Raw genomic sequence first — 66,661 nt, forward strand, 5'->3', positions numbered from 1 at the left:
TACCAGCAATGCTGATCTGGTTCCTGCAGGAAAATCTCTTTCCTTTCCACCCAGGGGGCACACTGATTCCAGAAGGCATCTCCCCCACAGCAGGTTGGGAAGGTGCTTAACAGCCCAGGCTTTGGAATATTAATAGCAGTTATGATAGACACAACTAATATTCATCGGGTACCTCTTCTGTGTCTGGCATCGTGCTAAGTGTTTTAATGCATTCTCTCTCCTAACCCACACCTAATGAAGTGGGTTCGGTTATTATCCTCATTGCGTAGGTGAAGAAACAGAAGCTCAGAGAGGTTAAGTAACTTGTCCCAGGACACACAGCTAGTCAGTGGTAGCCACAGTGGGAACTTAGGATTGCCTCACTCTAGAGTCTTTATCAGACCTGGGTTCGAATCCTGCTCTGCTAGGTGTGATCGTGTGATCTGTGCCAACCACCAGGCTTCCTCATCAGTTTTCATAAGGTAATCACATCAAATATTGGCAACTTCATATAACTTAGCTTAAACCTTCCTTACAAGGTTTAAGTAAGAGTTAAATAAGATAGTGCATATGGGGGACTTAGCAGAGTACCCAGAATGTAGTAAGTACTCAATAGATGCTAGCTTTTCATAATAATCTCAGAGTCAGTGTGTTTGTTCAGTATGGATACATCAATCAAGTTATCCATAGTCTTTGTGGGTCTTCTCAAACCCGTGCAAGGTTCTGCACATCCCTGTACAGGCACATTGGCTCCAATTACAGTGAGACGTGGTGCTAATGCCCAGAGGCATCGTTCCTTGTCAGTGACTTCTCTTAACTCATTCTGGAATCCACGTATCTGTAGCTGAGCCACGGACATTGTCCACTCACGTTCACTGGGGCTCATTAGGGGGTTCCAAATCTCCAAAATCATTCAAATTTGATCACTTTACTTTCCCACTTAAAAATCTTCCAGGTGCCTAACAGAATTAAGGCACACTTCCCACCTTGGAAGGCAAGACTCCTGGGAAAGTGCTTACAACCCCCTTTCTGCCTCTTCCTGCCCCTCAATTACTTTCTGACCGCATTAAATCCCTCTTTGTTCCTCAAACGTAACACGAACTTTCAAGCCCATGCCTTTTTCTCTGCCTAGAAGAAATGTGTTTCCCCTCTTCTTCTTTAAGCAAACTTCTAGGCATCTTTCAAAACAGCAGGTAAAGTTTTTACCTTTCCTGTGATACTGGTCTCCAGCATGTCCTGGCTCTGTACTTACATGGCAATCTGCATATATCACAAAGAGTTGTACTTATCTCTTCATACAACTTCCTCATTGGGGAGTCTCTAAAGGTCAAGGCGAGGGCTTACCAGTCTGTCCCAAAAGTCAAAGTCTCTTTCTAGAGACCTTAGAGGCCCTAGAGGCCTTAGACAGATGCTGGTCCAAATGAACATACCTGAATGTCAATTCTTATGACATAATTGTATTGGCAGTAAAATAGTGTGCGAGTGTATGTGGATATTATTTATACCCTTTGTTCCAGCAGAGATGGATATGGATATACCAATCTTTCTTACTCATAAGCACATATAGACTAGTGCTTGGTACATCCTGTAGTAGAAAGAGCCAGGGCTTTGGAGTCAAACAATTCTGGACTTACGTCCTAACTTGGCCTCTTAATGTGACCTTAAGTCATTGTTTCATCTCTCTTAGCCTCACTTTTTCCATCTGTAAGGTGGAGATAACAGTAATTATCCATGTGGCAGACATCCAATGGCAGACATCACTCTTGCTTTTTTTTTCCTTTATGCTCTGGTTTTTGTTTTGTTTTGTTTTGTTTTTTTCAGGAGTCCACCTCCTCCTGGAGCTGCCTGGGGTGGGAGGGGGAAATCCTAATTAGTCTAAACTAACCTTGGTATGCCATTCCCCTCGCCAGTGATTAATTTTCTGACGAATCTACAACCCAATTCTGGTCAATGAGATGTGAATGTGAGGAAGGATCTTTTGGGTGTGTGTGTGTGTGTGTGTGTGTGTGTGTGTGTGTGGAGGGTTGTTTTAGGAAATACTCCCTTGCTCTTAAAGCATGAGAGGAAGTAAATTGTGCCTTTACAGCCCGATGTCATGTCTGGAATGGTGGCTGGGACATTAGCAGCCATCTTGTTATGATGGAGATACCTACTCGGAGAACCTAGCCCACACGGTAAAGATGATAGAATGGAAACATGGCAAGAACCTGGGTCGTGGCGGCTGGAGCCGTCTGCCCCTGGACTATTTCCTGAGCTCATCAGTTCCTTCATCATTCGGTGAGGACCCCGGGCTCAATCCGATATCACCGAATTCACCGTGACTTGCGGCCAAAAGCATCGGCTTCGTGGGGTTGTTCTGATGACCGAATAAAACAAAGTTTGTAGAGTACCTGAAGTTTATAAAGTGCCCCACACATAGTATGTTCTTAAAAAAGGTTAAAGACTCTCCAGCTGAGACACGCTGAGGTGAGTGCTTGCTTGAATGACTGTGATGGCGGCCCCAAGAACTTGGCAGATGGCATAAAGTGGAGAGCAGTTCTGAGGTGGGCGGGTGCTGGAGGAACATGGCAATGACGATGAAATTCAAACAGTATGTTAGGAAGTGTCCTGATGGCGCTTCTTGGGGCTGTCACTGTGGTTCCCCTTTGTGCTTCTCAGGCCTTTTCTTACCCCGGTCAGAGTTAAACCATGCACGACACAGGCTTTTCTAGTTGTGGGTGGCCACACTTGTACGATCGGGGTGGTCCCTGTTACCCTGGGGCATGGAAGCGCTGCTACAGGATGGAGGCTAGAGTGTAATTTGTAGCTCCAGGAGGAGCCAAGATCTGGAAGCAGCACTAACATACCCACACAACGGAAAGCACAGACTGCATCTGACAAAAGCACACAAAATCCGGCCCCCTCCCCGCGTGCCCGGAGAAGCCTTGCAGACTTCTGCAGCTTCAGGAAGGCCTGCCTTCGGGGACCCAGACGACAGCGGCCCCCCGGCTTTCGGCCTGCTGACCAGGCCACAGGATTCTGTTCCGTGCCAGCCCCATGGCCCTTTCGAACCTCATTCCGGGAGAGCTCAGCCACACCAATGGCTGCCAGACTCGTGTCCGCCCAGCCGCGTGGGCGGCCCTGGCAGCAGGGGATGGGCAGGGTTTGTGCAAGGACGCCGTGGCCCCTGCGGGAGGGCTGTGGAAGAGGTGGTGGCCCACTTAAGGGGCAAGCCAGGAGGGAACCCGGAGGAGGAAGGGAGCAGAAACCGCAGGCTCAGGGCAGCCTCGGCCCCTTTTCAAAGACCACCTTCACCTTGGAAGCCTGTTCCAGGCCCCCTTTCCTTCCAGCTGCCTTCTGGCCATTTACTTCCTGCTCGCGTGCCCCTTCCCTGCCCAGCCAGGCTTAGCAGCCCTCTGCTTCCCAGCACTGCCATTCAATTCCATCCGCCACATGTTTATCGTGAATGCTCTGTGTAGGATGCCGTATTCCTGCTAGCAACGGGAGGGGTGAGTGAAATACAAAAATTAACAGGATTAGAAAGGACCTCAAAATGGCTTTCAAACTGTCTTCACCACCTCAGAATCTTCCCCTCGGAAAGAAAAAGGGAAAAGCTGCCGCAGCTGAATCCAAGCGGGGGCAGGATTCCCTCTGGCCAAGGCAGACCCTACGGACAGAGTCTGAAAAGCACGGGTGTAGACCACAGGGCCACGGAGGTCCCGACCTCCTGAGACACGCTGCAGGTCAGTGGCCCAGCCAGGTTGCAATGCAGGTGTCTGAGCCCCTGGCCCAGTGCCCTGTCCAGTGTACTGCTCTACCCGTTGGCACCTGTCTCAAACATCAGCTGGGGAGATGAGACAAGTCAACCTAGATTGGAAGGCATGTGCTTCAAAGAGAGCAAAGCGGTTCTAACACAGGGAGAGAGAGCCTGCGGGGAAGAGGGGCGGGAGGCTGGGCCTAGAAGAGGGCGCGCAGCAGCTGACGTGGAATATGGCCAGGATGTGATGGGGAGTTGGGTGGTGGGAAGGGGGCAATTCTGGGCCCTGGAGAACATGATTGCTAAAGCTTGAAGAAAGCCTGGCAGCTCAGACACCTGGGTTCCGGCCCCGGCTCTGCCGTTACTAGCCAGGTGACCCCGGGTCACTGTCCTCCCCTGTCTGGGTTTGTTTCCTCGCATGTAGAATGGCAGAGGGGCCGGGCTAGCTGGTCCTACTGTGACATGCTGTGAGGCCTTCTCCCCTCCTATGGGGCTGGCCCTCTCCCTGCCACCACCAGCGTCCACCCGGGACACTCCTCAGTGTTTGCCAGGGAGCTGGAATTGACACCAGGAGGAAATGTCCCTGGGTGTCCCTGAGAGCAACATGGAGCTGGAAGGCCTGTTCAAGGGGCCCACCCAGAGCTCCGAGGAACAAACCCCAGAGAGGCAGGAACCCGGCACAACGAGAACAAAAACTATTCCTCTTCTGAGAAGCATTCTTCCCAAGCCAGCCCTCTCCCGGGAGGCCCAGGCCTCAGCCCGTTGCTCCACCCCCATCCCACTGCCCAAGTCTGCCACCTGGGAGCAGAAAGGAGAGGCCTCAGGGGCGCCTGGGTGGCTCTGTCAGTTGGGCGTCCGACTTCGGCTCAGGTCACGATCTCACGGTCTGTGGGTTCGGGCCCCGCGTCGGACTCTGCGCTGACAGCTTGGAGCCTGGAGCCTGCTTCCGATCCTGTGTCTCCCTCTCTCTCTGCCCCGCCCCTGCTTGTGCTCTGTCGCTCTTTATCAAAAATAAATAAATATTAAAAAAAAAAAAAAAAAGAAAGGAGAGGCCTCAAGGATAGGGGTCATGAGTTACTTGCTAGCTCCAAACCTAAGTATTCTCCTTTGAAAAAATGAGGTAAAATTAGTACCTTAGTATTTTCGCTTATAAAATTGATCATTTCAGTAGCTCGCGTGATGAAATGAGGTCATGCTTGTCAAGCGTCTAGCACGGTGCCTGGTGGAGGAACCACTCAGTACATATTAGTCCCATCCGTTGCCAGAGGGCTGCCTGCGGGGGGAAGGCCACACAATTTGAAGACTCTGGGCAGGAAACAGGCTGGTTCCTATCTGGCTCCTGTATGTCTCAATCACAGAAGGGGAATGGGCTGGGCACCTGGAGAGGTTGGTGGGAAGCCCGCTGGAAACAATGTGTGCAACGCCCCCTGCTGGCTGGGAGCAAAGGAGCGGGGCTGTGGGCTCAGGGAGCTTGGGGGTGATGCAGGGGGATCCTCGCTAGCACAACTGGCTGTATATTGACCTGTATATTGTATATTGACCTGTATATTGACATATATATTGACCCAGTATTCACAGAGCATGCCCCAGGTGTTACCAGCCAGGATTTCAGAGGGATGCAAAATGAGTGACAGGTAAACTAGGTTTTCGGAGCCAACTTATTTTGAAGTCAACCAGGCAGGCATGGGTTCGAGCTCAAAAACCACCCCAGGAACCACCATCTGTATCGGATACAGCACTTGCAAAGCTCCTTGCATCTTGGACTGGTGGTCTGTGGAGGGACCTTGGACAAGGCACATAATCCCTCTGAGCATTAGTGTCCTCATCTGTGACCCAGAAGTCTTCTCTACCCTTCCCCCAAAACCAGAGGGGAGAGACGCTGTCACTTAGGGGAGTGGAAAGCCACCCAAGCCGTCATGTCTTCTCTATGGAAACCTCTTCCCTTTGAACTTGGGCTGTCACTCATTTGGTTCATCCAGAAGGGATCCTGTCATGTTCTTGCGGCATGCCAGGCTCCCCACGCTCTCCCATCCACCAGAACCCCGGCTGAGCCCAGGCTCCGGGCCCTTCTGATGGAGATTAATGGCAGAGCCCGAACCTCTCCTTGAGCCCACGAGAGTGGACGTGGCAGGATTGTGCAAACAGCAAATCTGACCATGCAAATCCCCACACTGCACATTCCAGGCCACGCCTGGTTATTCCTCCTCGAATTAATTGGACTGCTTAGCCTCACAGGATCAGACTGGCGAGGGCTACCTGCCCTCCTGGCTACCTGTTCTCTCCCAGACTACTGGGCAATTCCTGTCACTGGGAATGGCTGCAAGGGCTTGACAAGGATGGGAAATACATTCTCAATGGATTTTTATTGACAACTCCCATCACTACCACAATCAGCAATTTCCACTGCCAGTGGCCTTTACTGCACATATGTACATGTGCACACACACACACACGTGTGCACGCACGCACACACAAAGCAAAGGTGAGCACTGGAACCCCTCCAGGCTAGAGAGATGCTTTAACACCTGTATTAACAGAACCCAAATTGGGTCTGTTTTGCTTTTTGAGGATGTGTTTATGTGCCTCTGCATTCATTCACGTAACAAAGTTTTATTGAGCTATTGATTGCGAGGTATCGGGACAATAGCAGTAAACGAAACAGACACAAATCCTTGCCCAATGAGGGTTTACATGCCTGGGTGTGTGTGAGTGTGAGTGTGTGTGCGCATGTGTGGTGGGGGCATGGGACAGAGAAGTAAATAAACAAGTGGCATAAACATGTTTGATGGTAACGTGTGCTATGGGGAAAGCCAAAGTAGACGAGGCGTTTTGTGTGTCCCAGGATGGGGGCCAAGTTTTAGTAACGTGGTCAGGGAATGTTGTGTTAAGAAGGTGACATTTAAGTAAAGATCTACAGAAAGTGAGGGAGTGAAGCATGTAGTTACCCGGTAGAAGAGGGTCCCAAGCAGAGGAAATGGCAGGTGCAAAGGCCCTGAGGCAAGAACACGCCTGTTGACAGGGAGGCTGTCCTGGAGACAACAAGGGAGAAGAACAGGACATATGTCAGAGAGAGAATGAGGAGGGGCGGGTGATATCAGGCTCTGAGGGCCATCAGGAGGACACTGGTGTTTACCCTGAGTGAGCTGGGAGCCATGCAGGGTTTTGAGCAGACAAGTGACATCATCTGTCTGGCACTTGAACAGGCTCATTCTGCAGGGAGTAAGAGTGGGAGAGCAGGGGGCCCAGGCTATGGGAGGGATGCGGACAAGGAAATGATGGCTGGGACCAGGCTGATGGTGGCAAAGTTGGTGAGAGAGTGTCCACTGCTGGACGTACTCCAAAGGTAGGGTGGGTGGGGGGTGAGTTAGATGAGAAATCATCCACTTTGATTTGTGTAAATATTTCCCTGGCATATTTTGTTTCTAGTCCATAAGGTATGTAGGGAGAAGGAATGGTGTCCACACACACAAACACAACCGACACGGAAGCAAATCCTCGTCAAGACCCCACCCAACTTCTCAGGTGAGAGTGGTTAGTAACAGGACTTCCTTCACAGGCGTGCCGTGAGGACAGTGCATGCAAATCAAGTGGCAAACTCTTGGACTCAATAATGAGGAGCTATATTTATGAGCAAAGTATGATCAAGGGTCCCCTACCCCCTCTTGCCATCCAATATAGTTCATTTCAGCCCTCTTCTGAAAGTTCAGAAATTAGCACCTGTCTTACAAGCAGGATATGACAAAGCTCTATTTAGAGAAAAGGGGTGGGGAGAGGTTAATCAGGGTAGGCTTCCCAGAGAAGGAGCTGGTCTGACTGCCTCACTTTTCAGGTGAAGAAACCAAGGTTCAATGACTTTAAATAACTTGTGTGAGGTCACAAAGCTAGAAACTGGCAGAGAAGGGCTTGTGTCCATGCTTGTCTGGCTCAGAAGCCACGGCTCTTAGCCAAGGTGTCACCCTGGTGACAGGCCATTCCCATTAGAGGAGAATGATGGCCACTCATGCGAGGACGTGGGACGATATGATCCGAATGGCCGTCACTTAGGGTGGAGCCGGATGTGGGCATCTTGGCACCACCTCGCTAACAATCATACATTCTTGGTATGAGCACGAGCAGTGTGCCAGGCCCCGCGCGCGGGGGTTTGGATGCGTGATCTCACCTGCCCGCCATCTTGCAGGCCAGAAAACAGGGCCGGCAAGCTTACTGATCTCGCCTGCGAGTGTCCGAACTGAGACGAGAACCCAAGTGTTTCGGCAATCTATAGCCGTGGAACAATCAACTAGAAAAGTTAGTTTATTCTTTCTCGTGATTTCGTGAGTCAGGAATTTAGGCAAGGCCCGCCTCGGTGGTTCTCTGTTCATGAGTTACCTGGGGTCACTCGTTTGCATTCGGCTGCCCGCTGGGCTGGGAGGGAAGGGCCCAGAAGGCTTCATTTACACGCCTGGCACCTCAGCCCTCCTCCACATGGCCTGTCCATGTGGCCGGCATGGTGGCTTCAGGGTAGTTGGATTTCTTACGTGGCAGCTGGCTTCCAAAGGAATGAAAGCAGAAGCTGCCGGGCTCCGTAGGGGCCAGCTGGCACAGTGTCACTTCCACCACGTTCTGCTGGTCAAAGCAAGTCACGGGGTCAGCCTGGATTCAGGAGGAGGGGAAACAGATTTCTCCTCCTGAAGGGTGTGGCAAAGGGCGCGTACCAGAACGGAAGATGCTTGTGGCCGTCGCGGGACACTGACTACCGTCCCCAGCCTCCTCACTGCCTTTCTCTCAGCCCCTGGGCCTGACCCATGACACTCTTATGAAGCCTGCTAGACCCCTGATACAAAGCACATGCCCATGTTTTGTCTTACCAGGCCCTCCTGCCCAGTGACACCTTCGTGTTCGCAAGAATTTATTGTATCTTGTTTGCTTGAGGGCAGGCACCAATGTTTCCGGCTTCCTAGGGCCCCAGCACCTAAGTTAGCCTAAGCTTGTCTTTTTTTTTTTTTAATTAAAAACAATGTTTTCATGCGTATTTATTTTTGAGAGACAGAGAGCGGGGGAGGGGGTCAGAGAGAGAGGGAGGACAGAGGATCCGAAGCGGCTCGGCACTGACAGCAGAGAGCTCGACGGGGTGCCTGAACTCATCACGACCTGTGCGGAAGTCTGACGCTTGGCCAACTGAGCCACCCACGCGCTCCCCCCCCCACCTTTTTAAAAAGTAAGCTCTATGCCCGACGTGGGGCTCGAACTCACAACCCCAAGATCAAGAGTCGCATGGGCTGCAGATCAGCCTAAGCCTGTCTTGTTCTCAGGCATCTATAAGAACCTAACATGTGGGGCGCCTGGGTGGCGCAGTCGGTTAAGCGTCCGACTTCAGCCAGGTCACGATCTCGCGGTCCGGGAGTTCGAGCCCCGCGTCAGGCTCTGGGCTGATGGCTCAGAGCCTGGAGCCTGTTTCCGATTCTGTGTCTCCCTCTCTCTCTGCCCCTCGCCCGTTCATGCTCTGTCTCTCTCTGTCCCAAAAATAAATAAACGTTGAAAAAAAAAAAAAAAAAAAGAACCTAACATGTGACTCGCAGGCAGTCCGCCATCGGAACAAAACTGGGGGCAGATTCACTTTTGCAGACCCAGCACATGGCCTTTCCCAGAAGAAGAGCTTCATAAACAGGACTTTCTGGCACCTGACTTCATGTGCTTGGGCCTAGAGCAAAGGATGAGAGAGTCTTACTTCTCCAGGACCGGCACCATCATCATCTCCTGGGATGTGTTTAGGAACGCAGGGCTCCCCTCCCCACTCCAAGATTTCGCCTTTTAACAAACACCCAGTGGTCCATATGTATGTTCAAGTTTGAGAGGACTCTGGTAGTGGTTCCCAAGGTAAAGAGAACAGGACAGGCTGGGAGGACAGATGCCGGCTGAGCCCACTTAGGTCAAGCCCAGGCATCAGAATTTCCTGGAAGCTCCGGGGTGATTTCCATGTGGAGCCAGGATCAAGAGTCACTGGTTTAGAGTATTAGTTCTTTAAGTATGGTGTGTGGATCGTCGTACCCAAATCACTTGGGGCGCTTATTAAATACGCAATTCCTGGGTCCCACACCATGTTTTGGTCTAAATCTCCTGGGGCGGAGGCCAGAAGTCCACATTTTTAACCATCTCTCTAGGTGACGTGAACGTGGACTGAAGTTTGAGACCGTTGGTTTAGGGCCACGAGTGAGGGATGACGGTGGCAATGAGGTTTGCAAATGTTACAAATAATAATGTGCAAAAGTTAGAAAATACAGACAAGTAAAAGTGGGAAACAAACAAACAAAACCTCCCTGTACTCCTACGGCCTAGAGACAACTGGAGGCCTCCTCGGCACCCACTCTAGAGACAGGAAGGAGCCTCCCTCCCCCAGGGAGGCTGCCCCCCATCGCAGCGGTGGGGCTGTGATTTGGGTTCTGTTCTGCTGGCAGGGTGGAGCCTGTCATCTGGCCCGGACAGAATTATTGCCTCAAATTACATGGTTGATTATCAATTACTTGTGTCCGTGTGAGAGCATGTGTGCGTGTGTGCATAAGTGTCTTTGCAAGTCATTAAGGGTCGTAATTCTGGATTATCGTTGATTAACGAGAGGGAGGCCTGGTACCTCCAGCAGCCGGGATGGCAGCCCCACAATTATGTCCCAGCTGATCAGTAATTGGCGCAGCGCAAGATGATTTCTCTCTCTCCGCTGCCTCCTCCCGGCCTCTCCTGCCGGCTCCGCAATTAGGGCCATTGCTCATTCCCTTCCAGCCTGGGCTGAGTGCACGGGCCTGCTTTCTGGCAAGTGGCTGCCGTGGGGCTGGCTGACGGTGGAGGGGGCGGCGGCAGAGGTGCAGTGATGGGGTGTGGAGTTGGCATGGGCTCCCGCTTGCTGAGCACGGTTCTTCCCAGGGAGCCCGGGAGCCAGTCTCCAGGGCTTGCCCCGCCCCCACGGCCTGGCTGGGGAAACTGAGGCCCGGAGTAGGAGAGGGGCAGCTTAGAAAACAAAAAAAAAGCCAAAACCGGTGACTCAGAATGCTATGGCAATCCGACTCCCACCCCACAGAGCCGAGGCAAAAGCAAAGACAAACCTCCTACCATCACTCCCATCCTTGGGAGGCTGTCAGGTGGCCGTCGGTTGTCTCAGATTTTGTCCTCCAGAAACTGGGGACCGATGCTCCAACTCCCAGACTGGGGGAAGAGCACTGAGGAAGGTGCCGTGTTAATTCGAGGCAGAATCATCACCTGCCTGGATTCTGGCAACGGCCTCCTAACCGTTCTCCCATTTCCACGCTGGGCCCCCAACATCCATCACGCTGGGATGGAGGGACTTTTACAACGCCCCGTTGCACACTGTGCAAGATACCCTCCCTCCACCCCAGCTAACTCTCCGTTGCCCTCAGGATAAAGTCTGGGTCCCCAGTCTCCACCCCGCCCACCTCCTCTGCCCCCGCACAGACGTCTCAGGGCTCCAGCTCTCTCCCATCCTTTGCCCAGTCTGGCCCCTCTGCCTAGAAGCCCTTTCCCTCCTCCCATCTTCTTTCACCTGGAGCGCACACCTGTGGTGGGGGCCGCTCACACTTGGGCTCTGTTCCCGAGAAAGGGGTTCTGCCCTCACCGGGGACCAGCAGTTAGAGAAGCAGAAACTTTCAGGACGGCTTTACAGGGGTTTGAGAGGATGGGGAAGGCGGGGCTGTTCCGGAAAGCTTCCACATAAAAGACTCTGCAGAGCCACCAGGCAGTTTGTTTCTGAGCCTTGCAGCTGTCTTGGCCATTTTCATTTTTATCTACTTAGGGTGGTCAGCAGGTCATGGCAAGCGGGAGACGTGATGCTAATGACTCCGGCTCCACGTGGCGACCATTCAGGAAAAAGCTGCAATGTTCTCTCTGCCACATTAATCAGAGAAACACATCAAGAGCTGTTGCATGGAGACAGCTTTCCTCCCAGTACCTGCCCTGCATGTTAATCACCACCCCTCCTGGCGGTGAGTCAGCTCCATGCCAGGCGGGTGGTGAGGGAAGGCCAGAAGTGCCAGCTCCTTGCGGTGGGGAGCAGAGGGGTGGGAGCCAGGCCAGGTGGGAGCCAGACCCCTGAATGCACACTGCATGTGACCATCACTGAGGCCTCCGGCAGGTGGGATGACAAATCCTGGGAGAGTCAATCCAAATGGAAACCCTGGGCTACTTCCTTGGGTCTAGTGCTTACCCAAGTATACTAGCGAGAACTCTCCAGGAGCTGATCCTTGGACAGAGTCCAGGGTTCAAGCAAGAGGGACCCCATTGCTAGGCACTCTGGTAACAATAAGACATAACCTTTGCTAGTGCTTAACATATGGCAGGCATCCCTGTAAGCACTCTCCATATATGACTCATTTAATCCTCATAAAGCCTATGAAGTGAGTGCTATTACTATTCCCACTGTGCAAATGAGCAAGGCCACACACAGAGAGGTTAAGTAACCAATCCAAGGTCACACAGCTAGTGACAACCGACTGGGTTCGAACCCCAGAAGCCATGCCACAAAGCACTCCCATTCCATTGCTTCTCATTGCTCTAAAAGAGCCAGAGTCACCTGAGCCCGTGGTGACCATGGAAAGCCTCCGAGGGCCTTTGCCTTGTCTTCATTCATTCATTCACTCCTACAGCTGCTCTTCGCAGAGCACCAGCTCTGTACGAGACCCTGTACCAGGCACAAGGGAGGCAATGAGAAAACAGACGCAGGCTTCAGAGAGAGACTGGCATCAACATAGTATTTCCACAGATTCATAGTAATTGCAAAATGCGATGAGAGTCATGAGAAGAGCCAAGTGCCATCAAAGCATATAATGGGAGGCCCTTTCGCACATGGGAGCCCTCAGGGAGGGCTCCCAGGTTTTCAGATCCCTCCTTCCATCATTCTGTCCACAAATACTTATCAATCGTTTGTTCAGGCACAGCGCATCAGGACACGGTGGTGAGCAGGACAGAGAGTCTCATCCTCAGGGGCAGCCTGGTGGGGAAGGCAAATCAATACAAATGTTCCAGAAAAGGGATTAGGGCCAGCTGTGAGGGTTCTGAGTGTTGTTGTTGTTGTTGTTATTGTCATTATTATTATTTTTACTAGGAAACGCGTCATTTCTTTAAGGGCCTCTTGCAGGGAGAAAGAAAGCTAGCTGCTAGAGATGTTCACGTTGGCTTTGCCCACAGTTGCTATCAGGCATCCTTGCAGGACCTGTTGGTGGTTGAGCTACTGAGTGCACCAGGCCCTTTGCATCTCCCTGAGGACAGGCTGGCTATTGTCCACTGCCTCCCCCTCCCCCAGCTGCCCCACCCTCTCCCAGTGGGGCTTTTCCACAAGATGCTGGGGGAATTCCTCTTCCTACGGCTGCCTATAGAAAAGACCCCACCTCTCTGCCCTCCCCGGGTGGAGTCCCACAAACCTGACAGGGAGTTATGGGAGGTCACAGCTTTGGAGAAAGATAGGGAGCAAGAAACGGAGCGTTTTAAAACGTGTCTCTGTTATTTCCCTTCTTGGCCTCCATCATCTCCCCACCTGGCATATGAACTTGTTCTTCCCTTATACGGCTCTGAGAAAAGCACCATATGGCAGTTCATCAGGCCCATGGGCTAGTTTCCATCCAGCCCACTCGGATTTCCGCCCAGGCTTGGGTCTACAGGATGACCTACCCTTCACGAGGCCCACGGAGGAAGAGAGACAGTAAAAGTGAAGACATACAGAGCATGAACCGGCAGCCGGGAGTCGTTCTGAGTACTGGCTTGTGGTGATGCTGGCAAAAACCCTCGCCGCTATCACCATCCCCATTTCACAGAGGAAGACACTGACGTGTGGAGATGTTCAGAGACACCCTTAGGTCGCATGGCTAGTGATGGCAGAGCTGGGATCTGAGCCATACTAGCCATCAGATTTTGCTGATTTGCTCTCATGGAAAAACCCAATCTTGGCTAAAAGGTTCTGGCAGGAAGGGGTGAGAGTTTAGAAGAAGGGGTCCTGCCCAGGTGTCCAGGAGAGGGGATGCCAGAGGAAAGACTGGTAAATCCATGAGGCGGGCAAAGCCCAGCCTGCCCCACCTCCGATGGAGCAGGGTCTCAGCTAGGTAAGTGAAGCCAGCACAAGCCAGGAGGATCCCTGGAAGCAACCCCCTTGAGCTGGGTAGGGAGGTTCCAGGAGCCCTCAGGAGACCCTGGAGGCCGGTTTCCCCCTTGGGCTCCTGGCCCAGCCTAGGTCCTTACCCCTGGCTCCCTCCATCACTGTTTTCTCTGCTCTCCAGGAGTGAGTGCCAAGCACACCCTCCTTGAAGCCTGCTGAGCTGTGAGGCTGCACCAAGGTGTGGTGGGACCAGAGGGACCTGGACGCAGATCTTAACCCCGTGTTTGCTGTGTGGCCGTGTGGCCAAGCAACACCCACCCCTGTGTCTGTGGGCCTCATCTACGGGTGGCGTGGTGAAAAGGTGTGAATGAGCTAAGTGTTGAGAACCTAGGTAGGCTCCTGGCACAGAAGAGGTGCGTGATCCATGTGTCCTGCCCTCATTCCCTGTGCTTCCTTCAAGAACAGGAGGGGGAAGCAAAGCCTTCTGGGCTTGGGGGCTGGGCCTACAAGTAGGCCAGGTGGGCATACAGGGCCTGGCTTGACGCTCGCCCCCCCCCCCCAGAAAAAGGGGCTTTATTTGACACAGCTCTACCCTCCGAGCCCCCTCAGCCTTGTTGGGTTCCTTCCCACGTGTTTCCCCTGCTGCACATCTGCAGAGAAGGGCCTTCACATCCCCACGGGCTGTGTCTGCAGCGTCTCCTGAAAAACATGACCCCCACTGGACTTGGGTCAGAGGTCCAGGACAGATGTCGGGCTCCTGTCCGTCCCCTCCAGTGTCCCGGGAGCCTTTTGATGGGAGTCCAGGCAATGCCCAGGTCTCCTGCCCAGGATTTCCCCTTTGAGAGGAAAAGCTGAGGGACCTTGGAGGGACTCACTGTCCCAAAGAGGATGGTAAGGAACAGGAATTTGGTGGAGGCTGTGGTGTATGAGTGACTTAGGCAAGCAGCACACAGAAAAGGAGGGCACTTTTCTTTACACTACCCTTTTTGCTTTCCATAAAAAAAAAAAAAAAAAAAAAAAGGGAACACAGAGGTAAAGAAAGAAAAAAGTGAAAAGTTCCTTTTATTCCCATCTCTCATCAATTATCACTGCTTTCCCTGGCAGTGACCTGTATGAGCAGTTTGCTGTGTGTCATCACGGGCTTTTACTAAGCATTTACACACACGCACAGGTACATCCATGCACGCATGTGCAGGGTGCCAGGATCTTTGTTTTTCCTTGCTTTTACGCAAATACTCTCCTGTTGACCATATCGCTCTGCAATTTTCTCCCCATAACAGTATATCCTGGACATCTTCTCATGTCAACATACACGGGGCATCCTTGTTGGTTGTTTTTTAAAAGCGTCTGCGTCATATTGTCTGAATGGATGTCCTACCCTTTCCACTCACACCCTCACTCAGGGTCCCCGTTGCCCGCCCAACTCTGGGAAGCAGGAGTCAAAAGGATTTTATGGTAAATAGTGCCTCTGCACAATCCCAAGGGATGCCCTTCACATTCAGAATGTGGCAGCTCCTCCCATCCCGCATGAACAGATAAGGGCGGCTCCAATTTTTTTCCACGCAAACAATTCTGTATCCAGCATCCTTGCCCATGCCTCTCGGTGCACATGTGTGAATAGTTCTCTGGGCGTTGCTACCTCAAGGCGGAGTGAGTGGGCAGAAGTGCAGGCGTCCTACATTTGACAGACCCTGCCATGATGTGTGTCTGTGTGTGTGTGTGGGGGGGGGGGGGGGGGTCGCTTACAGCTCCTATGCCCCGCTCGGCCGCACCAGTCCCCCAGCACATATCCATCATGTGGCTGCTGGCCGGCCAGCCGCTTCCAGGAAATCAATTGCAAAGACAGGCGATTGTCATCAGCTTGAACACTGGAGGCCATCCAGGGTGTAGATTCAATTGTAGGAGAAAATCATACTGGGCTCAAGACCGCTTGTAATGGAGACCCCTTGGTGACCTTTCTGGAGAGGTTAAAAGAACACAGGCAGACACACTCTTGATCATCTACCACCAACCCAACTGCTGAGAGCACAGCCCTCTGCCCTTGGAGAACCTGCTCCTCATTAGTAGCCATACGGGAAAGGGATGGGGGTTGGGGGGGGGGTGCTGGTCCAGGGCCCAGGCTGCCGGTGTGCAGGCAAGGCCAGTAGGGCACCTGCTCCCCGGGAGGGTGGATCCAGTTGACCATCAGGTCCCTAGTTGCTCAAGGTCACAGTACCCGCCCCCTTCTGCTCACTGGAGAGGTGGTCTGGCAGCCAGGCAGCGATCCTCCAATGACCACGCCCTCTCCACCTAGTCCCTTCACCAGGGTCCTCCTGCTGAATACAACCCTCTCTCCCTCACCTGCACAAACACAGGTGCAGACATCGAGACCTCTGTTCTTATTATCCAGATTGAGAACCATGCCCTGCACCCCCACCCCCACCCCGGGGACCTTTTCAAGCGCAGTATCAGGGAGGGAGGTGCGATATGGACAAATCCAACATATTCCTTAAGTGGAAGGGTGACCAGAGCCTTTACCTGATTTCAGAGGAGCTATGATTATAAGCCCTCACTCTCCAACCCCCGGCCCCATTACTTCCTCTCTAGATCCCAACTACCCACACCCACACCTGGCCCTACACAAAAAAACTCAGCCATAGCTGTGGACTTGGGGAAATACACATTCATCTTCTATGTGCAGCTGTCCCCCAGCTCTCCAGGCCCACTTACCTAATAATGATCAAAATAACTCTGGCTACCATCAATTGGGTACATGCAGTGCAATTTGCCAAGCGCTTTACATGTATCATCTGACTTCATTTTACAAACTTGATAAGCTATGTGCCGCTATGATTTACAGGTGCAAAAATGGAGGCTCAGAGAGGTTAAGTAACTTGATCCAGATCACACAGCTGGTTGTACCAGCTACCAGAGCCAGGATTGGTAGCCAGGTCCTTGTCAGACTCCAGAGACTATGGGCTTAGCCACTGTGCAACCTTGGCTCCCACATACCGCATTTGTACCTCTCTCTCCATGTGGCCTTGCCCTCTGTTTGTCCCCGCCTCATCCGCTGGTATTCTCCTGTGTCAGGGGCCAAAGGGGTCAAGATCATCAGGGTTCTGTTGGGAAGGCATGTCCTTATTCTGCAACAGCTCTGTGCCTTGCTCGACTTTAACCTTCCCCAGCTGCCCAAGGACCAATGTCCAGTCCCAAGCCCGGTGCAGGCACCCAGGTCATTTTCGCTGGCCTGGTCATTATCTGCTGGCCTGAAAAGATGTCCTAGTATATTTTTCTGTTAAAAAAGACAAGAAAGCAGGTTTTACTTATTTATTTTAAAAGTTTATTTATTTATTTTGAGAGAGAGAGGGAGAGTAAGCGAGCACGGGGGAGGGGCAGAGAGAGAGAGGAAGAGAGAATCCCAAGCAGGCTCCGTGCCATCAGCGCAGAGCCCAATGCAGAGCTCAATCTCACAAAGTGAGATCATGACCTGAGCCGAAGTCAAGAGTGGCACGTTCCACAGACTGAGCCAGCCAGGAGCCCAAGATGGCAGGTTTTAAAGCAACGTACAGCAAGAAAACATTTTATTGATGAAACAAAAGTATTCTCTGTGATCTAAGCATAGAAACAGGCTATTTGCCAAGATGTTAACAGATGATTTGTCTTCTCTTGGCTTATCTGTGTTTTCTATTTTTTTTCAATGAACATGTATTATTCACATGATTTTTAACAGCAATAAAAATAAACCAATCCCGGGCCGATTGTACTTCTCCCTGTCCCTACCTCCAACAGTTCTGAAAAAACAAAAAACAAAACACCACACTTCCTAGTCCTGGGTCTTCCCTTCCTTCCCATCATTTCCACATCTCAGTAAAAGTGGGGTTGGCCCTACCTGCTCCAGGTAGACCAAGGGGAGGTGTGAAGGCTGCACCCCTCGACCGCCCCGATGATGCGATGCCTCAGTCCAAATGCACGGTGGTCGAGGCCGTCTTCCCTCTCTCCTGCTGACCCTGCACGGAGGAGAAAATGCTCTACTTTCTATTACATGTTTGCTTCCCAGGCTGAGCCAACTTCCCTGAGGCCAAGGAGCTCAGAGGCAATGCCTTCTGGGTCCTGCAGATTGGAGCCCCAGGGCAAATAGCTCCAGAGGCAGAGAGAGAATTCTGGCAAAATGAAGAGAGAGGGGAAGGAAATCAGAGCTTGCGATCATCAGAAAAGAAAGAGCAGTGCCTCAGGATGGGGCTAGGATGGCCCCTTCCAGAAGGCTAGGAGGAAATGAGGAAGGATGGGAATGGAGCTTCTTGAGCATCTACTACTATGACTACGACTACTGTACATGCAACGGACCCTCCACAGACAATGCTCTCGTCCTCACCCCTCAGAGCAGCCTTCCCTTTGTGCAAGTGGGCTGTGACCTTTTTGTTTTTAATGTTTGTAATGCTTAATTATTTTTGAGAGAGACAGACAGAGAGACAGAGAGCGAGCAGGGGAGGGGCAGAGAGAGAGGGAGACATAACGAAGCAGGCTCCAGGCTCCGAGCTGTCAGCACAGAGCCTGATGTGGGGTTGGAACTCCCAGAGTCGCGAGATCACCACCTGAGCTGAAGTCAGAAGCTTAGCTTAGCCGACTGAACCACCCAGGCGCCCCCGGGCTATCACTCCTTGCATCTCTGGTGCTTCACTTCCAGTCAGAGCTCCTAAAAATGATTCTGGAGGGAGAAATTTGTGTTGGCTGACACCATCCTCACCCCTGCCAAGAGCCTTAAAGACCCCTCTGCTCAGAGCCAGCATTGTCCTGAGGGGCTGGCTCTGTGAGCACCTGCCTTAAGGATGAATTGCTAATTCCATTGTTCCTGCCATTAAAATAGCAGAAATCAGAAGGCAGCCTAGAGGGCCCTGAGAGCTGGCCTAGGGCTCAAGGGAGAGGAGCACAGGCCCTTCCGTGTCACCCTGAACCCCCATCTTCAAATCACATTCCCTAAGGTGGCCGTCCCTCAAGACCCAGAAACCAGGCTCCTGTTCCCACCGAGCCTCTTGCACACACAGGACAGGTGTGGGGTCGGCACACCTAGCTGGGAGGCGGGAGGCCCTGGTAATCTACTAGCTCTGTACCTCACCCCCGGGTCACCTGGGCCAAGTCACTCCTGGCCACCAACACCCTTCTACTCACAGTGTGTTGCGGTGTCAAGAAGGGTTCAAAGGGTGTTGCCGAAGATCGCTCAGCCCCTCTTAATGTCTTTTCCCTGACCGGGAGTCTGCTGTTGAGTTCCCAGCCCTGAACAGCTTGGTGTGGCTGCAGGTAGTCGAAGTGTGATTGTTAGCGACATCCTGTGGACATGATGGGTAACTGCACTCACCTGGATGGAAGCCACAGGTGACGTCCAGCTTTCCTCCTTATGTGGAGAGGAGCCGATCGCAGTTAATCACACTCATCACCTTACACAGGGAGCTGTCTTGGAGCTGGAAAAGAATCCCTCCAAAAAGCAGAAAACAGCCTTCCAGCCACAAATTTCCATCAGCCTCCAGCTTTATGTCCGTTTCACTTAAATTCCTCCCTTTTCAAATATCGCCCTGGTAGAAGAGTCTCGTGGCCATGGGGGGCGGGGGGGGACAGTCACGTCAATAATATCAAAGGAAGAAAAACGTCGTGGGCTGCTTACTCTTGCCATGGAATTCACACGTTATCTCATCTAACCGTCCCAACAACCCAAGGAGGTACGAGCTCTTATCCCTGTCTTTCAGATGGGGAATCAGCAGCTAGGAGCATAAGAGGAAGCTAGGTTGCAAACTGGGCAGTCTGGCCTTAGACTCTTTCTCTTTTTTTTTTAATTTAGTTTTTTGAACGTTTATCTATTATTGAGAGACAGGGAGAGACAGACTCTGAGCAGGGGAGGGGCAGAGAGAGAGGGAGACACAGAATCTGAAGCAGGCTCCAGGCTCCGAGCTGTCAGCAAAGAGCCCGACGCGGAGCTCGAACCCACAGACCGTGAGATCATGACCTGAGCCGAAGTCGGATGCCCAACCAACTGAGCCACCCAGGCTCCCCTAGACTCCTTCTCTTTAACCACCACTCTGTGCAACCTCACTGTCCCGTGTCTACCCACCACAGTAAACCCTCGAGGCTGGAAAAAGTCCCAGTTCCTAGGGTCCTGGCTTTAATCCTCAGACTGAATGCCTCTTAGTCACCCTCTGGGGCAGTGAGAGGCAAGTGGGACATTATCCCCAACTGCCAACTGTGGGTCATAAGTCCTTGCCTTAGAGGGTGCTGTGAAGATTAGAGGAATCACTTACTGTTGAGTAGATGCTACAGAAATGGTGGTTATCCTTATCTGCAAGGTATGCAAGTTGACCTTGGGAGGGACCAGCCTGGAAGGTTTCTGTAGGTGGCAAAAACTGACTAAATCTCTCTAGAAAATAGCAGTAAGGAGGGCTAGGACTGGGAAGGGCCAGCCTTCTCACCCTTAGGCTTTTCAGAGGGAGTGGCCGATGTGTCATGGTTCAAAGGATCCCCAAAGGGAGGGACTTAGCCAAGTTGGCAGAGCAGAAACAAGATCCTGGGACTTTGGGCTCCCATCTTTCCACAGAGACACCATTATCCAAAGAACAGTGTCCCCGGCAGGATTTGAGTCTCTGCCTCCGAGGATGTGCAGAGACCCTGGTGCCACGAACCAGCCTCTGTGCTATTTAAGAAACACAACTCCAAGACCCCAAGTGGGGAGTCGAGATGCCACCTCCAGCTCTACCTCCCACCACTCTGTGGCCCCTGGAACTTAGTGCTCTTCCTGTCTTCGAAGGATCTTACTGCTGAAGGCTTCCCCTCTTAAGGCCTCCATGTCCCCTCTTCCCTCTGGCTCTGCAGATGAGTGCAGTCTTTCTTACCCATACCCGTCTACCAGCAGAGGTATGGCCATCATGGCAGCTGGCCGTGAACAGACTGTTCACACCTATAGCCCCAGCCCCTAACACAGTGCCTAGCGCATGGAAGGTGCTCACTGGTAAATGAGTAATTGGGACACCAAACCACAGATGGCCTGGGAGCCCATTGCTGGAAATGTCCCTGAAGAGAATGGCACTGGGGCCCCTGACCGTTCCAAGTGATGTATGAGGATTCCACAGTGCACCTCTTCCTGTTTGAGGTTATACCGAAGCCCCAATATATAGATATCAGTGTTAGTTATCTATGGCTGCATAACAGATTACTTCAATGATCCGCAGCTCATATAATAATAAACGCTTAACACCTCACAGTTTCTGTGAGCCAGGGACTAGGGAATGGCTTAATGTTCTGGCTCCATGTTTCTTGAGAAGTAGCAAATGTCAGCAAATGTCAGCTAGGTTGCAGTCGTCTGAAGGCCTGGCTGAGGCTGTAGGACCTGGTTCTAAGGCCTCTCACTTGCGTGGCGGCAAGTTGGTGCTGGCTGTGGACAGGAGGCCTTGGTTCCTTGCCCTGTGGACCTCTCCGCAGGTCTGCTTGAGTAACCTCGTGACCTGGCAACCGGCTTCCCTTGGGATGAGTGATTCAAGAGAGATCAAGGAAGAAATCACAATGTCTTTTATGACCGTATTAGGTTCTTAGGGCTGTTGTAACAAAGTAACACAAACAGGGTGGCTTGCACAACAGACATCCACTCTCTCACGATTCCGGAAGCCAGAAGCTGAGGTCAAGGTGTCGGCAGGAAACACAATCCAAGACCAGAAGTGGGGAGTCTGGATCCTAGTTCTAGTCCTCCCACCAAAGGATCTAGGGGAGAATCCTTTCTTGTCTCTTCTAGTTTCTGGTGGCCCCAGGTGTTCCTTGGCTTGTAGCCTTGGCATAACTCCAAATTCTTCCTCTGTCCTCACATGGCCTCTTCCCTGTGTCCGTCTGCTCTGTCTCTCTTCCTATAAATCATTGGATTTAGGGCCTGTCCTAATCCATTATGCCCTTGATTATACCTGTAAAGACTCTTCCCAACTAAGGTCACATTCACAGGTACTGGGGGGTTAAGGCTTCAACGTATCCTCATAGGATACACAATTAAGCCCATACAACAACCTAGCCTCAGAAGCCACATACCATCGTGTTTGTCATAGCAAATGGTTACAAGGGTCAGCCCTGTTCGGGAGGGAGGAGCCCACACAAGGTGAGAAAATCAGGAGGTGAGGACAACTGGGGGCCATCTCAGAGGCTGGCTACTGCAATGTCAGATAGCAGACAGAGCAGGAGACACATGCCTTATGCAGTATTTACAAAGGAAACAATGGAGAGCCAGCTGCACAGCACTCGGGCCCCTCAGCCTATCAAGGATATGAAAAGGGCCAGAGTATAGAGAACAGCAGGGTTTGGAAATAGAAACCTTCCCAAAGAGTAAAGCTATCCTGTGAGTTCCACCCTCAACAAGGTGGGGGCCCTACCACCTTCACCTCAAGCCTCATGATGGGGGCTCTCACGAAGCCATTCAGAGCTGTGGGCCGCCACGGGTCTGTGCCAACAGGATGCATTGTACTGGGATTGGGGCAGGGGCCCTGTGAGTGCTTTCCAGGGACCAGATGCAGGCTGTGGGGGAAGAGGTCCAGCATGGGGCCATTTTAAGCCCCATAGCACCTCCTAAAGGGGCAAAGGGATCTCAGCAGGGAGAAGTTGGAGGGGGATGCTGGACTCCCCAGGGGGCTGAAGACGAGTCACAAGTGGTTTACCTGTAAGGGAGATGCAGATCAGAACCCTCAGGAGAGAGCCTCAGAGATGGGAACCCCTGAAGAATCTGGGAGATGCCCCAGCCAACAGCTTTTACCATCTGCTGGGCCCACAGGGCTGGCAACTCTGCGGTCAGATAAGAATTGCCCTTTTCCTCTGTTCTCACTTCTTCCCCCAACAATCCCTCCCACTTAGACCTTGGACGCCATCAGCAAGGAAGGAGAGGCAGTCAGGTGAGAAAACAGACAAAATTCTGCCACAGACCAGTCCCTGAAGGCCAGCAGTCCAGACTACAGACCTTAGAGCAGGAGGGGGAAGATGTTTTTCTCTGAAGGGAGGCAAGTGTCATATCTATGACGAGATGAGTTTTTTTGTTTTAAGATTTTATTTTCTAAGTAACCTCTACACCCTATGTGGGGCTGGAACTCACAAGATAAGGTGTCACCACCCTGAGATAAGCACTCTCCACTGACTGAGCCAGCCAAGTGCTTTTAGTCTCTAAATGGATTGTGGAATGACCTTACCTGAGCCTGAACAGAGGGGACGTGCCTCCTTTGCTGAACAGTTCACGTGGACCAGGGAGAGGCCAAAATGGAGTGACATTTTGGTTACACCCACATTCGAGGGATTGGTTTCACTGAACTCAAACTTTCTCGAGGGAAGTTGGGTCTTCCGTTCCCTACCCTCCACCCCCAACCGCAGAGCCCTGACCCACGGAGAGGGTCCTGGAGAAAATTCCATCTCCACTTTTGTCCATAAGTGAAGAATGTTTACTGCTTTTTTCCCCCTTCTTATCTGTCTGGAAGTGACACCAAGAAAAAAAAAAGAAGGGACTCCTTGTCCCCAGCCAAACACCCACACCCTCCGAATTCTTCACCCTGTGTTGGCCTGACTTCACCCTGGAGGGGGAGGCAAGGCATGAGGTCTGCAGGCTGCGTGCTGGAGGAAAGGTTCCTGGGAGGATACAGCTCCGCCTGGAAACAAAAGCTGTTTTTCGAAAGCTTTGTGCAGTCAACTAAGTGGGGGAGGGGTCTGGGCAAAGCCAGGCTGAACATCTGGGGGGAAAGTTCCTCTAAAAAATATCTAAATTCCCAGGGTTGTTGGAGCTGTGATTTGATCAGTGCTTGAAGGGTCTTATTTGTTATTATTGGCGGGGGGGGGGGGGGGGGGGGGAGGGGGAATAAAGTTGTCTCTGAGCCCCCCTCTCTCACTGTCCTTGCAGCAAGGGTGGGTGGCTCTGTCCCTTTATAGGAGGCAGGCTTGTAAAGAAGGGTGAGCCCTGGAGAGAGACACCCGGACCAGGCAGCAGCTGGGGGTCTGTGAAGAGTCCGGGGGTCTTCAGAGCATTGGTCTGCTGATCAGACACCCACTAGGAAGCTCTTAGAAAGGACCCCGCTGAGCAGAGGCGTGGGCTGCAATGCAAGTGGGGATGTGAGCCTGGAAGCAAAGGCATTCCACAATCAGGGCTTCTGGAAAAGCCCCCCTTCCCCAGCACAGAGGATTCAGAGAGGAGAGATCCCCGGTTCTCTATATTTCAGTAAAAAAGCATTTACCCTGCAGGCTAAGGATAACAGCGGTATTTCAGACCTAAACAAGTCTCATTTTTCAGTCTGTTGGAGAGAGGGCTCCTAACACTCTTTAAAAGATGCTAGGCCTTAAATAAAATCTGTCACAGGCCACCCATTTCTCTCTCCTGGGTGCCAAGAAGCAGTCTTAACCCCCACCAGGCAATGGCTGCCCTCTTTGGATCAGTTTCCCAAAGAGCTTAATCATGAACAAGTTGCTGTCACTTCGCCTGGAGCTAACGAGCCCTGGAGGGTCTCAGGGTGAGGCCTTCCCTGGTGAGAACACAGCTCTTTCTGGGAGCTCACTTTCCCGAGTATGTTTGGACTGGGGAGTCCCTTCAGAGTGCCTGAACTCTGCATGGGGTTAGCGGGGCTTCTCAATTTGAGCACTGATGACATTTGGGGCTGGATGGTTCTTCGTTGTGGGGGCTGCCCTGTGCATTGTAGGATGTTTAGGATGTACCCTCCATCCACAAGAAGCTGCTAGCATCCCTTCCTTCCCCTTCCCCCTCACTTTGACAATCAAACCCCCCTCTGGACATTGCCCAATATTCCTGGGGACAAAACCATTCCTGACTGAGAACCACTGGCTGGAAGCCGGCTCCAGAGATTCAGGGAAGAAGTAGGCTGCATACAGCCCAAGAGAATTTTCACTCTACATACAAAAGACCAAGTCTTCATGGTCCTTGTATCAGGACTCTTTTGGTTGCACTAAGTGACAGAATATTCAACTCAAAATGACTTAAGGGGGGGGGGGGCGGAGGTCATCTCTTGTAACTGAGAAGACCAGGGACTTAGGCATAGTACTGGCTTAAGCGTAATCTGACCCAGGGACTCAAACAATCTTACTGGGACTTGGTTTTATCTTTACCTCCTGACTTTGCTTTTCTGAATATTCTCTTCTCATGTGGGCAAGATGGTCACCAGCGCTTCAATCCTGTATGTTCCCAGTTTGAGATTTGTGGAGGAAAAAATGCCAAGTAGTTTTCTTTCTGTATTCTCAGCAAAAGTCCCATTGTACTTCATTGCTCTGATTTGGTCATGGGTCCATCGCCAAGCAGTACACAATAGCTGGGGAATGTGATGACCTAATTGGTCAGGCTGTAATCACATGACCCCCTCTGGATCTAGGGGTGGAGTCAGCTCTGTGTGCAGGACATCCAAGACGGAAACGTGGGGGTTCCCAATAGGAGAATCAGGGTACAACTACCAGAGGACAGGTGAAAGGATTTGGGATGGCAAAAGGCAACAGATAGGTAGCAGTCTTTATACTAAAAAGAAGCTCATTGTTGGTAAATACATCAAACTGAGAGATAACAGTGTAAAGAGGATGTTGCTGAATGGCAGTACAAAGCTTGTGCTACAGTTGTCTGAATCAACTTCCAGGTGACAAACAAAAGCTTTCCTACATGTCTCTAGGACAAAGTAGCAACTGACATGGTTCATTCAAATGGGTTCTTAGGGCACCTGGGTGGCTCAGTCGGTTAAGCCTCCGACTTCGGCTCAGGTTATGATCTCACAGCTTGTGGGTTCAAGACCTGCGTCGGGCTCTGTGCGTGCTTCAGATTCTGTGTCTCCCTCCCTCTCTGCCCCTCCCCTGCTCACGTTCTGTCTCTCTCTCTCTCTCTCTCTCAAAAATAAAGATTAAACAAAATTTTTTTAAATGGGTTCTTAAAATGGAGACTATTAGAGTTTCACCAAGATTCTTCCTCCCTTTCTTCCATAGTAACACATTTGTAGTTGGGCCCATAGCTGCCCAGCTGGGGACAGCATTTCCTGGCTTCCCTTGCAGCTAGGTGTGACCATGTGATTAAGTTTGCACTGTCTGAATAGAAGGGACCATCAGACCTATGCTTGAAGATAGTGGGCTTGCCTCACTGACACTCTTTCCCCTTCCCTTAACCCAGAACATGAACTTGCCTGAGACCCAGCTTTGACCATGCAAGTGAGAAGGATGCCCTAGGGGCTGAGAGAGGGAAATGAAAGGTACCTGGATCCCTGAACCACCGTGTGGAGCAGAGCCCCCTTCCAGCCCGGAATGAAGACTACCCCAAGTGAGAAAAAAGTTGCTGTCTTTTCTAAGCCACTGAATTATTGCATTTCATCTATTTTGTGATCAAGTTTTTTTCATATTCTAATACTTCTGAAATTCATTGTGTCACTGGCCATACAGCAGTGCTCCTCCGGGACCACCTTAAGTCAGGCCCCAGGAAAATATTTTCATGGGGTTCCTGTCTATACAAAAAATGAACTAAAATCAGTGCATTACAAAATGCATAAGCCCATATGCAGTATAGTGATTTATCAATGATTTAGAATAATGGGTAGAGAATACCTGCTTGTGTATTTATTGTCCAATCAGTGCACATGAAGGTTCCCCATGGCCAGGCACCATCTCTTTGTGCTGAGATCCAGAAACCATCTCTTCATAACTTCCTATCCACCACTATGAGAAAACAATAGCAACGTATCATTATGTTGATTAAACACTGGGTACCTAATATTACCTTTTAAGAACACTTGTATCCACACTCTATTTCAGCCTTTACCTGCCTCTGTCACATACTATTGATTTTTTTAATGTTTATTGAGGCTTCCTCTCCCTTCTAGAAATTGCATATTGTATAGAAGTGACGTTTTGTGTTCGTTAGATAGAAATCCTATGAGTTTCCGGTCCCAGACACCCTCATTGGCTTGAACAAGTAACAGTGGTAACAGAACATTTGGTTTTGAACTTAGAAAATACTTAGACCACAAGAGCCAGTTTCTACAGTTTCTTTCACCATATGAAGAAGATATAAAGTGAGTTGCTGACTTGTTTTCCAGACTTTGGGTAGGACCCAACGCAGAGGAATCATGTTTTCTAAGGCAACAGCCTGAGGGTCAAGTGCCTGCAGCCACCAACCCTTGTGCCGCAGTCCTGGAGACTGCTGTGCCAGCGTGCCTGCACACACGCACCTGCAGTTGGGCAGTCCTCCCCAACCACACCTCTACCCCCTACCCCCTACTCCCTACCCCGTATAGTGCTCTGGGTGCTCCAGGTGGTGGCCCTTAGGTCCGCATCATCCAGTGGGACAGGGCCAATGAGTGGCCTGGGCATCAAGGAGGAAGAGGATGAGAAGAGCCTGGGAGGGATGGGGTGCAACAGAGGAGAGGTACAGTATGACTAGCTAGCAGAACATGGGTGGGGGGGATGATGGGGGGGATGATGCCCCCCACCGGGCCAAGAACTTCACCTTGGGGACTGCTGAGAGACCATGAGCTAGGGGGACAGCAAGGTAGCCATGGGTGAGTGAGTAACAGTCCATAAGATGTGCAGGATAAATATTATACAGAAACAGCAAAAGTGGAGCGTGGGTGGCTCAGTCAGTTAAGCATCCAACTCTGGATTTTGGCACAGGTCACAATCTCACGGTTAGTGAGATTGAGCCCCGCCTCAGGTGCTCAGAGCAGAGCCTGCTTGAGATCCTCCCTCTGCCCCTCCCATGCTCTCTCTCTCTCTCTCTCTCTCAAAAATAAATAAATAGATTTTAAAAAAGAAAAGAAACGGCAAAAGAGACAAGTTTCTAAGTGAGAAATGGCAGCCTGTCAACAGACCCTTTATATCACAATTAATTTAAGGCCAATCTTAAAAAAAAAAAAAGCTATTCCATCTGCTACTGTAACTCCAATCATCATCCAATACACAGCACTTCAAAGCTCTCCCTCTTAGATGGATCCAGCCCAAAGTTTGGGAGATGGGCAAGGGCTGCCTAACCTGAGGGCAGCCTTTGCTGCTGGGGTTGGATCTTTGGTGGAGCCAATCGCACCACCAAACCTTCTTAATGCCAAAGTCATGACCATTTAGTGACACCCGCTGGACTTTCCAAGGATAGGAAAGATAACATGCCTTTTGTTGTCATATTTTTGTGCCAATGGTGAGTGGGTTGCGGGCAGGAGTAGGAGCCCTGCTTTTCCTGGTTTCAGCAGTGCTGTTGTTTGTCACTCCCTGCATATGAAGGGTCCTTCTGGTAAGATCAAGAAACTGCCAGCATCAAACTTGAAGAAAGAGTGTCCATGGCTTGGAAAAAATCCCAGACATAATAATGAAACACTCTTTTAAGATATGCTGCATCACGAGTGCTCTTGGTATGAAGAATGATATTGTTGGGGAAAACAGCAATGATTCTGAGATGAGCAGAGGTTCAGAAGAGTTGGCCTCCAATGGAAAAGGGGATTTGGTTGATGCTAGATGTCAGTGAGCACATCCACATCCACCGAGTCACTGTCATTCCCATTTTCTCTGGTTCTAGAACTGGCTTCATCAGAATGAATTTGCCACTGTAACTAAGGACAAGGTGGCACGTCAGGATGTGTTCTGTCAGTTCCAGGGCTCGTATTTATGCTGGAGACACAGGGTAGCATGATGTCCGGGCACAGAACCACTCCCAAGAAAGACTCCGCCAGCCTACGAAAACCACACTGACGTGACTGAGCCGCTGTGATTTCTTCCAGCTCTCCCTTTAGGGAATAACAGACACATTATAGTTTGCAAAGCACTTTTATTTACATTTATTTTATCCCATTCCATTTTCACGACCCTGGAAAGGAGGGCAGACATCATCATTGCTCCATTCTATAAATGAGAAATAGAAGCTCAGAGAGGTAAAGGGACTTTCTCAGGGGACCCTAGCTTGTAAGTGACAGGGCCTGGATTCAAGTGAGATCTTTAATGCCATACCTTGGGCTCTGTCGGCTGCACAGTAAGGTCTACTTTTAGGGCAATCCCATTGCTATTTTTGTTTTTTTTCATTATCTAGATCTAAATGCATTTGGCCCTTGAACTATGAGGGGGCTGGAGTGCCGACCCCTGCACAGAGATCAAGTATAACTTTTGACTACCCCCAAATTTAACTAGTAATAGCAATACCATTGACTGGAAGCTTTACCAATAACAAATTGTTGATTAACACATTTTATATGTTGTATGTATTATATACAGGATTCATAAAATAAAGTAAGCTAGAGAAGAGAAAATGTTATTAAGAAAATCTTAAGGAAGAGAAAATACATTAATAGTACTCTACTGTATTTATCCAAAAAATCTGCGTATAAATGGATTCATGCAGGGGTGCCTGGCTGGCGCAGTTGGCATGGGATTCTTGGTCTCGGGGTTGTAATTTCAAGCCCACATTGTGTGTAGAGATTAATTTAAAAAATATAATCTTAAATCAATAAATGAAATAAACAAATAAATAAAAGGACTCATGCATTCCAAACCTGTGTTGTTCAAGGGTCAACCAGTTTGTTGTGTTCACTTTTGAGAGGTGGAGGAGAAAGATGATGGTATGGATGCTTCTTGGAGTCTACAGAGAAAATTCTTATAAAGAACCCTAACTAACAATACAATGCTAAAGTTTGAACTGTAACCATTGCTAATTTCTCTTAAAATGGCATTCTCACAGATTGCCAATGAGATGGGAGTTTATCGTGCATTATACCCCTTATGGAAATAAGAGGTGCCTTTAAGAAGGGGGTGAAAAGTCTTTACCTCATTTTCAAATTATACAAGAAACCAATACTCCTGAGTTTTATTAATTATGGGATGGAGTTTACAGAATACCACCAACAGTCCCCTCAAGTATTAGTATGTTTGCATCGATTGGCACACTTTTGTTATTTTTTATTAAAATAGAAAAGTTTTGAGTTTTCTTTTTTGAAGGTTTTTTTTTTTTTTTTTTTTTTTTAATTTTTGAGACAGAGTGCAAGCAGGAGAGGGGCAGAGAGAGGGGGGCAGAGGATCCAAAGCAGGCTCATGCTGACAGCAGCGATTCTGATGTGGGGCTTGAACTCACAAACCACAAGATCATGACCTGAGCTGAAGTCAGGCACTCAACTGAGCCACCCAGGTGCCCCAGACGCTTATTTGTTTTGTTTTGTTTTGTTTTGTTTTGTTTTGTTTTGTTTTGTGTGAGTTGGTTAGTTTGGGTGAGGAGCTCCCTGTGGAGAAAGAGCAAGGAAGGAACTGATGAACTGTCAACCCCCATCTTGGCCATGTTGGCCTGAGAGATTCCTTTCTAGCCCCAGTGAGAGATGAGGTTGGATGAAAGAGGAGTAATCAAGTTAAGACTTTGAGCAACTGAACATACAAACAGTTTTGCTTTGGGACACAGGTAACAAAGTACAGCCAATCAGCAAGAAGGTCATTTGTTCCCCAGTGTTCCATCCTGCCCTCCACTTGTGCAAGTTGGTGACTTGGGAGAGAAGGCTGTCCCCAGCAGGTGACTTGGGAGAGGCTGTGCCCAGCACAAGTGACCATTATAAAAACACTGTTCTCACAGGAGACACACATGCTGATGAGGTACCCTTTTGTAAGGGGTTGTGAAGAGTAGACCACCAATGGGGAGGTTGCAATGGGAGAGCATCTTGGATCTGCCATGAACCAGATCCCTCAGGGGCATCAAATCACTGAAGGTGAGTTAGTAGGAGGAGGGGACCAGGAGAAAGTTCTATAGGCCTTCAAGAGGGCTCAGAACTAAGGAAATTTACGTCTGGATGTCAATATGACAACCCACAGGCTGGTGAAGGCTGGTAGTGGGATGTTGTAAACACTGGACTTTATTCTTCTACTATGTCATTCAACCTCAAAAATTCTGTCTTTAGTGAAGATGCCCTGAAACATGCTTACAGTGCAGACTCTTCCAAGTGCAATTATTTGGGGCACGCATCTCCATAGCTGATTGCCCTGTCTCCCCCCACCTTTCCAGGAAGCACCCTAATAGGGGGGCACCTCTCAGAAACTCTTCCCCGGGGCAGCAGCTGGAGAAGTCAAGCTGCAGGGTTTGGGGTAGGAGGAAAATAGGTTTTGTCCTGTGTTAAGGTAGAGTACCAGAGATGATTTACTAAAGGCTTCTGACTGACTAGGTTACTAGGCAATGATTTTTGCTATTTCAACTGACATTGGAATGAGAGGCAATACAGGGTATAAACTGCAGGGGAAAGAATTTAGATCAGAGCAATAAAGGATTTCCTAACATCAAAGGGACACAGACGCTCTGCTCTTGGCCCATTCCTAAAGGTAAGTAGAGAGACCTCCCTGGTCCGCCAGCCTCCCGGGTCTAGTTGAAGGGTTAGACACATCTCTTCCTGAACTCCCACCCTCTACCTGAACTCACTGCTCTTCTGTCTCTGTTCCCAGTCCTCATTATAGCACCTAACAGAACCGACTGGTGACCTGCTCAGGGGTAGAAACTGTGTTATTCTTTACCATGTCCCTGACCCTTAGGAGACACACAGCACATGGTAAATGTTGGTTGGTTTGATCATAAGTGAAGAGCTGCCTTGGGACAATATGCTCATGCTCAGTAGAACGGTGGGTATTAGCACTTCTGGAGTTTCATCTGCAGAGCGGGCCAGCAGGAGCTACCAAGAAGACGAGAAGACGTATGAGGATAAAATCAAGAACAAGAAGGCAAACATCAATACAGTGTCTCCTTTTGTCTGGTCCTCCTCTCCCTTCTGCCCCCTTTCTTCTGCCTGCCATCGGATCTGGAAGCAAAGGTCAGATGCTCTGGGTGAACACAAGAGGTCTGGGTGATTTCTTGAGAATGGCAAAAGATCCGAGGGAACTAGATGGTGGAGACGATGAGCGAGACACCAGTCCCACGCTGGATCTGGGGAAGGCGAGCACAGAAACCACAGCGTGCTAACAGAAGGTGGTGGAGGAGAACGCTGGTGCCACAGCCCAGCTGCCCTCAAAGGCTTCCTCTTTTCTTTGTGGATTCCAGATGGAGTCCACTCAGGAGGGGCAGCTAATGAGGGTGCACAGGGTGTGCACCAAAGCCGTCAGGAACAGTTCCTTCACGCCAGGCCCTGGTGCCTTCTTGAGGAAGATGCGAGACCAATCCACCAAGCAAACCAACTCAAGGGAAAGGGGCTGGTCAAACCCCAGGCTCTGTCTAGCAACCATCTTTCCGGTGGGAAAGAACTTCGCTCGAGTGATCAAAAGACTTCCTGATGCAAGATATGGAACATTCTAAAGTCTCTCCTTAAGTGGACAGAGGCTGATGGCACTGCTGCAAAGTAGACAAAGAAAGGCAAGGGGCTTCTTTTAAACTGGAATGTGCAGAATAGAGGTGGGAAGGCTGTGAGCATCTCAGCAGCAATTATGCAGAAAGACCGCGGTACAGACGCAGGGCAGCGCCGCGCCAGCCGACAACACTGGCGGTGTCACATCCAACACGAGCTGGGTAAGAGCTGCTAATTACTGAGATGCCAATAAGAGTGAGGTCTTAAAAGTGATTTTGAACTGATTGCAGCTTTTTGAACGGATCGTCGCTATAAGCTATAAAGGAAGGAATCTAAATAAAAGTGAAAAATCCTTTGATCAAACACAAAGGAACCCTTCCAAATAAAAATACCTTTATTTTTCATACACATCATAGCTGTCTGTTTCACACGTGTAAACAACAGATTTATACACATCTACTAAACACAGACGTTCCCTGAGACAGGGACCACACTTGTTCTTCCTTATAACTCTTTATGGTATCTGGTATAGTATCCCGTATATAGAGGATGCTTATTGAATTGAATTTAATCGAAGCAATTGCTATGTTAACAGTTTGATTAGATGACTGTCACTTTATAAAATGAGTACTAGGGTGAAGCAATACAAAAGGCCATTTTAATAACCTTAAATCCAGGAAAACATACCTATTTTTCTGGAGGCCCCAAAGAAATATGCAAATACAGTCATTCTTGAAAGCCAACCACTCTACATTCCACAACAGAGACCATGTTGATTGTGCTGAGTTGCTAGGCAACCACTTGGCAATTCCGTGTGTAACAGAGATGAACCTGTCATCTGCTTTCTTGGCTATATGTGACATGAGGAGACAACAGGTAAAGGATAGCCAAGAACACCTGCACCTGGATGACATAATCACTCCTGAAGTCTGATGACACGAGAAAATCCCCATGCCCTGTCAGAAAGTGCTGGAGGGAGAATTTCGTTAAACTATTAGCACAAGACATTCTGGTGAATTTTCTTGGGTTTACCCTGTGGGTTACCCTCTTATCCCTGTCCACAAAGCAGGAGACCAAAAGCACTGCGGTTCTGAGTGTGGATGGCTGTCAATTCAGTCAAGGCTCCAGATCAGCATGTCCTGTAACTCCAGCTGGGATGAGATTTTACCAGATAAAAAGCAGTCTTTTAAGTCGTAAAATGGGACACTCGACATCTCAAAGAAACCAAAGTTCTGGGTGAATAAACTACACTTTTTTATACCTGAAGAAAATGCTCTTGGTAATTTCTTTGTCTGGATGTGACTTCCCAGACATTTTAGGCAAATGAGTTGCCTTGTAAAGACTTCACTCCACTGTAGGTAGTGACATCATTATCTTTGAAATAGGCTGAAAACCCAATGAAGCCCTGGAGAATGAATAAGAAATGCCTCAAAGCTTCTCTGGCATTAAGAAAAATGGAAATCAAATTTAAATGCCACTTCAAATTTGGAAGGCCAAGAGTACTCATCTTTTTCATGTGAAGTTTCAAAAGGACCACCTCCTAGATTAAAAAAAAAAAAAAAGAATATTTGTCCACTCCCAACTCCCACAAATATATTTGAAACTTCTTGAGAAATTGTTTGCTTTTCAGTCTCCTGTTTAAGATTGAATTTTAAGATCTTTGACTCTGGGATTAGGCAATCAGTTGGAGAGAGAAGAGATTCTGAACTGAGATAAAATCAACCAAGTTGTTTTGATGAACAGCTGGGTAAGCCTTCAACCCAACATCTGGTGCCCATTTATCCAACCTGTTGTGATATTGACTTAAGCCCAGCCGGCCAACCCCGTGGAGTAAAACACTAGCCGTGCACATCCAGTGCCTGAAGGAGTGGTGGTGTGTGAGGTGCTGGGCTTGTCTCGGTCTGCAAAGTAAAGACACTACATGGGTCATCTCCCCTGACTACTGAGTCTTATGAGGTTCTCCGTGGAATTCCAACTAAAACCAGCCATTCCAATAGAGCTCAGTCAAACCTCAGGCAAGATTCAAGGGTATTCTTGAGCAAATGCCCAAAACAGAAAAGACCTCCAGTGACTGGGGAGGGGGTTGGGGAGTACAGTAGGAACATTGAAGGCTCTGGAATTTCTTTGCCAGAATTACTAAGTGTGGAGCAGAACATACCAGCAACAACCTTCACTCCACCTTTCAACACGCCCCAGTGACACATACAGTTGTGTGCAAGAGGCCTGGAGGTGGGGCAGAGCAGAGCATGTCAGGGAACCGATAAGAGATCTCCAGTCTGTTCTTGCACCGGTGGCCACCTAAGTGACTCACTTCCCTGGCTGGTAGGGTCTTCCTTTTCTAGATTCTGGTCAGTGACGTGTGAGCGCACTGTTAAATTTTCAGGCATCTGGGGTCCCACTGAAGACAACTCGTTTGAATACTTAATATGTAGTGTTTTTTGCTTTTTGGGAGAAAAACATTAGATGTAATCTCTTCCCTGAAGGAGTTTAGACTCCAATGGGGAAGAGACAGGTACCCAAGAAATTACAGTGCAAACCAGTCTTGACCAAGTCCTGAGAGACAGCAAGTGTTTAATCTGGGGAATAACTACTACTGTCTGTGTCGAGCTGCTCCTGATCTTGGGCTTTGTAGCCAAGATATTACTGAAGTGTCAGGTTCCACTAAAAGCCCCAGCTCCAACTGGCTTTCTGCTGTGGTGGCCTGTGTGCCCTGCCTTTTGGCAATCCCGTGCCGGGGAACACAGCTGGGATCCGAGGGCTATTTACAGAAGGGAGGAGAGCCGATAAGGCAAGATAGGAGATGTGGCCAAGGAGAACCGACAAGTTAAAAATCAAATGGTTCCACACAAAGGGGGAAATTGAACGGCTTTCTGGGCCATCTAGCAAAAGAGAAGTTGTGAGTGTTAAGTCAAAAACTTCACACTCGGTGGGGGGGAAGAGGACACTTTTAAAATATTTCCACTAAAAGGATCCTAGATAGGAGATCTAATAGATAAAAGGCAGCTGCTGAGGGGTTTGGAAACATGTGGTTTGAAATCTGCATGACCTCCCACCCCCACCCCACACCAAATACCTGTACCATGTGCAGAGTAGAGGACCAGATGGAGGTGTTTCCTGCAAAGCTCGCCTCTGTGGTGGCCAGTCTCCATTCCTGGCATCCTTTCCCACACAAGTGCCTTCTGGCTCCCCACTGGCCTCCCCACAGCAGGAAAGGGTGTGGCGGTACCACTTCCACATGGACATGGAGCCGTTCTAGCAGGATGGCTAAAAGCAAGGACACAGGAATTCAAACCCTGCTCCGCTACTTACTACTAGGGACCTGGGCAAGTGACGTGGCCTCTTTACCATAGTTTCCTCCTCTGTAAAACGAGAATAATAATACTGTAATGGTCCATGGGACTCTGAGGATTAAATTAGTAAATCTAGGCAAAACACTTAAGACAGTGTCTGGCAAATAGTAAGCACTCTGTGTTAGCGGTTGTGAAAAACTCTGTCTTGGTTTCTAGAGTATTTGCATGTTGAGCAATTTTACTTAAAGGAATTTCAGGTACCAGCCAGAAGATGGACAGCTATTTGGGAGGGGCTTCCATTGCCCCTGAAATCAAACCTGTGTCTATGTATTAACGTCCTGATTGTAACCAAAATGTTATCCATTGTTGTTCCCACTCTTCTAGATAGCCCCTAAGAACATGAGCCCAAAACCAGCCTGGCTGATGGGGGCCTAGTCACCTGACTGCTAAGAAAAAAAGGAGTCTGCATCCCGCTCTCACCCACTTCTGCCCCTGCCAGCCTGGGAACTCTGGATCCCTCTGCCCACGCACAGGCTGGAGCCCCCGACGTCTTCTCTTACTGACTCACGGCTCTGGTCTCCGCAACATACACACGCCTACCATCCCAGCAAATCCTCTTATGACACTGAAGTGGTCAGCGCTAATAATGCTAGATTCAGACTAGAGGGTAACTACTTTCCAGATGGCCAGACTAAGGTTTGGAAAAATAAAATAGATGGTTCTCAAATGCTAGTCCTTGGGATGATGTTTTCACTGATCCTCAGCAAATTCTGAAAAGAATCATGCAATGAATTCTTCATAAGGTAGAAATTATTTAGTTTTTAAATCATGAGATTATGGCCTATCTTCCTTCCTGTATATATGTGGGGGAAAATGTTAAAATGCCCTTCTTTTATAAAATGATATTGACAGAAGCTGGGATTTGAAACTCGATCTATTGAATACTTTCACTGCTATTACACTATTTTAATTACTTTAAAATAGGTTTAAACGAACTTTAATTTTATTTATTTACTAAAAAATTTTTTTAAGTTTATTTATTTTTGACAGACCGAGCATGAGTGGGGGAGGGGCACAGAGAGAGGGAGACACAGAATCGGAAGCAGGCTCCAGGCTCTGAGCTGTCAGCACAGAGCCCGACGCGGGGCTCGAACTCACGAACTGCGAGATCATGACCTGAGCTGAAGTCAGACGCTTAACCGACTGGGCCCCCCAGGCACCCCTGAACTTTAATTTTAAATTCAACCTTAAATATTAAAATACGTATTTAAAACTATTTATAAATATTTTAAGTTATATGCCATATTGAATACTTGAAAATATCTTCAAATGAAACTCAGCACAAGGTTGACTCTTCATGGCATCCTTATGGGATGTGGGACTCAAAAGGCAAGCCCTCACGTGGACGGGGGAGTAACATCTTAATGAAGCAGTCTGGGTCAAAGTGCAGCCTCTGCCTCCAGACTGGCACTCTGTGACAGGAGAAAGGATAAGAAGCCAGTTTGTGAAGCCTTTGAACGTACCATTTAAGGGAGCAGGACTCCCCCTGCTGGCAGCAGTGGTGACAAAATGAGTCTTGAACTACAGCTGGCACTGAGGACTCCAATTGGAAAGGACTTTTCTGCAAGAAAAAACCATGCTTTGAAACCCACTCTCTGTCCGAGGAACCTAAACTCACATTTAGGCTCACTTATCAGCAAAGTTTAAAGAACTCATGGCACCACAAAATTATCAACAAAGATGCTATAAACCCTGGTGAATTAACAAAGTCAGGCAATTTTTTTACATTGGCTTGGCTATATAAAAATATTACCCATTTTCATGAACGGCTTATTTTGTATGACTATATAGAACAATACTCAATAAAAATTAAGTCTGGGGCGCCTGGGTGGCTCAGTCGGTTAAGCATCTGACTTCGGCTCAGGTCATGGTCTCGTGGTCCGCGAGTTCGAGCCCCGCGTCAGGCTCTGTGCTGACAGCTCTGTGCTGACAGCTCAGAGCCTGGAGCCTGTTTCAGATTCTGTGTCTCCCTCTCTCTCTGACCCTCCCCTGTTTATGCTGTCTCTCCCTGTCTCAAAAATAAAATAAACATTAAAAAAATTAAAAAAAAAATTAAGTCTGTCAGTAAATTGGTCTAATTCATTTGGTTCCATTAGCAAACGTGTCTTTGAAGTTCAAGTCATTGATACAGCATGGATGTCTGCTCATAAGATAGGTAAAATCAGAGAAGTCTGGTTTACTTGCACCTTTGGAGGACTAAAATTATCCTCATGCTTTGGCTTATTTCATTTATTCTCTTTTGCCTGGTATGCCTTATGCCCTCATCTACTTCCATTATTGTAAATCCAACTTTTATCTGTCCTTCTTAAAGCTTTACCTCCTGCTCTCTTCCTCCTCTGACAACAAACACAAAGCTGAGGGTTTTTTTTTCCTCCCTTGATTTTATTAATTAGATTCTATTCCAAATCCTTTGGCATTTATCACATTCTCATATAATTACAGCATGTCTTCCCCATATCAGATTCTAAGCTATCTGAAGACAAAGGATGTTTTATTCCGCCCCCAAAGAAGCAATATAGCTAATGGTTAAGATCTTGGACTTAGTAGTTTGTGTCGTCATGAGCATAAACCTCAGTGCCCTCATCTATCAACTGCAAATACCAGCACCGACCTTATAAATTTGCAGAAGCATCATAAGAGAATGCATGTAAGGCTGGCTGGCTCTTAATTACTTGATAATTGTTAACTATTGTTTCCACTCCCTCCATCCTCTAAACAAAAGCTTTACATGCTGTAGTCATTCGATTATTATTTGTTGATGGGGCTTATGCTAACAAACACATTCATATGTAAACATGCATTAGCATGAACTGTGTCTAGAGGACTAACGTGATTAACCATGACCTAGCAGCGCTTACAAAAAGGCTTGGATTACCAACACAGGGCGATTTCCCCGTCCGGGATCTAGATCCGCGGCGCTGAATACAACTTTCTGTAATGCTGGCAATGTGGTATAATCTGCGCTGTCCAATAAGGTAGCCATTCGTTACATGTGGTCATTGGCGGTTTGAAATGTGGCTAGCTTAATGTCCCCTAGTCATTAGTGGCTACCCTAGCGGACAGCTCTAGAACTTGCCTCCACCTGTCTCTTTAAATTCACCTGAGAAGGAATGTTTTTCTTTCTTTCTTTTGAGAATGATTTTTTTTTCTAATCTAATTAGTAACCCTCACTGATCTGACGCAAGAGAACCGATCCCACCCCCCACCCCCCCCCTTTATCTTTTCTTTAGGTGTTACACGTGTGCTCATTGTGGCACTTCACCAAAAGCTGGCAGGAGAGCCTGTACCCATATACAACCCAGGAGCTCGGACAGTAGCACCAGATAAAGGGACTCAGACGTCAAATGACATGAAACCATCCAACAGAAATACTGATTGCGTCCCTGCCTCGTGGAGGCCTGTCTCTGGAGGCAGACTGGAACGCAAGCGAACCGCCGCGGCAGGCGTGGCAAAAACGTGAGCAGCGCGCGCGCGGGGCTCTCAGACACGCCTCCGCCGGGCCCAGACGTCTGCAAGGGTGGCAACCCCTCCTCCCACGCCTGACGCCACCGCCTCCGCCTCACGTGCACGTCACCCGGCGGGTCCCGGTCCCCAACCCTAAGGGTGTCCCCGCGTACACACCGAGAGAGCCAGTTCCCCCTGGCCAATCTCCACCGGCTCCCACAGGAGAATCACGCCACCTGCCGTCTGCTAGAAGCCCGCCCACCCGCCGCTCCTCCAAACCCCGCCTCAAAGCAGTGCCCCCGCGGCTCCTCGTTCAAGGTCCCCTGTACAAGATGGCGGCGAACGCGCGGAATCAACCATAGAGACGCCCGCCTTCCTCGGAGAGCGCTCAGGCCTCTTAGGGATGTCCGCGGCCCTCGGAGAGGGGTGTCGGCCTCGCCTTCCGGCGGAGGGCCCTTCTAGGAGTACCGCCGACAGTCTCCATGGTGCCGGGTCCTCCGAGCCGAGTCACGTGGCTGGAGAATTCAGCCGAGGAGGCGCGGGGAGGAGAAATGGGCGGGAGGTGGAGGGGTAGCTTGAGACTGGGCGACGACGGGGTTGTCATGGAGCCGCGGGGCCGGGCTCGCGCATGCGCCACCTGACCCGCGGGTCCGGTCGTGGAGAGGCGACCTCGGCCCTAGGTGAGAGAGGGAGGGCTGGGCTCGGGGGCAGAGGGTTTGCGCGGGGAGCGTGGGGAAAGGAGGCGGGAGTAGGAGAGAGAAAAGGGGAGCGACGTAGGCAAGAGAGAGCCCCCGGACTTTCAGGGGACTGGAGGGCCAAATGGTGGGAGCGGGAGGCGGTGCGGCTGTTCCGCTTATAGTTGGTGCTTTTGCTGCGAGGGGCGAAGCTGCGTGGGAGAGGGGATCGCAGGTGCCTAGAGGCTGTGTGTGGGGAGAGGGTTTGTGTGGGGAACGAGTTGGGTACGCACTCAGGAAGGGTGGGCCCCCGTCTAACCCTGCTGAGAGTCCGGGCAGCGGGCGGAGAGCCTGCAGGCCTGCAGAGCTGTGAGCAGAGGGGCAGGGAATGGGCAGGTGAGTGGGCGCGAGGCTGGTGAGCCGGTGAGAGTCCTGGGCCTCCAGTTTGGGGGTGAACACAGTGCCCGGTCCTGGGCCCGGGACGCAGGTGTGCTGTCACCCACTTGGCTGGTTATTTCCCCTGGGTGGCCAGCTCGCCAGGTATGGTGCCAGGGGGTGGGGAGGTAGAGGAGAAGGTGGGTGTTGCCAAGTAAGAAGTTAGTGGGTGGGTTTCGGGGAGCGCTGGTCCAGGCCCAGGGCACAGGCCGCAGCCAGACTCCGTGTTATTGCCCAAGTCCTGGCAGTATGCATTGCCTGGGCGTTTGCCCTGGGAGCCTGGTGGTATGCCAGTCACAGCACAGTCCTAGGGTCTGCCCAGTTCTGCCCTGCTGAGCTGGCAGGCTGTTGGATGCCTGGAGGGTGCTCCTGCTGTCTGGCACAGATGCAGCGTGGGCTGGTGCGAATGGGGAGGTGGGCACTGTTACTGTGAACCCTTCTGGAAGCAGGGGATTTGGAGAAATTCTCTAATCTCATCTCCTCTTTGAAGGAGGAGATGGAGTGAGCCATATCTGGTTCCAAACAGAGGACATTGTATGGAATTGGGGTTCAGGATCTTTGACATAAATTTGCAGCCAAGTTGGAGAATGGAAATGGATGCCAAGGGGAAAATGAATATTCGAGGTTTAGGTTTTAGGTAGATGGGTCAGTCCCCCACAGCCCCTTGTTAAAACACATAGACATTTCCCCAGAATGGTATCTTTGGAGACCAAAAGAAAACAAACCTCAAAAGAAAAGCTAGTAATGTATTTCTAATTCTAACTGGGATTACTCATGATTTTTGGGGTGGTAAGGTCTTAGTTTTCTATGGCCTTGTCCTTTTTTGTATTTAAGCCTCTGGGCTTTCACCTCACACCTCTGTCCATGCACGCATGCTATGCACGTGACACATTTTAAAGGGAACTTGAGCTCTTGGGAAAGTTGCCAGGTGTCTATAAAAGGAAAGACCCGAGAGCAGCTTTTCAAATCCTTGTAAACATTGGGTCTCCTTTTTATCATAAGCCTAAATCTCTATAAAGACTGTTTGTGGATTAGACAACCTTTTAATTTGGTGGGTGGATTTATTCCTAAGGCTTCACCTTAGAATAAGGAAGTTGGGTCTGGAAGGTAGGTCTTGAGGTGACCACGGTGTTTGGAGATGCACAGTCTTGACCTTCATTCAAGCTGTTCAGGTATTTCAGTGACAGCTAAGCTGCTAGGCTGTCCGCAAGACTCAGCAGGATGGAAGGTTTGTTGGAATGTTTTATTCTGTTGAGTACCTCACACATTAATGGGAGGGGGGGTGGGGCTGAAGTTGCAAAGATGAAAAGAACAACTCTTGAGGTTGAGGAGACAAATAACTAGACTCCAATGTAAGAAGTATAAAAATAGAAGTGCTATGGTGCACTTTAGTTAGAGTTTTATCTTATACCTATTTATGTCAACTTATGTATTTTATCGATTCACTTTCCCTTATGAGTTTTATGTGTACTATTCTGTCTGGGAACTATTTGGAGAATATGTTACATACGCAGTTACCAAAGGTTCGATTAGGGTCGATTCTGACAATCCGGGGAACTTAAGTTGGAGTCCTTTCAGTGCAGAGTCCGGCACGTGAGGATCTCAGATGTTTGTAAAGCAGCATTAGTGGTTTCCAGTCAGTGCCAGGAAGCAGGGGACGGCATGGTGGGTAAGGGCTTAGTAACCTATTTTTGACTGCTAGTCAGCTTATGAGCATCTGACTTTGTGGTAAAATAATATTGAGGAGGAAAAAGAATCTTAAGGTTTTCAGACTGCCATTTGCGTGGCCCTGGGTTTGACAACAGCGGTAGTAAATGCCATCACTCTGTGTGCTACTCTCCTGCCGAGGGCCTCGTGGTGCTGTGTATGAGTGGGTCTGTTGTTCACTGGCTAATTGATGTCCCTGGTGCCACTCTCAGGAAGGAAGTACGTTTCCTCGCAGAGAAGAGAGGTCAAGGTGGGATGATGTAACCTTTCATTGTCCATCCCGCTTGAACTTTCCTAAGACCCCAAGGCTTTCTGTTGCTTAAAAAGAACATTACTTAGGGCAGAGGCTTTCATACTTTAAGTCACTTTCACATCCAAAGTAGTCGATGGCTATTCTTTTTGTTTTTTTATTTATTTATTTTGAGAGAGAGAGCAAAGTGCACACATGTGCACAAACTGGAGAAGGGTTGGGGGGGGGGCGGGGAGAGAGAAACCCAAGCAGTCTTAATGCTGTCAGCACTGAGCCCAACTCGGGGCTTGATCTCACAGACCATGAGATGATGACCTGAGCTGAGATCAAGAGTTGGATGCTTAACTCACTGAGCCAACCCGGCACCCCTCAATTTGCTATTCTAAAGTGGATTATGCGTTATTTCCAACGACCACTCATTCTCTAAGACTTAGTATTTTTGCATCTGTTCTCTTTTAACCTATTTCAGCATTTGTGTTTTGATTCCACAATTAGTATTGTCCTGCACATTTCCAATGAGCCAGAAAATTCCTATGTATCTTTTTTTTTAATGTTTATTTTTGAGACAGAGACAGAGCACGAGCAGGGGAGGAACAGAGAGAGGGAGACACAGAATCCAAAGTAGGCTCCAGTCTCTAAGCTGTCAGCACAGAGCCCAATGCGGGGTTCGAACTAAAGAATCGGGAGATCATGACCTGAGCTGAAGTCAGACACTTAACCTACTGAGCCACCCAGGTGCCCCTCCTGTGTATCTTCTGTAGCTGTATTGGCTACACTTTAATAATAGTAGCAAGACATTTTTCATTGTCAAAGGGATTGTAGACTAAATTGGGATGCTTTATCTAAAATACCTGGGGTCACCTGGGTGGCTCAGTCATGGTCTCCTGGTCGTGGGACCAGGCCCCAAATTGGGCTCTGCGCTGGGCATGGAACCTGCTTGGGATTCTCCCTTTTTCTGCTCCTAACCAGCTCTCGCGCGCACCCTGTAATAATAAGTAAGAAAGTAAGTCAGACCTGAATAAGTGATTGCCCATCCACAAGCTATATCTACTTCCCTTTTGAAGAAGCTTCCTATTCACTTTTGGATGGTATTATTTCAGGGAAAAGAAACTGCACATTTGTTGGGTTCCATACAAAAGGATCCTGATTTAATTAGAAATACAGTTTTACATTTTGGTTTACTTTTTAAACTGGATTATTCATGCTGTCAAATTTCATAGCCACCCAATAGAGACATTGCTTTGCAAGATGGTGCTATGCGAGATGGGGGGGGGGCATTGTTTATCTTTTACGTTCATAGGACTTAACTTGGGACCTGTGGAAGAGTGCTTGGTTTGACATGGGTTGAATGGGGAAGCCAGTCCCCTTACATGAGTTAGCTATGGTACAAAATAATTTTTACTTGTAGTTGTGTTTAAAATTCAGCCTCATTCAGGGGCGCCTGGGTGGCTCAGTCGATTAAGAGTCCTGACTCTTGATTTTGGTTCAGGTCACGATCTCAGGGTTCGTGAGATCTACCCCTTCACTGGGCTCTGAGCTGACAGCATAGAGCTTGCTTGGGATTCTCTCTCTCTCTCTCTGCCTCTCAGAGTCTCTTTCTCTCAAAAATAAATACATAAACTTAAAAACAATTTTTTTAATTTTTTTTTTTCAACGTTTATTTATTTTTGGGACAGAGAGACACAGAGCATGAACGGGGGAGGGGCAGAGAGAGAGGGAGACACAGAATCGGAAACAGGCTCCAGGCTCTGAGCCATCAGCCCAGAGCCTGACGCAGGGCTCGAACTCACGGACCGCGAGATCGTGACCTGGCTGAAGTCGGACGCTTAACCGACTGCGCCACCCAGGCGCCCCATAAAAAAAAAACAATTTTTTTAAATAAAATTTAGTCTCATTCAGATGTGTTCCCTTCAGTCCACTCTGTATGCAAAAGTATGAGCAAGAGGGTTGCTCAAGGATGCTTGTAAATACCTTTGTTTTTAATTTTTATCCTGAATCACTCCTCTGCTTCTTCACTAGATCCTCTGCTAGAGAAGCGTTCAGGCCTGGCGTTTCGGGGTATTCCAGATACGGTGCCCTTTGGCATGGAGCTTGTGTCTCTCTCCACTCAGAAGGGCAAATGGACTGTGAATTAAAACTTCACCAGGCATTGTTTCCATCTCTTTCATGCTGCAGTAACGAAATACCACAGACTGGGTAGCTTTTAAACAACAAAGACGTATTTCTCACAGTTCTAGAGGCTCGAAGTCCAAGATCAGGGTGCCGGCACACTCAAGTGAGGGCCCTCTTCCGGGTCACAGTCTGTTTCACCGTCCTCATGTGGTGGAAGGGGAAAGGGATCTCTCCAGAGCCTCCTTTATAATCCCATTCGTGAGTGTCCACCTTCATGATGTAAGCACCTCCCAAAGGCCCTGCCTCCTAATACCATCCTCTTTGGGGGTCAGAGTTGCAACATAGGAATTCTGGGGGGACACAAACATTCAGACCATAGCACCTCCCCAGTTTTCATTGTTATTGTCATTTTCCCCATTCTCTTTATCCCTGAAGTATCCTTTGTGTATTCCTCTCATGCCGTCCTCACCCCTGCCATTCTGTGGGGACTCGGGCGGCCTTGTTAAAATATCTGGAATGTTCCCGGCCTCTGCCAGCCCTTTGAAGGGCTCATTTGTCTCATTCTTTGCACTGTTAGCCAAGTTCTAGGTCTGCTGTGGACCAGTTGTGTGTCAGTGGGGCAAGTGTAGGCTTCTTCAGCTTTTCGGGGCTCCTACTTGTGCATGTGACAGCCCACCCGGCATCTCCACCTGGATGGCCCACAGCCACTACTCTATGTGACCAAGACTGGAACAGCCTAGCCACCCCACCCAATCTCTTTTGTGCTCTTCTTGGGCTGCTTATCTTAGGAAGTGGTACCACCATCTACACCCCCAACATGCAGTCACCAAGCCCCAAGTCTTCCTCCTGCATACGTCTCCGGTCTGTTCACTTCTCTCCATTTCCATTGCCACCACTTTAATCCACCTGGCTACCGGGGCAGTATCTGAATGACCTCAGCGCCTCTCTTGCCTCTCTCCACTTGAATCTCAGTTCAGCATCCAAAATGCTTTTAAGATGCTGACCTGATCATGGGTCATAAGGCACTGCCTGTCCGGCCCTCACCAATCCCTCGAGGCACAAGTGCATGGCCTTCAACCCTCCCCCCCCCCCCCCCCCCCCCCACCATTCACTGTGCTCTGGCCTCCCTGGCCTCTCAACTCTTTGAATGTGTCAGACTCTTTGCACCTTTAGGGCCTTCTCACTTCTACACCCCACCCAGCCCCCTTTCCCTGGCTTCTCCAGATCCTGGGCTACATGTCACTTCCTCAGGAAAGCCTTCTTTTGCCCAGTCCCCTCAGACTGTCAGCCCCTCCCTTTCATAGCTATTATCAAATAGTAATTAAGTAATTGTGGGATTGGTTGATTAATGTCTGGCTGGCTATTTAGACCGCAAGCTCCAGGAAGGCAGAGACCATGTCTGTTCTATTCACTTTGTACTGGTCCTAGCCCAATGCCTGCTTCATAGTGGGCACCTGATAAGTATTTCTAAATGACTGAGTATAACTTAGCTGAGCCTCACCTTCCTTCTCTGTAAAATGGAATAGCAACCGAGGAGGACATTAACAGCAATAATGTCGTGTGTGGACTTGTGTAGAATCGAAGCACAGTTATATATGATCTTACTTTCGTGCAGAAAAGTTCTTGTACGTAGCTTGTATGAGGAGCTGTGTTTACTCTGTTTAGTACCTCACCCAAAGAAGTGAAAGGTTCATTGGAGCAACTGTGTTACGGGAGGTGGCAGCCCAGAGCCTGCCAGTGCACGCTGGGAAAGCAAGCCTTGTCCGAGGTGGGCATTACCTCTCCTCACTCCCTCAGGGAGCAGGGGGAGTTGCCCCTTCCAAAAAGCCTAATCAAGTGTGCCTTTGTTCACAGTTTACAAAGCTTCCACTGAGTGTGGTTTGTGTGCCCTGAATTCGTAATGGAATTTGAGGGCAGGAGAGGACAGTGAACCTTCTTTTGGGTGGAAACCGTTCTAGTGTTTAGCAAACTTGAAGGCTTTGTAAGCTGAGACCTCTGGGAAAATTCAGAGGAAGTGGGCGAGGCCAGTGTTCTTTGCCCTTCCTTTCCTCACCGTTTGGATCACCTGTTTCAGCTCTCCAGGCAGTGTCTTCTTATGTAATTGTTGTGTCTCACAGGGCAATCCAGATGAAAGACAGGACTTGATGAATCCACTTCTAACCCGGTAAAACATGGAGAGGAAAAACCCACCCAGAGAGAGCCCCAGAAGACTCTCGGCCAAACTGGGCAAAGGCACAGAGATGAAGAAAGTGGCTCGTCAGCACGGCATGGCAGCTGCTGAGTCAGATAAGGACTCTGGATTTTCAGGTTAAAAATACCTTATTCCTTCCACATTGTGATGAATGATTTGCCTGAAAAACGCCCTCCCTAGAATTCATTTGTGTGATAAAGGTGGGAAGCTTTCATGTACAAGATAAATAAGTCTCTGATCTCTTAAAATGGTAATTCTGGTGCCACATGGTGGGCCACTTACCCAGCAGAGTCACTGGGGTTAGTTCTGAAGGAATGGTCTGACATCTTTTTCCAGTGCAGACTCTCAACTTTAAACCTTACATTTCCAGCCGTTGCAGTTAGTGGGGAAAAAATATTTAAATACTGGTAATTCTGTTGTCTGAGCTCCTTTTTTATAGGAACAGCTACCTTGCTGGAAAAAAATTACTGCTGTATGCTGTCTCCATGTAGCAAACGAAACAGGAGTATGTGATTTAAGACAGCTGTTTTTACTAAGAAAGTAATTTGCCGTGTTTAAAAACATTTCCCCGCCACAACCCATCCCTGCCAGTACCTGTGCGTTTGTATTTGGGCTTGGAGAGCCTCAGTTCCAAACTTGAGAATCTACTAGAGACAAGAAAGTAGAACGGTTTTCCTCATTAGTTTGTTTCAAACCTTATCTGAAAGGGCTAGCTGCATATGCAGTGAATCATTTAATTTTGTGCCCGGCACTTCTGTTTCCACATTTGAGTGTTTCAGTGACTTGACTATGGCTCTGGGGGCAACATTTTTGGTCCAGAGGATGCAGAGAGATGAAGCCAGGGGATTCTGGCTGGGTCAGCATCCTGAGAGCAGAGCCCTCCCCGAGAGGAAGATTTATGTTATCCAGCTTCACAGAGACTTATCAATCCATCTTGTTGATTTATTAATTTATAGTGAGAAATGCAGCTGTTAGGAAAATTAGAACTCTCTCATCCCTAGAGGGGTGTGTTTTCTGCCTGTAGGCATGCTGCACGAGAAGCCAAATTATAAATAGACAGTTGCTCAGACAGGAACAGAACACCAGCCAATCGAAGGACTAGAATAGGGACAGTCCAGTGAAGGGAGGGCCAGCTTATAGCCCTTTGGGTTTTTCTTCTCTCTCAGCATTGTTTCCCAAGCTTGACTCATCACAAGGCTCATCTGAGGTTCTTGTTAAAAATACCAGTCACCACCATCCAGGTATATACTGATTCCCCTGAGGTAATCAATTGCTGAAGGAATTTCATCAGTGTTATTTATTTAATTAGCAGCATGCCTTCTCAAGACTCACAAGGGAATCGGTGTACCTCCTGAGTAATGATAATGACGTTAACATTTATATAGAATTTACCATAGAAGTTCTATATAACCAATGGCTGGCCCTGATGAATAATGTTTGCCAGTTTCCATGATGTGTATACTCTCACCAGCACCAATTAATTTCAGGCTACTAATAAGATGTTACTGAATATGGGGATGGGAGGATTTGGGGAACTAGAAAACATGTATACCACCAGTCCTTATGAGCTGGTAAGAACCAGCTGCAGCCCATCGCTGCATAGATCACAGTTCACGTACAATAAATCATAATAACTATCCTGTGAGAAAGTATTATGTTCCCCATTTTACAGATGAGGAAACTGAGGCATAGAAAGATTACATAATTTCCAGTATCATGCAACTGGTCAGTGGTAGAGCTGGATTTGAATCCAGGGACATGTGTTTCCAGAGGCCCTACCTTTCGATACCATTGCCCAGTATTCTGGAAAGCTCTGGTGAAATTCTTTAGGTCAGTGTCAGCCAAATCCACCTCATTTATCATTTATTCACTCAGTGATTGATTAGGAGTAGTCAGTGATGGGGAATACACTTTGGCTGGGATGCTCACAGTTGCGACACTGGAATGCAAATATTCTGTGTGGGGACTAAAATAAACCTACATTTGGTGTGACTAACACGCTGCTGTGTGATAAAGTTGTACTTCCATAGGACAGTCAGAAGGTTCCGTTGCTTTGGCATTCCATACATACTGAGCTTTAGCCAAAGCTGCTGATCAGGGAATGGGCTAAGCTTATGGTGGAAGTTTGGGTGGGCTCCTGGAAATGTGTGTAGTTCTGTTATCTGGATGGTAAGAATATTGTCCTGGATTAAGCTGAGGTTACTCCAGCCAGACTTCTGTTGGTTAGGATAATGTATGAGTTTGCTAGGACTGCCACAACGGAGTGTCGTAAATTGGGCGGCTCAGAAAACAAATTTATTGTCTCACAGTTCTGGAGGGGAGAAGTCCAAGATCATGGTTCCTGGTGGACAGGGTTCATTTTCTCGGGGCTGTGAGAGAGGAAAAAAAAAAGAAAATACTGATCACCAGACCCCTCTCCTGGAGATTGTGATAGCAAGGGTCTGGGGGAGGGCCTTCAGGAAAGGTGGATTTTATTTTATTTTATTTTTTTACAAGTGTTTCTGGTGATTTCTGTGATCAGACTGGTTTGGGAAACATCGTAGGCCTAATACCTCTTACTTTTATTATCATGTTTGGTTTTCGTCCTTTTTTCTTACTGTGAAGGTAATGCGTGCTCATTGAGGAAGCTTAGAAATTTAGGAACATGCAAAGAAGAAACGAAACATTCTCCATAATCCTATCATCTATTATTCCCAATATGTTGACATTTCAGGATACCGTTCGACAACCTCAACCTTGTCAGGCCGGTTGTTCGGTAGTATGTCCCAAAGTCTGGGGCATAGTTTTTCTGATAGTTTCCTTATTGTCTATGTAGAAGTGCTTTCAGAAGCATTGAGTTGTTCAGACACAAGATGATATTAAAAATAATCTAACTCATTATGCCCCCGAAAATGGTCCCAGTGGATGCCTCCGGCCGCTCCTGGGCCAGGTGCCAGTGAGTTAGTTCAAGGAGTTATTGTTCCAGTTACCTGGGAGTGTGATGTGATTTGTAAAACCAAGGTAGTTTTTCCCATTGTAATTACTTTTCCATATTTAATTATTCCCATTTTAGTTATTTCCCCAACTTTGTATTTTGAAAAACTTCAAATCTACACAAAAGTGAGTGAATGTCACAAATGTCTTTCATTCAGATCCACTGAGTGATATCATTTTGCCATATTGCTCTCTCTATACACAAGCACACCTCTTTATACACACACATAAATATATATATAATATAATCTAAACGTGTATGTGTAAAAAATGTATTTATGTACTGAACTATTTGAAAGTAAGTCGCAAACACTTGACCCTTTGTCCATAACTACTTAAGTACAAATCTCCAAAAAGAATAACCTTCTGTATAATTATAATATCATTGTCGTAACCGAGAATTTTCACCTTGATGTAGTTATTAATGAGCTAGAGTCCATATTCCGATTTTCCCCATTGTCTCAATAATGCCCTTTGTTTGTCTTTTTGTGTATTTGTTGGTTTTGGATCCAGGATGCAGTTGAGGATTGGGCATTTCATTTAGTTGTCCTTTTTAGTCTTATGTAGTCTAGAACAGCTTTCTCATCTTGCCTTGCCTTTTTTTCCCTTCCCTTCTTTCCTTTGTTTTCTTTTTTAATCACAGTGACATTTTTTTCAAGTTTATTTTATTTATTTGAGAGAGAACATGAGCAGGGGAGGGGCAGAGAGAGAGGGAGTGAAAGAATCCCAAGCAGGCTCTCAGTGCAGAGCCTGACGCGGGGCTCAAACCCATAAACTGTGAAATCATACCCTGAGCCAAAGTCGGACTCAGCCAACTGAGTCACCCAGGCGCTACAATGACAGTGACATTTTTTAAGGAGCTAGCCTGTTGTTTTGTAGAATGTCTCACTCTCTGGATTTTTCTGGTGTTTTCCCCATTATTTGAATCAGGATAAACATTTCCTTTTTACCAGAGTACTACATTTTTGATGTTACATCCTTCCCATCGCAACACATGATGAGACTCCTAAATTTGTCTTATTCTTGATGAAGCCCTGGCTGATCACTTGTTTAAGGTAGTGTGTAAGCCTGTACCAGATTTCTCTATCGTAAAAGTATCCTTTTCTCTTTGTAATTAGAACGTAATTTATGGGATGATACTTGGAGACTGTGTGACTCTCCTGTTTCCCCAAAACTCTTGACCAGTGGTTTTTGCAACCACCACTGATTATCCTTAGCTGAATCAGTTGCTACATTTGTGGCTTAAAAAGGGTGATCTGATTTTATCGTTCCTTGTACATTTTATTAGCTGACACTCTTCTGTAAAGAAGAGTTTGTCCTCCTTTTTTGAGTATCGCTATGGATGCATGGAATTCTTTTGTAATTCAGTCTGTCAATCCTATATGATTGTTCTTTTTGATACTCAAATCGTCCCAAGTTTGGCCAGTGGAAGCTCCTTCTTGATAGTTCCTGTGTCTTTTTGACTTGACCGCATTTATGTTTGAACACTTCCTTGCTTTTGGGGACAATAAGACGTCCAGGCTCATCTTGTACTTTTTACTGCCAAAGACTTGAATTGAACTCACCTGTGACATTTAGAAACCAAGATCCATCCACTAGGTATGCATTTTGCTTTTGAGGTCCTTTGTTTCTGGCCATGGTTCTTAACTAGAGGCACATGTTTGGATTACTTGTGCTTTGTGAAAATCCACTTCCTGGGCACCAGATAAATCAGTTCGGCAGATTGAGGGGAGGACCCCGACATCTGTAAATTCTAAAAAGCATCACGAGAGATTCTGATTAAATGCAAGTGTTGACAGTTACACTCATTTAAATTATAGTCACATTTCGGTCCTGCCTCATCCAAATTACTCTGAGATTCTTGATGAGCATTTAGTGTATTCCCAGACTCCTCACTAGCAGGGTTATAGCAATCTCTTGGTTTACTCTAGCAGGTAGCTAATTAAGTCTTTTTTGTATGGATTTCCCGTAGGGCAGCCTTATCTTCTTTACCGTAGAGAGCAGCGTCTTTCTATCACCGGTTGTGCAGGGTCCCTAGGAGGCACACTCAGCATGCATTTAGGACACCCACAAGAGAGGTGCTTAACTGGGTGGAGGTGGGTAACAAAGACACATTTCAAATTTCAGCTCTGATGAGCTTACCCAGAAGTGTACAATTAGAAAACTTAGGATGGAGCTGTTTACATTTCAGCATGGATGTAAGTTTGGAGGTTTACAGGTTCATTTTGTTTTTATTATCGTAACTCTATTTTGTGGTGCCCAGAGCCTCTAAAGGTCTTAATCCTGCCCCAGGTCACGCATGTACTCCGTTCCCCTTTCAGCAACAGATTCTTGAAGGTAATGCTCTCGCTCTGAAGCCTTCAACCCATTTCTCCTGAGGTGGTGATGATTACTTTCACATACACCTTAACTGATGCAAGTTCTGGTCTGTAATAGAGTTAGAAAGGAAGCCTGCTGTCCTAGGGCAGGGATTCTTAATCTTTGGGGATAGGAGGGATTCCATTGAGAATACAATGAAAGCTAAAGACCCATTCAGAAAAATTCACAAAAACTTCTATCACAAATGTTCTATTCCATTTCAAGATGTCTGTTGACTCCTTTGAAGGTCTGCTTAAGAGCCCCTCGCCTAGATCCTAAGTGAACTGACCACTCTTCTGCCCACCAGATGGGAGCTCAGAATGTCTGAGCTCGGCAGAGCAGATGGAATCCGAGGACATGCTGAGCGCCTTAGGCTGGGGCCGGGAAGACAGGCCAAGGCAGAACTCCAAGACTGCAGGCAGTGCCTTCCCTGCACTGTCCCCGATGGTTGTCATGAAGAACGTGCTGGTCAAACAGGTGAGGGGGACTACTATCTCCTGCCGTCTCTGCACGGGAATGTTCCCGAGCTTCCTGCGTGCCCTGCCTCTCCCTATCTGCCCAGGAGAGATTTTAGAAGTAGACCGCCAGTGCCACACCGATGCACACTTCTGTCCTGGGGAGACGATGTTTCCTTTCAACTACTGACAGTGTTTTCCACAGGACCACAGCGGTCATGACACGTGTTCCCATTTTCCAGACGGCAGGCCTACTTCATTTCTATATTCCTAGTTTGTCCAAAAGGACCCCAGCTTTCTTTAGTCACAGATAAAGGAATGAAGCAGTAATGTCGTCACTTTCTTAATGTTTTATTTATTTTTGAGACAGAGAGAGACAGAGCATGAGCAGGGGAGGGGCAGAGAGAGAGGGAGACACAGAATCTGAAGCAGGTTCCAGGCTCCGAGCTGTCAGCACAGAGCCCGACACGGGGCTCGAACCCACAGACCGTGAGATCATGACCTGAGCCGAAGTCGGACGCTCAACCGACTGAGCCACCCAGGCACCCCTGTCGTCACTTTTCTGGTGCATTCTAACGTTTGACAGAAGTGAGGGTAGCAACAAAAGAATCTCTTTTTAATTTGAATTGCCCCTGAATTGAGGAATGAAAGGTGTATTTATTTGTTTGAGAAGTAGGGGCGATTTCCATGTTCTCCCAAAGCCATGTCATTAGTGAGAAAGCAGCTCTTTGGTTTGGGTGTGGCCATCCCAGCAGCCTCCACACAGCATTGTTGTGGCATTGAAAAATACCCTGCTTTGGGCTTTATTATATAACTATGCATATTGTGTGATTATTGTCTGGATATGAAAGAAGAGAAGATTTAGATGACAATGTAAGCTAAGACCCAGTGTTTGAAACAGAGAATTCAATCATGTGAATTTTGTCAAAGAACATTTAACCTTACCCTCCTTTGCTCTAAAACATACCAGTTCTCGCATGGGTCCATTCGTTGATGAGGCTGCTTGAAACTAGTGACGTTTGAAATCTGGCTTTGTGTTGTGGACCTTCCCACCTTAGGCAGAAGAACATGGCTAGAGCCTCACAGGAAACCCTAAGATCTTAACTGTTTACCTAGTAGTTGTTACAGAGGAACACAAACTGATTTTCAACAAGGCAACCTAGTGACTCTGGGAAAAGAATTTGAAGATTTTTACTTGGCAGATCGTATCTCAGCTGGAAGCATAGTTCCCCTTACTGAAATGAAGAGAGAAAATAAAGACATGACACGGAGCCCAAATGAGACTGTCCAGGCCCCACCAGTGCCGCCTGCTTCTCAGGGCTTCCTTTCTCCGGGGCTCTTTTTCTCCCTGCCTTCCTCTCTTGTTCCCTTAGCTCTTTCTGGTGTGTCTGTGTTTATACGCCTTCTTTGTTGTAGGCGAGGCTGGCAGCTCCCGGAGCTGAGAACAGCCCACGGGTGAGGAGTGAGTAGGCTTTTCCGGCAGAGCTGCATTCTTCAGGACAAAGACCTCCTCGAAGGCTGCTGGGCTGGATCAGGAGATTGGAGGCCCAGGGGGCAGGCTGACCTAGTGGAGTAGTCTAGGAGTTTTGTTTTGTTGTTTTTTCGTATGTGCTAGAATCTGGCACATTCCAAAATTAAAATAATTATACGCTTAAAAAAAAAATCTCTTCATATTGTGTAATGTCTTGATTATTGCTGCTTGCTTTTAGGTATTTTTCTTTTGAGGGTCTGATTCCATTTCTGCCGCTGGCCCATGTGATCTTGCACGTAATTACTCAACCACCGTGGACTTCAGTTTGCTCATCTTTAACGTGGAGGCTTTATGTGAAATGTGCTGAGATCGTATCCAAGCTGAAAATCTTGTCCTGTGTTTCCTCAGATGATTTCAACGTGAATAATACATTGTAAAATCTAGGAATGAGGACAAATGAGCTAAGTATCTGTTAGGGCAGTGGGCATACAGCAGCGGTAAGAGCCGTCCACTGAAATCATCTTGGGAAAGCAATGAGTTGGATCTTGTCTGGATCCATTTGCCTTGTGGGGCTATTCTTAGGGCACGAGTGACTAGCGGGACAGCCTGAAGTTTTGCTTCTGACTGGGCTAGCCTGACCTCTACTTCAGAAGACCCCTAATTTTGGATCTCTGACAGGGAAGTGTGGCTGCTGGGCCTAGCATTGCTTACACGTACTCCCGGCTATGTTTGAACACCAAGTGGGCCCCAGAATGGGCTCTCCGGGTAATCCTAGCCTTTGTACAAATGAACTATAGTTGAATTTGGCCTCAAGTTCCTAGCCAGGCATCCAAGAAGCTGAAACGTGTGCAAAATGGTGGGCAGATGTGGGAAGACAGTCCATAGCTTTCTTCAGATAACTCAAATGACCCCACCAGGGATAAGAACCTTTGTCGGGTTCTCTCTCTTCCTAGCCTCGTCACCACTCCTATCTTTGGGACCAAGTTGGAAGTAGACTGGCTTTTGAATATTAGAGACAAGTAGCCATGCCCTTCTTTAATAGGCTTCCATCCGGATCAGTACGTGAAGAATAAAAGTGTATGATTGAGGAGTAAGATAACAAAAGCAGAGTTAGAGAATGGTTAGGCTGGGTTTTAGAGTCAGACCCAGGATGGAATCCTAGCTCCGTCACTTAGTAGCTTGGAGGCTTAAAGCAAGCCGTTTCCACTTTCTGAGCTTCCATTTCTTATTTATGAAAGGAGACAGTAAGGACCACATGGGTTGTTAGGGAGATTAAATGGAAGCACCCCCAGAAACCATCACACACAGTGCCAACCCCTAGTAAGTACGAGGTAAGCACTGTTCGCTTGAGTGGCTTTCTGGTTGCTGGGGCATCACTGACTTCAAAAACAGGGGCCCTGACAACGTGTAACTTTCTAATCAGAAGTCGGTTTCAGGGGGCGCCTGGGTGGCTCAGTCGGTTGGGCGTCCGACTTCAGCTCAGGTCACGATCTCGCGGTCCGTGAGTTCGAGCCCCGCGTCGGGCTCTGGGCTGATGGCTCAGAGCTTGGAGCCTGCTTCCGATTCTGTGTCTTCCTCTCTCTCTGCCCCTCCCCTGCTCATGCTCTGTCTCTCTCTGCCCCAAAAATAAATAAACGTTAAAAAAAAAAAGTCGGTTTCAGGTAGAAGAGGTTCCAGGTATAACCAAATGAAGACAGACTTTGGCCTGAAGACACATTTGTAGGCTTGAGACTAGTACACTTCAACTTACGCCAGGCACTTGTACTCGCCCATATTTTAATTGCCTCAGTTGTGACCTTAACCATGTCATGGCTTCACCTACCTACAATTTCTTTTTCTCAGTGATAGCACTTGAATAAAAACCGGTATTTCCTTCAGTGTTCCCGTAAGTAGGCTTAAAAAACAACAGCCCAGGGGCGCCTGGGTGGCGCAGTCGGTTAAGCGTCCGACTTCAGCCAGGTCACGATCTCGCGGTCCGTGAGTTCGAGCCCCGCGTCCGGCTCTGGGCTGATGGCTCAGAGCCTGGAGCCTGTTTCCGGTTCTGTGTCTCCCTCTCTCTCTGCCCCTCCCCCATTCGTGCTCTGTCTCTCTCTGTCCCAAAAAAATAAATAAACGTTGAAAAAAAAAATAAATAAAATAAAAAACAACAGCCCAATGATAGCAGCCTCAGATGGATTTTCCAGCCACTTTTCCGGTCGGGTTCTCTAGAAGGGCTCCCCCCCCCCCCGCCATGTGAGGAAGCCCCGTAGTTGAAATCGTTACAAGCATCCGGCAGAAGGCCGCAGCCCCTCTCCTTTCGGCGGGTCACAGTAGCGTGCCGCTCTTTTCCTTTGTTTTCAGGGCGGCAGCTCGTCCCAGCTCCAGTCGTGGACCGTCCAGCCCTCCTTCGAAGTGATCTCGGCTCAGCCACAGCTGCTGTTCCTCCATCCGCCCGCGCCCGCTCCCGTCAGCCCATGTCACGCCGGCGAGAAAAAGTCGGACTCCAGGAACTACTTGCCCATTCTAAATTCTTACACCAAAATAGCCCCCCACCCGGGCAAAAGGGGCCTTTCCCTCAGCCCGGAAGAAAGAAGGGAAAACGGGGTGCAGAAGAAAGTCTGCACGGAGAGACTTGGGCCGAGCTTGTCTTCCAGTGAGCCCACCAAGCCTGGTGCCGCGCCACCCGGGCCCCCCGCGCCGGCACCCCCAGGCGCCAAGCTCGCCGCGGACTCCGCCCCGCAGGGTGTGCCCTCCCTGGTGGCAGGCGGGAGCCCACAGACTCTTCAGCCCGTGTCCAGCAGCCACGTGGCCAAAGCCCCCAGCCTGACCTTTGCCTCCCCCGCCAGCCCCGTCTGCGCGTCAGACAGCACTCTGCATGGCCTGGAGAGCAGCTCCCCGCTGTCGCCGCTGTCAGCCAGCTATGGCTCGCCTCTGTGGGCCGCGGAGCACCTGTGCCGCAGCCCCGACCTCTTCGCGGAGCAGCGGCGGAGCAAGCACAGGCGCTTCCAGAATACCCTGGTGGTCCTGCACAAGTCCGGTCTGCTGGAGATCACTCTGAAAACCAAGGAGTTGATTCGTCAGAACCAGGCGACTCAGGCGGAGCTAGACCAGCTGAAGGAGCAGACCCAGCTGTTTATAGAGGCCACCAAGAGCAGGGCTCCTCAGGCCTGGGCCAAGCTGCAGGCATCGTTAACATCGGGCTCTAGTCGTGCCGGCAGCGACCCAGAAGCCTTCTCTGACCACCCAGACATGTAACACAGGAGGCGTATTTCCCTGTTACTTGAGCGGTTCTTTTTAACTCTTGCGGTTTCTACTCCTGTTTCCCAGAGCTTATGTAAGAGCTTTTCCTTCTGAACTTAAACCGTTTGGCAGTTCACTTACGAAGCCACATGCCAGGACCTGGCTGTCTTAACCTGTGGTCTGTGCACAGTTTACACACGTCTCCGTTCTTCTGAGGACCTCGGATGCGGAGTGTCCTCGAGTCCCCCTTAACTTAGCCTGCAGGCTGGTAGATGGGTCACGGGGCAAAGCAGGCGAGCTGGTTGTGTGGGGCTCTTCTGGCTGCCACCTCCCACCATCCCACTCACTGTGATCAAGGGCACAGTGACAGGGATGAGTCCACAGAGTGACATCTGTCAAACCAGGGAGTAGGTGACATAAGGATCCCTTTGTGGATCTCCTCATGGATATCTTATGCACAGAGAAAAATATGAGGTGTGCTCATGTTCCACGAGGCATCGTGCCATTTGGGTGAAAACTAAAATGCCATGGGCACAGGTTGGGCCGAGGGTGTAGGCGCTTAATCATGTGAAGCTTTGTCTTCCTCAACTGGAAAGTCAAGGGGAGAGAAGGGTAGCACCATTGAACTCTTACACTTTAGTTCCAAGCCAGATTTCTCTTCACTTAAACTGGTAGGCAAAATACTTCAGATTTTTAAAGTATGGAATAGATTCGGTACCATCTGGAATTATAATTGCTGAATTGCTTTTTTTTTTTTCTTTCTTTTTTTTTTTTTTGACTTAGACTCTGAAGAAAGTAGACATGGCCAGCATCTCTTGATTGGGAGCTGGAAGATTCTGGAAATTTGTGCTTCCCCCACCCCCTCTTTTGAAACAGTGCAACCTGTTGTATGTATGAAAATCTCCAAGGTAGCTTCGTGGTTCCTAAGAATGGATGTAAGTTAACCCCTCTGCTGCCACTTTTTTTTTTTTTCCTTTTGTTTTTGTCAAACAGGAAAGAAATGATTACTGAGCTTGGTAAACTTTGAATTAAAACCATCCTGAGGTCATGACACAGAAGTCCCCAAAATATTGGAGACCATTCTTTGTACCGATTTTATTTTCATACCCAAAGTTTTCGTTTGTCGCCTGTCACAGTGACGTGGAGCGATGTGGGGCGGAGTCTTCTGTGTTGCCTACGTGCATTAGATATCGGCAGCAAAGCCAGAGGTGTGGTGTTGGTTATTTGAAGTTCATCTAGAAATGGAGGGTGTGATAAGAATTTCCAGATGATCCCGATTCTTTTGGCTTCGTGCTAAAGGTAAATGGGATTTCTAAGTAGTAGCATTTCAGACTTTTTATCCTTTCATCTAAAAATGTTGAAAAATCTTGAAATTTTGAAATTTCAGATCTTGAAATTTGAAATGTTGAAAAATCATCTTGAAAAATCTATGTACAAATTATCTTAAGAAGAAGTTCTGTATGACCAGCTTCGTCTTTTCTGCACTAAAATGTTCTTGAAGTTTTACCAAGGCCAGAAGCTAATGCTCAGATTTACCAGGTAGTTGTTAACTGTAACATGGTTTTGAAATGACAAGACTTCAGATTGCCCACACTTTGTTGTCCACCATGTATGATTTACATACGGCTGACCAATTTAGAAATAGCTTGGTAAAATCTCTACACTCTCCTGATCCAGGGCAGAATTACTACCTGCCATTTACTTTCTGAAAAAGAGTTTCAAAATCCCAGCAAATGTGTCTTTAAGCAGACCCTCGGCTCCTTTGAATATTCTCCTCTTGGCCCACTCCCTTTGCCTCCCCTGAATCTGTGCTGCTACGACAGCCCTGCTCTGCGCACCATGCTAGGAAGCTTCCTTTTTGGCAGAATATGTTGGCAGCAAAGCTAGAGAGACAGGTGGATTCAGAAAAGCCTGGGCACCAGTCATGAGTCTTACTGAGTGTCAAAAATCTGAACATACTTGCTGAGAACCAAATTTATTCCATCAGAAAAACCCTCTGTGGAGCTATAAGCCTCTTGGACTCTTCTTCCTAGATCAGGGTTTGCATTTCCCTTCCTGTTATGGTAAAAGATGATGAGAGCCATCATCGATCTGCACTGCTGAGTGGCAGGGCGAAGCAGCACCTCCCCGGCTCTTCTCTGATCGTGTGACTTAGTGTTGGAAGTCGCTCTAGGCTGTTAGCATGGGTGTTCCTTCCCTCGTGGAGCTGTAAGCAGATGAAGCCAAATAGGGAAGCTAGTTCTTGGAAGAAAAAGTCCGTTGAGGCTCCCAGACGTTTGGGGCCAGAAGCCAGATCGGCAAATGGAGGAACCTCGGAGTAGACCAGAAAGATCTCCATTGGTTGCACACGGCTGTAAGTAGGAATGGTCTTAGAGAGCATGCTTTGATCTGGTATGAACTACTGTGGCAGGGCTGCTGGCTTCTGAAGGCGAGAAGCAATTCTTAGTTCAGACCAACCCTTAAAGAGAACTTTTGGCAGATTTTTTGGCCATGTTGAAACACATCTAGAAAAAGCTGCTGGTTGAATTGGCTATGGGAATGGAGTTTAATAACATTTGTAATTTATTACAGTCGTTGCTTTTTATTGATTACAGTATTGTCTGACTTTACTATGAGTCCTTCAACAGAAAAGTAACCCTTGTGCATATATTGAAGTGTTTTTCCTGCTATGAATTCTTTAGGGTAGAGATTTATTTACCAAATGTGAATTCTTTTGAGGAAGTATGAAGTTTTGTAGAAATCGACTGTGAAATGTCAGAGAAAAATAAAAGTCACTTACTTGAAAACTATCCGGCCTTTTTGCTTTATAACTGCTTAAAAAATACTAAGCAAAATCTAGAGTAAGTACATTTGACCCTTGAATAACATGGGTTTGAACTGACCCGCTTACCCACGGATTTCTTTCGATAAGTACAGTACCGTGCTGCAAATGTCACTTCCTTGTGGTTTTAATAACACTTCCTTCCCTCTAGCTTACTTAATTGTAAGAATACAGTATATAATACATATAACACATAAAATAGGTGTTAATCGACTCTATTACTGGGAAGGCTTCCGGTCAACAGTAGGCTTTTAGTATTTAAGTTTTGGGGGATGCGCGGATTTTCAACTGCGGGGGGGTCGGCACCCCTCAGCCCCATGTTGTTCAAGGCTCAACTGTATTTGAATTAAGTTTCAAACATATGTACTCCTGTCATTTGGGAATGTTGGGATCAGATACTGAACCGGTGTGAACTTAAAAGGAAATGAAGGCGATCTTAATGCATATGAAAGTCCCATGTTACCTGGCATCTTAGAAGTTTATATTGGGTAGGTTGGGAGGAGTAAGAGGAGAATACAGTCCAGTGGTTTCTTTCTTCCTTTTTAATGTTTATTTTTAAGAGAGAGAGTGTGAGTGGGGGTGGAGCAGAGAGCGAGGGAGACACAGAATCCAAAGCAGGCTCCAGGCTCCGAGCTGTCAGCACAGAGCCTGACACGGGGCTGGAACCCACGAACCGTGAGATCATGACCTGAGCCGAAGTCGGATGCTTAACCAACTGAGCCACCTAGGCGCCCCTCCTTCTTCTGATCTGGCACTTTCACAAATGTCAAAACTACAGTTGCCTGCTGGGATAAACTAAAACCACATGAAATGAAGTTCTTCCTACAACAGAAGTCCTTAGCAAGTACAACTCCAAGCCTCCCTCTGTGCTTCTTAGAGTTCATTCCTAACACTCGGCTCCTCCCTGTTCCCCAAGGCCAGTCAAGCCGTCCCTCCCCAGAGTTTTGTTTTTTTTTTTAATTTTTTTTTTAACATTTTTATTTATTTTTGAGACAGGGAGAGACAGAGCATGAACAGGGGAGGGTCAGAGAGAGGGAGACACAGAATCCGAAACAGGCTCCAGGCTCTGAGCCGTCAGCACAGAGCCCGACGCGGGGCTCGAACTCACGGACTGTGAGATCATGACCTGAGCCGAAGTCGGCCGCTCAACCGACTGAGCCACCCAGGTGCCCCCCTCCCCAGAGTTTTAAGACGCTGCAAAACTACGAGCTTATCCTCATGTAAAGGCCTAGAGGGTTGATTCCAGAGTCTAATTCTTAGAGCATTATTTCTGTCCTACACAATTTTCTAAGTAACTTTAAAATATACAGCTATACGACCCTTTAAATGAAATGTCAAGATGGCTAGAGGAGGCCCCTCCTGAAACTGACAGCCATCCTTGCATCTGAGTGGCACTGAGAGAGGCAGACCACACACAGTGGATCTCAGGAGGCTAAGGTAAGTGAGGTTGAGTTTGTGGCCCCGGTCCCTTGGCCTGATTCCTGTACAGGGAAATATCTGTCCACCTAGGACATCTGTTTGGTCCACCTTGTGGATGGCATCACGGTAGATTGTAGCCCAGTGTGATGGGGTCTAAAGACCTGCATGCACCTGTCCCCTCTGTTACTCATCAGCTGGGTGGCTTTGGGTAAGTCACTAAGCCTCTCTAGGTGTCACTCCTCCTGGCTGAATAATAAAGAATTGTAACTGGTTCTCCATGGTTCTTCCCAGCCCTCACCAGTCGAAAGATCTCTAGCTGTGTTATAGGTGAACCATAAAATTAACAGATTTTTAAAAACCTGGGGTGCCTACAAAGTAGCTCCCTAGTGCTCTGATAAGATGACTTTATAAAGTGTTCCGTCGGATTTCTAACTTCTGTGTGGCTCTAAGAGAAGCATTTTGCTGGTCTGCCTTGGTTTTGCCTTTCTTATGATTGCCTGGTTGCAGCTAAAGTGGATTCACTACTTCTCATATAAAAGCCTGCTCTCAGAGATTACGAGCCCCATAGCAGAGTTGTTTGGGGTTAAGTCAAATCACCGCCTTCCTAGTCAGTCATCTGCCAACGGCTCCTTCCTTTCATCTCTAATGAAGGATAACTCATATATTTTGGAGGGCATGTCAATTAGCTTTTATTTCAGTACAGATTTCTCTCTCCCCAACCAGGGAAGATGTTTCTGTGAGTGTTATAAGGAGTGTCTGAGGTTGACTTAACATTGTTTTTAAGGTAATAGTCATAGACCATGTAAATGAGGTGGTACTTGATGAGGACTTTATTCTGTTCCCAGCCTCCTGGGTATCACTTGCATCTGCGCGGAAGAGGGGTGGAGATGAGGTCCTCCTGGAGGCAGCCCGATCAGAAGGGCAGGAGGAAGAGGCAGTAGGAAGCATCCTTTATCTCTGCTACCTCAGTTTCCTTTATCATAGGAGGGTGTGATCTTGTGTTCGCTTGGCATCCCAAGATGTTGGTGAGGTGCAAAACAGTGCCGTCTCTAAAGTGTTTTGAGATCGCAACACAGAGCCAGGCAGCCTCCTGCAACTCGAACCCATCAGCAGAATGCAAGTGAGGGCATTACACCCTTACGAGTTGTCATTTGCTTGGAATAATTATGACTGTCTTTTACCAAAGTCTCATCTCCAACTAATGGGAAGACAGCAAATATCAACCCAGCCTTTGGCTTCCCGGAAGGAGATATTCTGTGGGTCCCTGGCGTCCTGTGACCCACCCTGGCCTTTTCCACTCAGAATTCCTGCCTCGTTCTTAGAGCACGTGGCTTTCCTCCCTCTCTCTCTCAGAAGGACAGTTATGCAAACCGTTAGAGAATTGCTTGGAAGAACAGTCTGTATGGTTCCTGCCTCAAATTACAGCAGCTGGAGGAGATGAGCAAGAAAGAGAAAAGCCTGTGGAGCAGGAAGTTAACGCAGCGAGTGGGCGGAAGCCGTTAGGAAAGGAAGGGACTGAAAATTGGAAGCAGGATCCCGAGGCCAGCCCGCGTGAGGGCCCAGGCAGCTTGGAAGATTAGGGTTTGGAGCCGGGCCTTCCTAGTGGCTTGAGAGCAGGAGTGAAAATAGCTGCCTTTAGTTTTCCTAAAGACTATCTAAAGAACAGCAGTGGCTTGGAGGAGGGGCTCGCTACTTCCGGTGGAAGTCCAACAGGCGGCCGACTGTTCCGGCAACCGTCCCCCCACCAAAAGCCTTGACCGCTGGGGGGCAGACAGGAGCACTTGGCCTGGAGCCTGCCCTCCATTCGGGGCTAAGAGCACGGCTGCTGCTGGGTGTGAGGCTGAGAAACCAAGAGCTGCTGCTACCTGTAGATGGCAAAACGGGAACCACCCCTACGACAGCCAGGTTGCAATCACCCGTCTTTACCCATCCCATGTACAAATGCATAATCTGTTGCAAAGTCAAGGGAAGAGGAGACACTTAAAGATGCCCACAAATAAAAAACCTGCACCCTCAGCGGGCCCTGCATCATATTTAACAAATGCGGGAAGGCCTGGTTCCGGAGGCCTAGGGGTCCTCTAGCCAGTGTTTAATTCCTGCTCCCCTCTGTTCTTCAGCAAGGCTCTGGGCTTCTTATTACTGAGCTGCTCAGGAAATGCAAATGAGTGTTCACTTAAGCAAAACACACAGAGGAGAGGCAGTGAACCGCCAAAACAAACAGCCCAGGATGCCCACAGCTGACGGGGAAGCTAAGGCAGCGTTTAGACGTGGGGTTTTCACTGACGGTTTTCACGCTCCAGCAGGCCCGAGAAGGGCCAGAATAACTTGAAGGTGAAAACCCCTTTTTTTTTAAAAGCCTTTCAGTTGATCCTTGTCTACTCAAGATATATTTGGAAGTTTGTGCTTCACAGTCTATGCTGCTTTCATTCTTGAAGCATTTTCCAAGCATCAGTTACACTGTGAAGCCTTTAGCTACTAAGTTGCTAATGTTGCTGGTTGTACCAGTCAGGTTGGGCCACGGTGACAGGTCTGGCTTCCTGGCCCCCTGCCAACTGCAGGACTGGGAGCATTGTGGGAGCTCACACTCAATGGTAAATGCCTGCCATGCTGATGTTTTGGTTTTGATTTTGGTTTTTGAGAGGAAAAGGGCTCTGGGACCCTGAGGCTCAGAAGTGAGCAGGCCCCTGACATCACAGGTCCGCCCTCGAGGCAGGTCCCACTTTGGGGACCTTTAAAAATCCTCAAACCTGGGGTCTTCACTACTTGATTTGTCACTCCTGCTCCTCCCTCCCCTCAAATTTGTATTTTTCTCAAACCCTGATCATTTCTGCTTCTTGTGAAAGTTTTAATGATTCCTGAAGCTTACCTGATGTAGACATTGTCATGGTTACTTCAGAGTAACAAATACATAAAGTTGTCAGCACGTTTATGTCCCAGGAACTGACCTAGTTGTTGTTGGTAAACAAAACAGGCATCATCTCTGCTGATATTCTAGTGGGAGGGTAGCAATGACCATCAATTAAGTCCATCATCCCTTTGTTGGTTTGGGTCTCACTAGGTCTCATGGATCCAAAGTTGGGTGTGTAAATCTGGGCAAGGTGATATGTCCTACTCACTTCTACTTTTATTTTAAAGATTAACATTTTGATAACCTGGGGGGTTATCATCCTCCGATTAGGGCAAGGGTCCTTAACGTTAAGCTACTAACTGAGAACAGAAGTGTTGATACAGGCACAATATATTAGTTAAGTCCACCCCAACACCCGCCCAGGCACACTAGGAGAGAGTTCTCACAAGTGGATTATCTGTTTGGTGACTCACCTTCAGACCTTTTGTTTTTTAATTAAAGTATAATTGACATAAAATATACTGTTAGTTTCAGGTTTAATCATAGTGATTTGATATTTTTATACATTATAAATGATCCCCACAACAAGTCTAGTTACCATCTGTCACCACATTCCCAGATTTTTGAGCTCACCCACAATAGCACCTGCGTCCGCATTCTCACTGTATTCTCGCAGCTGCGGCTGGCAGGAACATTCATGTGACCCCAAGCGTGAGCACCTTCTGAGGTTCTGTACCATAGGCACCTCACTTGCCTCACCCTATTCCCGGCCCTGGCAGCGCCAAACACTTACGAAGGCCCAGGGCCCACAGAAAGGCACATGAGGTCCTGGCCCTGGAGCCCTCAGAGCTCAGCCAGGAGATGTGACTCACCGGGAAAGCAGCGACACTGGGTAGTGTGGCCTGGTGCCCAAGGCCACCTACAGACCAGAGCTGCAGGAGCTCTCCGAGGTCTGAAAAGGAACTCTAGGGGAGTTGAGATTTGAGCCCAGTCGAGGCATATGGTGCAGTTTAGATTAGCTGAGAGGAAGGGGCCAGCATTTTTGGCAAAGGAAAGAGACTGAGTAGAGGCATCATGGTGGGATGGAAATATCATAGCTCTGGGTCTGGATCCCGTTGGTTTCTGTATGATCCTAGCAAGTTAGATGACTTCTGTAGGCTTCGTTTCCTCATTTGTTAGGTTACTATCTACTCTCAAAGATTATTATGCCATAATGTGTAAAGTATCTAGTCCAGTGGCCCCACATGGTGGGTGCTCAATAAACAGTACTCATAAGATTGTTACTACAGGTGAAACGTGAAGCTCCAGGAGTGAGGACAGGGCCAGCTGAGGGGGCCTTGGTTCAAGGTCAGTCTTTCGCTTTGCACAAGGAGTAGCAGCAGACCAGGCCAGCTCCCTGCCTGCTCCCACACCCTGCTGCACCCAGAACAGAGCCCCTCCTGAAGTACACATCCTGCAGAGTACTTGGCAAACACATTCTCCCCAGCCTGTCCCAAGCCTCACCCCTGTTCAGGGCTACACAGTCAGGGGGTGGGGAGCTATAGAGGAATCTGGAGTATTGATTGTCGGCCCCACCCTCACCGGGAGCCTCCATTTCATACCTGGCCCAGCTTCCTGGCTGGTGACTCTGCCTCCAGGCTCAAGTACAGTCCACCTTCCATGCTGCATCAGGTGAACTTCTGTAAAGCCCCACTTGCTCGCACTGCTGCCCTCCTCAGGCACCCCACTGCAGCGGCTCTCTGGCCTTGGCTGCACAGTGGCAGCCTCTTGGGAGCTTTTAAAATCCAGATGCCAAGGCCACACCCCAGACGAATCCTAGTAGAGTCTCCAGGAGGTAGGACTTCCCCCTTTCCCACCCCCATCAGTAAGTTTTCAAGCTCCTCAGGTGACTGCACATGTGCAGACCAGGCTGGAACGAACTACGCAGGGACTCCCTATCACGGGACTGATATTGGGCTCGGGGCTGGTGGGGAGGAGGGACTAGTGCGGGTGCCAAGGGGGGGCTCTGTTCTGGGTGCAGCAGGGCGGTGGAGGCAGGCTGGGAGCCGTGCTGGTTTGCTGCTTACTGTCCCTAAGGACAAAGTGAACGGCTGACCTTGAACCCAGGCCATCTCAGCTGGCCCTCTCCTCCTGGTGCGATCAGTGAGTGATCAGAAGCAGCGCCATCCCCTGGGAGCCTGTCAGAGCGCGGAATCATAGGCCCAGCTGATTCCGAACCCGCGTTTTCACCGGATCCCCAGGTGATTCCCGCACACTGGCAAATTTGAGAAGCACTGGCACCAGTTTTGACTAGATGCTCACAGTGGTCCGAGTGTGGTGCCAGGTGTTTTACACACACGGTGTCATTTCATCTTCCCAGCCTCTCAGCTGTTAGCACCGGCTCTGACAACCAAGAAAACACCTACCATTCATTCAGCAAATCCTCACTGAGTGCCTACTATGAGAGAAGCGTCATGATAGGGATTGGGGATCAAAACCCGGTGTTCCCCTGCTGGAGAAGAACTCAGAGGCCAATGGGGTGTGATGTCAGTGTCATGACTTACCAGCTGTGTGTTCCTGGGCGACTTCCTGGGCCTGTCTGAGGAATTGCACCCGGGAGGGGGCGGGATGCGGACAAGACTGCCCGGTCCTCGAACTCTGTGACTCCATTTCCCTGGATGAGTCTCGGGTCAGACCACTATTAGCACGGGACCCAAATCTCGCCCTTTTGCGCCCGCGAAGCCCTGTGTGGCTCGGCGAGGCAAGACACCCAGCAGCCCGTTCAGTCCCGGGCTTGGTTCGCCCAGGTCCTCTCCGCGCCAACCTTTGCCGCGCGCGGGAGCGCGGGCGCCTGGAGAACAGGGCTGTGGCCCGGCGGCGCCCCCTTCCGGCGGAGCCGGGCCATCGCAGCGGGTGCCGGGACGCCAGGCGCCGGGTAAGCCGGGCGGGA

General features: G+C 48.7%; 1 protein-coding gene and 1 long non-coding RNA gene across 6 annotated transcripts; one reads left to right on the forward strand and one right to left on the reverse strand.

The window, feature by feature from the left end:
* Positions 1–29,902: 29,902 nt before the first annotated feature.
* LOC115516723 lies at positions 29,903–39,050 on the reverse strand. 2 transcript variants are annotated; one of them, XR_003969630.1, is made up of 4 exons: positions 38,977–39,050; positions 36,819–36,916; positions 35,079–35,269; positions 29,903–31,399 (listed from the first exon to the last, which is right to left on the reverse strand). It is a non-coding gene; the product is annotated as an uncharacterized LOC115516723 (long non-coding RNA). The 2 variants fall into 2 exon arrangements; XR_003969629.1 differs by having other exon boundaries at positions 29,903–35,269.
* On the forward strand, positions 39,035–59,433 carry CIPC (CLOCK interacting pacemaker). 4 transcript variants are annotated; one of them, XM_030319648.1, is made up of 4 exons: positions 39,035–39,479; positions 46,095–46,284; positions 51,807–51,976; positions 55,766–59,433. In XM_030319648.1, exons 2-4 carry the CDS (start codon positions 46,149–46,151, stop codon positions 56,657–56,659), a joined length of 1,200 nt encoding a protein of 399 aa, XP_030175508.1. In that variant the 5' UTR covers positions 39,035–39,479; positions 46,095–46,148; the 3' UTR covers positions 56,660–59,433. The 4 variants fall into 4 exon arrangements, with proteins under 4 accessions (XP_030175508.1, XP_030175510.1, XP_030175509.1 ...); XM_030319650.1 differs by lacking the exon at positions 39,035–39,479 and adding an exon at positions 39,523–41,136; XM_030319649.1 differs by lacking the exon at positions 39,035–39,479 and adding an exon at positions 43,775–44,256.
* The last annotated feature ends 7,228 nt before the right edge of the window (positions 59,434–66,661 follow it).

This window comes from Lynx canadensis, chromosome B3, assembly GCF_007474595.2.
Source record: "Lynx canadensis isolate LIC74 chromosome B3, mLynCan4.pri.v2, whole genome shotgun sequence".
Lineage (NCBI taxonomy): Eukaryota > Metazoa > Chordata > Mammalia > Carnivora > Felidae > Lynx > Lynx canadensis.

What these genes read in the sequence shown, in the direction of transcription:
- CIPC (XM_030319648.1), top strand. Translation starts at nt 46,149, where the DNA reads ATGGAGAGGAAAAACCCACCCAGAGAGAGCCCCAGAAGACTCTCGGCC. An exon ending in TAAGGACTCTGGATTTTCAG is followed by an intron (nt 46,285 to 51,806) that starts GTTAAAAATACC and finishes TCTGCCCACCAG; the next exon opens with ATGGGAGCTCAGAATGTCTG. An exon ending in AGAACGTGCTGGTCAAACAG is followed by an intron (nt 51,977 to 55,765) that starts GTGAGGGGGACT and finishes CTTTGTTTTCAG; the next exon opens with GGCGGCAGCTCGTCCCAGCT.